Genomic DNA, 72,089 nt, shown 5'->3' on the forward strand with positions numbered 1-72,089 from the left:
GTCATCTCTTCATTCCATCTCTCAAGGTACGAAGTAGTGTCGTTGATTGATTCGATTTTGCAACTTTACCAGATTTTCTTTATGGGGTTAGTTTTCATAACAATATCTTAAATGGGTTTTGATCTATGTGTTAAAGATCATGAGCAGATGATGATGATGATTTGGAGGATATTCTATTCTCAATTTGATGTTATGAAATGTGAAGTGATTAGTTTCAGATGCGGTTTAGGTAACAAGATGCTGGCGTACTCGTCGTTTCCAAATTGGCCCTTTTTTAGTGCTATAGTTGGTTTATATCTGAGCAACAGATTATGGGGTTTCTCTGTATTTGGAGATGATCACTGCATTTGGAGAAAAGGATTGAACTCTTTTCCCTGTTGGTTGGGTTGATCTTATCTGTTCAACAATTCAATAGGATCTGCTTTTTGGGAAAAAACAAAACATAATCCAAAAATAGGTTTATCAAACACATAAAAATCTGTTTTTGAAAATAGAAATGTGAAAAGTTGTTTCTGCTGTTTCTGGACACAGAAGCAACAGAAATGTTGTCAAATGGTGCCTTGATTTTTGAACATAATGTTTACTTAATTGATCATATATCTTTCTTTCGAACTCTAATCGATCTGATTCTTTCACCAACTTAAAGCTAACGTAATATGACTATCGTCCACTCAAATTCAAATCATGGACCCCGAAATTGAGCTATGAACTAATGTATTTGTTGAAAAATATTTCTAAAGCGATGACTTCTAACTTTAATTGAATATATATATGTCACTTCGGGAGAGTATTGATTATGTTGACAACAATGAACAATACCATAATCTAGTCACATTGCTCAATAAGACTTTGGCATGTGTGGTGTATGAATTTAGAATTAGTGTTGGATGATATTCAATGATATGTCTTAAAATTTATATTGAGACATGAGATGTATAGGCATTAATGTTAGATATTATAGTTGTTTTGAACACTAGATGCAATAATTCCTTAATTTATATGAGTATACTACCATTTTTTTAGTCCATTTTGTTTTGAAATCTACACGTTTAAAACCCGTACCGTTCATTTTTTCGATTTTTACCATTCTCTGTTTTTTTTACCGTTTATTTGACCATATCATTTGAAAAATTTTACTGTTTAAAATCCATACCATCCATTTCATTTTTTTGCCGTTCCTGTTTTTGCTAACTATGATCCGGAACGGCCGTATTCGTCTTGGTTGGAGTTCGGATCTGATTGTCATTAAAAAGTTAATTTTATTATTTTATTCATATCGATCCAGCGATATGGTATATCGGACCATGGTTATAAGTATTGGTATCATATCATCTATTTTTGAGTGATTTGTATCAGTATAGTAAGTGTCCGATACTTGGTCGATATCATATCATTTTAAAATAAATCAGGGTAAATTTGCCCAGTAAGGTGATAAAAAATTGATCCGTTTTGATACCATAATGGTTTTGGGATGACCGATACCATGGACAGGACTGATGCCAATCCAATGCAACCGATTTAGGCTAATACATTGTAATTCCTCAAACCGTGATTGAGAAACAATAAAGGGGGCTGCGGTTGAAAGAGGTCAAATATTTGGATCCAGATCCTCTGTGGCGCGAGGGTGCGCTATGACAAGTGGAGGTTCGATGATCATGTGGCCTGGTCGGATGTTGCCATAGAATGCAATATGCACATGTGAACTACCTTAACATCGGACAAGGCCACACGATCATGGAACTTTCATGTGGCGCTCTCCTATGCCACGCTACACGATGTATAACGCACACCCACGGTACAAAAGATTCCAGAGCACCCACTTTGTTTAGTGAAGTGTTCGGCTATAGAATGGGCTGCATGCTGGATATGTTATGGGGCCCAATTTGGGCTGGATTTGGCAAGATCAGGGCTTCCTCCCCTTCCACATCACCAATGTGAGACCTCACATGTCCAATGTCACCAGAACAAGTTCGCATCAAAATTGTTCAGATTGGCTGTGTTTCAATGCGACCAGGTGGAAAGGAGACTCGACAAACTACGGGGCCGTTTGATAAAGTTTCTACCATTTCTATTTCAAGAAACTGTAGAAACATAAATTTTCGTTTTTAGAAACATAAATGAAATTGAAGGTGTTTGATAAGTCATGTTTCTGAAAGTCGATAGTAACCAGCGGAAGAATGGCCATGAGTCGTTTCTAGAAACGGAGAAACCAGTTCTACTCGTTTCGCTTGGATCGTTTCTTGAACCATAAATAAGTAGAAATTTCAATTTTTATTTCTGAAAACAAGTGATACAAAATAGTTTTATCAAATGCTTTTTGTTCCGTTTCTGTCATTTCTGGACACAGAAACTGCAAAAACACGTTTCTTGAAACGTTATCAAACGGACCCTACGTTTTCTCAAGTGGATCTCTCTACCCAGTTCTTCCATCAACCCTTTCAAAATTATAGTTCTAAAGACACTAAGGGCTCGTTTGATAACGTTTCTGCCATTTCTGTTTCTAGAAACAGAAACAGAATTGAAGGTGTTTGATAAGTCATGGTTTTAGAAGTCGATGGTAACCAGTGAAAGAATTGCCACAAGTCGTTTCCAGAAACGGCGAAACAAGTTCAACTTGTTTCGCCTGGGTCGTTTCTTGAATCATAAATAAGTAAAAATTTCTATTTCTATTTCTAAAAATAAGTGAAACGAAACAGTTTTATCAAATGCTTTTGGGTAATTTACAGCGCCACCCCCTGAAGAATGCCAATATTAGAGGGACACCCCCTCTCTTTCACCAAATTGGACTCGGACCCCTTTCCGTCAGTCATCGTTACAAAATATATAAAAAATGCTGACATCAGCAATTCAAATTTTTCTTAAATACCATTTTGCCCTTAAAATAGGGAAATACCAAAATTGCCCTTAATGTTTGTATTCCCAAAATCGATTGAAGATCCCTTCCGCCACCGCCACCGCCTCTGCTCCATATCCGCCGCGTGAGTCACTGAGTTGGAGGAGAAAGTCGGAGTAGTCGATCGGCCGCTGCAACCCCTTCCGGTGAAGGTACCGACAATAACGACGCAATAAGGCTTTATTTTCTGTTTTTTTAAATCCTCTTTTTGGTCAGCGGGATGGTAGCAGCTGTGAGCCCTGTTCTTTTTTTAGGAAGCTTGAAGATTTTGGAGCCCGAGGCTTCAGAAGAATCACAATAGGGTAGGGAAGAGAGGAGTCCCGCCGCAGCCTCTGCTCCATATCCACCACCGACAGATCCGGCCTCATCGATCCAAATACCGCCTCCGCCTCTACTCCTTTTTTTCCTTCAATCGATGGCGATGGCTGAAATCTGTATGCCGAGTAACTTTCCTTACTATGGATGGATAGAAGACGATGAAACCGCATCGACGCCAGATTTAATAGAATTACCACAAGAATCTGTAGAATTTGACGAAGAAGAAGAAGAAGACGAAGAAGAAGAAGACGACAACGAGGAAGAGAAAGAGGAAGAGGAGGAAAGAGATGAAGATTACGTTCCGCCCGTAAGAATGGAAAGGGTTTCACGGAACCGAAATCGGAACCATTCTTCAAATCCCGTTCAATCCGTAGCCCTTCAAGGCGCAGAAGAAGTATCTGATTCACTCGTTTTTAGTCACTTGAACATCTTGTAACTGAGAATTGATTTGATGCTTTATTTCCATTTAGTCCTTAATTTGTATGAATCCCTTCTGCACTATCTGTAGGATGCTAAAGTAACAATGCTTGGAGTGGTTCCAAGCTTGGTTAGACACATGGAAAAATACAAATTGCACAGCTGGCTTTGACTGGTCTTCCATTCGGTAAGTCAACTTCCCATCATTTCTTCTCCATTTAACCTGGGGAATGTGTGGTTGCTGGAGGCAGTGCATAGATATCTTTATGCTTGATCAAGACAATTTCATGAGAATTGTGGATATGGCTTCTTAAGGTGGTTGATAAAGTCTACTCGTGTTTGAAATCACATAGAATCCACTTGATACTTTTGTAGGTGAGGAGTGAGGAAGAGGAAGAAGACGAAGAAGAAGAAGACGACAACGAGGAAGAGGAAGAGGAAGAGGAGGAAAGAGATGAAGATTACGTTCCGCCCGTAAGAATGGAAAGGGTTTCACGGAACCAAAACCGGAACCGGAACCGGAACCGAAACCAGAACCATTCTTCAAATCCCGTTCAATCCGTAGCCCTTCAAGGCGCAGAAGAAGTAAATGTCTTGACTCCTCTGGTTCCCCCAAACGCAACTGAAGTTATCGATGTAGAAGATGATTACAGAAGGAGAGAACAAGGGGAAGCGTCTTCCTCGTCGTTCTCTGTATTTGAAAGCTTCACTGTAATATAAAAATATGAGTTTTTCAATAGCAAGGGTATAATGGTCATTTTAAGTTGACACTTAACAGTGACTGACGGCAAGGGGTCCGAGTCTAATTTGGTGAAAGAGAGGGGGTGTCCCTCTAATATTGGCATTCTTCAGGGGGTGGCGCTGTAAATTACCCAATGCTTTTTGCTCCGTTTCTGATGTTTCTGGAAACAGAAACGACAGAAACGCGTTTCTTGAAACGTTATCAAACGGGCCCTAACTCTGTAAACCTATGATTTTTCAACTTTTGATCTAAGATGTCTTCCATTTACCACTTCGGCACCTTCGTAAACACTGTGTAAGGACTTAATATACTTTCAAAAGGTGCCGCAAAGGATGGATGCCTCTGTAACACTACCCAACTGCTATTTGATAGTCATTGTCTAACACTGCCAAGTCACTATAAATTGTTTGCGCTATCTCACTGTGATGCCCAACTAAGTGAGAGGTGTTGCTCATTGTATTGACAACAATGACAGCACCCCTAATAACATTTGGTAACGTTCTTTTGAAGTATTTTTAGGCCCATTTGATAACCATTCAGCTATTATTTCACTAATTTCATGTAGAATTGATTTTTCTTGATTTACTGATTTTTGGGAGTAGGATTGACGTTTGGTAACAATTTTCTGGTATCGATTATGGAGTAGAAAAATATCAAAATCAGCATTTGGTATGTATTTGACAGAATTTCTATACCAAATAATTATAAAAATGCCATTGTACAATTTTAAATATCATTCTCCAATATTACACTTTCCCAATATTTACCAAATTAAATACCATTATCAATTTTTAAATCTTAAAAAACTTAAAAAATAATAAGTAATTAAAAAAAAAACACATATTAATTCAATTAAATATACTTATATTAATATTTCAGATTTAAATTCATGTTAATTCAAGAATCAAATATCAATATGGCATAAAAAAAAAATCAAAAAAATTGATATGGGAAGCAATTAGTTGCTTTCATCCATCTTTGTTTCTCTTGAAATTTTTTGTTATATATTCTACTTGTTTGTTGCGGGAGAATTCCGACTGGGATCGCTTGGTTGCCTACACACAGAGAATCAATAGGAGAGAGAGAGAGAGAGAGAGAGAGAGAGAGAGAGAGAGAGAGAGAGAGAGAGAGAGAGTGGAGGACTTTCCGAGGTCTAAGTCAGAATTTCAGACAAACAATAGTTGAAGAAAGATTAGGCTTAAGATGTGAAGAAGTGTTTGCGTACTATGAGACTTGAGTATTGTTCGTCTTTAATAGGAGGAGCTAGCAAGGATAGATTTGATTCTATGCAAATTTGAGAGTTCACATTGGAAAGGTTACTGACCCTGTTTGTCTTTATTTGGATCTAATATCATGGAGAATCCCGAGTTTGTCAGGATATGGAGGGTTGGTTCCCAACGGTTTCTTTGTGACCTTGGGCCAAACAGGAACTAGGTTTGTACCCTGTCAAATGGCGATTGCTCATTGTTCGAGCTGATATGAACCCATCAATACTATTTTGATCATTAGATTAACAAATGAAAAAATTAAAGAAATGAGAGAAACAATAATGCCGGGTTACGTAGCATATGATAGTGCCTCCTTGTGTCTCTCTCTTCTTCCTACTATGAAATGAAATATTTGCCTTCTATTTTGGGGAGGAAAGAGATTCACCAAGGGAGAAGCTAGCATACCTTATGCAGAAGGATAGAGAACTCATAACAATCAGAACTTCCAAAGGAATTTCTCTAATATATTTATTGAATAGCTCATAATATGGGCGAAGCATCAACAGGAACACAAAATTGGAGTAGACCTACTAAAGTATCCTTATTGGAACATTTTGATCAAACTTGTTGGACTTCATGGACGCTAAGGTAAAATGATTTGGAAAAATCATTTATATTAAAGGAAACTTGGAAAAGAATCTCAACACATACATATTGGTTCTATCTTTTCCACCATCAATTAATGGGGTAGGGCATTTTCATTCCAAGTTCTCTTTTGTCTGTTAAAAAAAAAAAAAAAAATTATTCTCTCTTTTATGTTCTACTAAGGTTTGAGAGTATCTTGACCAGCGAAAGGGGGCTGTCACATTGGTATTCATGTGAAAGTTGAGATTTTATGGAAATTTGATTTTTCTTCTCCCATCTAGGGTGGTGATCTTTTCCTTGCATCTAGGGTGGTGATCTTCATCCATTATCTTCTTTTTCCTCTCCTTTATTGTTCCTCTTCTTCTGGCATCACTACTCCTTACCCACTGAGATCCTTCATATTATCACCGTTCACTGTTGGATCACAAGCATCATTCCCCTAACGGACCTGGAAAAACTTTTCCCATTTGAGGAACCTCCTACCCTCGTTGCCAGCTCACATTCTGTAGAACTTAGACATTGCCCAGGCTATCTTTGAGATTCATTCTCGTACGGGTCTAATCCACAAAGATAGAATCCATCTAAAGGCAAACTCTGAAGTGGATTCTATCTATATGGATTAGACCGTACGTGAATAGTTCTCGTACCTGATCCACGTACGCTATCTTTCCCCTTCTTCCAACTCTTTCCAGTATTTCCATAAATTCCCCCACTTCTCTCGTCCACAAGATATAGGCCTCACCATTCAAACTTTCCTTTTACCTATGAAACCAACCCATCCCACTCCCCAACCCAACTCACAAATGGACCTCTCAAATGACCCTATGCCCATCTTTCTCTATAGATTTGCCCTCAAGCCCACTTAACTACCCTTCCCATACTCCCCATAGGCCTCGTCCTGCCCCCTCTACTTCCCAACACAGTTCTAAAGAAACCAAACAGAAGAAAGCCTGAAGAATTCGATCTTACTCCTGCTCCTCCTATGGTGGTTACTGATCTTGACATATGGCAAATTAATAATTGTTGGTGTATATAGATTCTATGTGTGCCTTGTAGAAAACCTGGTCTCTTGTTAATTTTAAAAAACTTTGACATTATTCTAGAATTAATGTGTGACACAATACCATGATTAGGACATAATTAAATTACATAAAAAAGAACATTGATAGTTTTCCTTTGCCCAAACATAGGAGCATGCAAAATTACAATCTTGCCTCAGCGTGAAATAAAAAATTTTGAAAACATTTTGTCTGGAAGTGTGGCATTATACCATCACCTCAGCCAGTGAGAACACATGCTCAGGCATCAATGAGGAGAGGGAGGTCGTAGTCATTTCACACCTTGTGCAAGGGCTCTTATTGCACTGCCTGGTGCAGGGGCCACACAATCAGACAGCGATCTCTTGCCATAAATTACTGTTTATTTGTTTGTTTTTAATAATTATAATATACTGTTCTTTTTTTTCTGCTTCAGAAGAGAGAGAGAGAGAGAGAGCCTTAATTTGGAATAGTTAGGTTGCGGACAGAAATCACTTTGTAGGCTTGTAACTAATATCAGTTCTTTGGAAGATGGAAATGGTCAAGCAAGAGCAAAAGAGACAGGGAGAAAGAGATCCTACATTGTTTAAAGAAGCTACAAGTGTCTCTCCATTGTGTTTTGGACCAAGTATTAGTTTCTACATGATCCCACAATCCAATGTACACACCACAGGTACCTACCCGTAATCTTAGATCAATCATCCAAAAATAAGCAATCACCACCCCTTTAAATACCCCTTGTCTAATACCCTTTCTGCAACTTAGAGAGAGAGAGAGAGAGAGAGAGAGAGAGAGAGAGAGAGAGAGAGAGAATGGCAAATAAAACTGTTGGAGTGATTGTGATGTGCATGTTTCTCCTTGCAACACTACACCTATCAGAGTCAGAGCCAGAGCCAGAGCCCGCGGCCGCGCCTGCGCCCGCCTTTGAATACACCACTTGTCTGAAGGAATGCATTACTGAGTGCAAAGGCAGTGGAATGGGAAATAGCCACTGCGAGATGAAGTGTGATGCTGATTGTGGAGCTAAAGAGAAAGATGGTAAGACACACTACTCCACTCATCCATGATTTGCTGGTTTCAAGAAACTCATCCACCCCATAACCCAAGCCAGCCTGAGTTGCACTTCTAGTTTAAGTTTAAGGCAATCCCTAGTAAAGCTTGACATCATAAAATTAAAATTAAAGTTGGTGAAAAAAGGGATAAGCACTGGTGGGTAAACCCGGTCCAGGCTGGTTTGTCAATCAAACCGGAATGTTGGTTTGGTGTTTTTTTTTTGGTGAGAGTTTTGGTGTTTTAATGTCTAGCTAAGATGGATCTGGTATAATGGGATGAGTTCATATCTTTCTTCAGATTTGGATCTTGATTGGACTCTGAGGATGTTATATGTTAAAATTCAATTACATTGTTAGTGTAGAGTCCCCTTTAATTCTGCCACATGTCAGGATGATGTGGCAGTTTTGACCATTGGATAGATATCTTATAGTTTGATTGGTCCATGTGTTAAAGTTTAAGCTCAAATTTAATCATACACTCACAATTATATCTATAAATGCACCCTTCCATGTATGTTATGCAAATCCTTGCACCAGAATTTTCCAAGTGCTTCATTTTACCATTGAAACATTGTTTGATCTTCAGATATAAGGAGGGACCTTAGGATCCGTTCGTTGGTAGCAAGTGAAATCAAAGGACATAAAAGTGAAAAAAATTTAATTTACAAAGGAAACTTTTTTTTGGTAATTAATATCTAACATGATCTTATAAAGTACAGTTAAAAAAACAGGTTTTGGACTCATGTCTCTCGATTCAAGAAAAAAAGAAAAAAGGGTCAGAAACCAAATCATATAAAGTACAATTAAAAAAACTAGTTAGGAGTCATGAAGACTCGCCCATGCTTAAGAAATGACCAAACCAAGTCTGAGTCTGAATCTTCATTGAACTCTATATTTTACTCAAGTCATGTGAAACTCACCGAATCTAATTTTTGTATTAGGTCATATATTATTCATAGACCACAAACCTCTAGTTCAACATCAAATGTGGTTCGAAACATGTGTGAATAATTTCATATTTGTCAGTTTCCTTTTTTTGTACACTTCTTGTCCATATCTTTTGGTACTTAGTTTTAGTTTTTATTTGACTATTTAATCTTCTGATTCCTTATTTTATGTGTTTTCAGCGAGGTTGAGCGTGCATTTTCCTGACATCAGAGGAGATCTGCCATAGATAAACGTAAATGAGTAAGATGTTGCAATAAAACACATCAACAATGGAAGTCATATATAATTATCTAGCTTGGGATATTGTAAAAGGGGAGCAAAGTTAAAGGTTGTTCACATTCAATTTTGTAAAAGTTTTTTTGGAAAGGAAAAATTAATGGATGTTAAAAAAATGCAGGTTATAAATAAGTGAAAGGATGAGTTTTCTTTTTCTTCTCTTTTGGCTATGGATCAGGAAAAGAATATATTAAAAGATCAAAAAATAATATAAAAGATTCAAGTCTAGGCATACCCATACCCCCCCCCCCAAAAGAAAAAAAAAACAAAAAAAGACTTGTACTCCTCATCTTTGGCATTGCCATCAATACAGAACAAGACCACAAAGTTTGAAAGAAGGATCTCTGCGGCATTGCCATCAGCAGAACCCTCAATCAAACCCAGGACATGAAAAATACATAGGAGAACAAGTTCTCAATCTTGAAATCCATAACTTGGTTTATTTTGGAAATCCTAGCTTATCTCATGAGTATGTAAGAAGGATGTTAAGGCCTTTTTTAAATAAGCTGCTGAATTTACTTCCTTGTAGCTGTTGGTTGTCTTCCAAGAGATAGAAGAAAGGAATCCCATATAATAGTTCCATGGTTAAAGAAACATCCATGGAATTGATTGATTTACTACACATAACACAACAACATTTGAGTCCGACTCAACCAATAGCGACAGTAATTTCTCACTGTTGCAATGCACCACTTCTTATGGCGGTCATATATTATTGCCAATAAATACTTTGCAATGGTAATATACTACTAACACTATAAACCAATGATATAGAGGAGGTGTCAAAGGAGTTCCTTGAGCGTTTGGACCGGTGGAAGACCACACGATTTGTCCGAAGATACTGATGGATTTTTCCTTGAATTTTGAGCATTTTTAGCAGTACTGCTGGAATTATATCTTTTGACTCGTCTAGCATTACGGGAGCCATAGCCTCAATCGGAAATGACAACCAGTGCTCTAGAGGCATACGTAGTTTAGTTGTCTAGGCCTGCACAAGACTCTCCGAATTCATCCGTTCAGCCCCCCTAACGAATCCCTTGAAGTTTGGTCAACAAAATTAGGATTTTTTCTAGTTTTTTATTGTGTTTATATTTCTACCCTAGTCACTTGTTTTTAGGTTTTTTTCCCTTCCTTAGAAGTGACTTGACTATATAAGGTCTCTTTTTGCACTTTTGTAAGGCACTTGGATTTTTAATCGAAGTGGTTGTTTTGCTCTTCTTCCTTTGGAATTAGATTTTCATCTTCCTTGTGGATTTTAGGGTTTGTCCATGTCAAAACGATATCTAACCCACCGCACTTTCAACTGCGTCAATCAATATTTAACAATGGCATTATATTGCCACCACTATATGACATAACTTAGCAGCGATAATATAATACCGCTAGTAAATGTTATTAATTAAAAATTTAAAGACATTACTACAATTAAAAAAGAATTTAGCACAATATATTTTAGGGTGGTAATACAATTATTGCCATTAAATATCAATATTTAGCAGTGATAATATATATTATCATTGCTAAATATATATAAAATGCCCTAACATATTACCATTGCTGAACATATAATTTATGTGGAAGTAATATAATACCACTGCTAAATGTCCAAAATACTCCCAATTTGAAAATTCCACTATCTCTATTTCATCTTCCCTCTCTCTAACTTGGAAAACCCCCCAAATAATTGATTTGTAAACATTCGGTAGTAGTTAAAAACCGGAGCTAAATTCTATATATAGCAGTAATTTAAATAACCTCCACTCAATAAAATTATATTTTAGATTACACATAATATATGTTTGAAAGTATTAGAATACTATTACTATTAATAATACATTTTATTTACTAGATTTTTAGGGTTTAGGGTGACTCTGGCCGATTATGATTAAATCGAGTATTTTTATCTAACAATTGAAATATTGATCATATTTATACATTACCATATATGGAATCTTTCACCAAAATTGACATAATATTTACCTTAAATAAGTGGTTGAGGCACATTTACCTTCAAGTTACTATTACTAGTTTCTAGGGTTTAGGCCGAGTCTGACTAAATCGAAGTAGGTTGAGGTTTTAGCTAGTCAACATATAATTTTCTATTATCCCTTGAAACTTGCAAATTTTTTGTGACCTCCACTCGTTCAGCTATTCACTTCCACCTTCTTGCGACTTTTGTTTTACAAAAACACATTCCCTTTGGCTCTGTTTGTTTTTGAATGGGAAAATTTTCCATGTAAAATTTCACAGTAAAATTGAATTTTCCAACGTTTGTTTTTCAGTTTGGAAAATTTTCATGATGGAAAATTTTACCAAAATCGATGCATTTACCGGAAAATGCCCTAGCAAATTTTACGTTTAAAATGGACGTAAATGCTCGTAAAACACTACAACTCTGCCCGATAAAATTGAAAGACTCGATAAAATTGAAAGAAACGGAATCAATGACATGTCTTCTATTATCTTCCCTGAAGGCTCTCTTCTCTGCCATCATCTTCCCCGATAGAGTGTCGGCAAACTGTTGCAAGGCTATCCTCTCTTGCTCTCTTCATCTCTTCTTCTCTCCTTCTCCCTCTCGTGATCCCCCTCTCTCAGTCACAACTTTGTAACTTGAAATTCCCATTCAAACTCTTCATCTATAAAACAGATCTAATCATACTCATTAGTATTATTAACTTCAGAGAGGAGAAAGATCAGAAGAAACTATCAGAGATGGAGGGGAGCCCTGGTGAAGGAATAGTTTATCAAAGCAAGGTACTCTGGATCGATTTGCAAAAGAAAGAGTCAGTACTCCCACCAATGAATAGGTTTGTGAAGAAACTGAAATGAAGAGGATTATGATTTTGGAGCTTGGAATCGTCCTATCTACTGTTGTATACAAAGAAGAGCGAGGTTCTTACAGCGACTAGAAGCCGCCAATTTGTAGTTGCAGAGTATAGCTTTGCCATTGTTTTCATATAACACCCGAACTAACCTTTTTGATGAGGTGAAACTTTGCGAAGTTAATCCAGATGGGGCCTCCATGGTGTTCTTGCTCTTTGCTTGTGCCAAGCTTTCTTGAGCAATTGGGCACATCGTCAAGTGATTGAAAAGGGTTCGGCTAGGAATTGTCGATTGGGTAGGTACTCTTAGCAATGTATGCCAAGTGTGGGAACGGAGATTATGCCCGCCTGATATTCGATTGAATGCTCGAGAGTAAAGTTACATAACATCTTACCAAACGTTAACTATTTGATTAAATGCCAAACAGAAATTTGACAGTAGAATAGTCATGAAAGAAGGTGAAGGCAGTAGGGAGCCTTCTTTGATCAGCTTGACGAGAAGATATCTGAGAAGTGTTGGGTCATTGTTGCCTCAAAGGCTCAAAGCATTTTGAAATGCTGCAAGTGTATGCCTACAAGCTAGTTCATGTACCAGTCCCATCAAGAACATCTGTGACAACTTAGTATTATCCAGAAGCTTGGAGGTGCAAATGTAGAAAAAATTGTTCATGCCTTAAGAGACCTGACTACTTGATCCAAAATTTGAATCTATAACATCTCCATGTTAGATGCGCTGCCCATTGTTAATATGTCATAGCTTGCACGAAAATCGCTTCCCACCTATGTGGTCATGCCGTCATGGACTACAATCTTCAATTAAAGATGTTTAGCAAGTCCAGGCAGCCATATTTATAGCATTTTCCCTCCCCCTATATGGTTCAATGATATTTTACTTTCAATTTTACCGCATGAAAACAAACATTAGAAAATTGGCACTCATGTAAAATTTTACGTGTTACATTTTACATCGAAACAAACAGAGCCTTTAGGAATTTGTTCCTACACATACATAACCATGCATGAAAACTATTTGCTGCTGGAAATACTAGTGTTAGGTTTGTTCCTTTAGTTGGCTGTAAAGTTTTATCATTACTAAGAGTACCATAAACAGGCTGTGCTAAAGTACTACGTAAAATTTTAAAATCCCTACTTCCCTGCCCCTTCTCCACTCTATGTTTTCACTTTCCTGCCTACCGTTCTCCTTTCGCGCTCTATTTTCCCTTATATTTATCTTCCTTGTAACAAGATTGTTACAACTCGAACACTTAAGGAATGGAGTACAACCACTACTCCCTACCACTGAAGAGAGGGTTAAGCCCCATGGAGTTCACCACTATTTCTAGGTGCTTATCTTCCTTTTGGAGGTGTGTGTAGTGGTTCACGACACCAGTTCAAAAGGAGATGAGAAAGGGTTTTGGGAAGAAGAGGTGTCATGTGGGTGGGTTCTTAAAGACGATCCAAGGGAGAAGACATGGAGAGATAAAGAGGGCGGGTGGATTATGGGGAGAGAATGGGGTGCAAATGTGTGGGTTACATGAAGAGAAGAGGTGAATGGTAGTAGGATCTGGGATTGCCATGGGTGTAGGTGGTATTTGGGATCGCATGCGGTGAGAGTGAAAGCTAGGGGGTCATGGACCACTGGGGTCGGGGGAGGTGGGCTGTAGAGAAGGGAGGGGAGTTTCAAGGGATGGGAGCAAGGGTGGGAGTGGAGAGAAGGTACGTAGAGATAGTGAGCATCACGGCGAGGGGTGGGGCAAGGAGTTTTAGGGGTGGGATGGGGGTGGATGGTGGCGGTGGTGGGATGGGGCCGGGTGGGCAGGGGTTGGGTGGTGGTAGGGGTGGGAATAGGGTAAGAGTGGGCGAGTGGCTACTGGTGGTGGTGTGAGCTCGAGGAGGGTGAAAGAGGGTTTCGGTGGTGGCCGAAGGTTTTTTTTTTTAATTAATTACCTTTAATGTCAGTAAATATACCATAGTTAAAAACAATTATTTTTTTTTTGTAGTACCAGGACCCTATCAGTCTAGCCTAGGAAAACACAGACACAGTTGGGCCTGAAAATACCCAACTATGGTGGAGGCAACTGGTTCTTTTCATACCCATTTGTGTCTCGGAGTTTCCTATGCCAAACTAGCGGGGTTTCTTCTTTTCCTCATTTTTTAAATAAAAATAAATTTCAGCATTGGTGGAAAAAAAAGTTGCTACTAAAATGAGATATTTTCACTACTTTTTAATAATAAAATTAAATGGACTTTGGAGAAAATAATTATCGTTACTAAAATTATTATTTTTTTTGTTTTCATGATAAAATAAGACTATTTAGTGGTGTTAGTTACTGCCACTAAATGTTTTGTTTTGGTGACCATCAAATTATTGCCACTAAATTTATGAATGTGGTCGGATCCACATATCGTCGAAATATTTTGGATTAAATTGATTTTTTTTTTTTTTCAAGAACAAAGAGGTTAATGCCATTAGAGGTGGTTTTTGAGAAGGAAATTGAGTGCACGTGCTGCATTCCTTTGGAGGAGTATGCCGATAATTTGTTCTAGGTAACTATAAATCCCTATTCATTGTTTTCCATGAGTGTGTTCATTGAGATACAAGTTTAAAGAATTTCTCTTATTAATACTGTATTGACGTGCTTCCACCGCCACTTATTGTTATCATCGTCTACCGATCCAGGTTGTCCCATATCTGCCTAGATCGAATAGATCTACCATATGTTTTCTTTTAAATGTCAGAATTTTTCACCATTTTACCTTTAGTCCTAACTGGTACATGGATACGTAATCAGCCCATAATGGATATCACCCTCCAGCGATATGAATCCGGATCCAGGCAATTACTATGATCCATTAGATCCCTAAAACTATGCTCTCAAGAGGGTATAAAAATCCTCTGCTGCACTACAAAGGTGCAGTGAGAATCTATGTGGCTGAGAACACCTTGAGGTATGTGCTCAAGCTCTCTCAGTCATGTCATCCCATCCACTGTTGGGGAGAGAGAGAGAGGGCATATCCGTCAATAAATAAATAAACTCCAAAGACCGAAGAAACGCTTAAATACATAAAGACCCCACCGTCCCATTCAGCCTCCATGCCCTTCCCCACCGCGCGCCTACAAACAATGAATAAGAAAAAAATCTGTTTCTTTGTAATCACTGGCCCCACAGGCCCACACAACCTTAATTAAAATTCATATTTGTATTCTCATGTGTATGATGAATCCAATATTTCAGGATTATTATTTTATTTTATTTAATTTTTTTTTAGAGTGGTTATTCATAACCATAGTTAGCAAATTCGGATTCGGGAATTATTCGGGCGGAGAATTATTCGGAATAATTCGGTTGATTAATTTAAGGATTCGGTCAAAAAAACGGTCAAAAAAGCTTATTGGGTTTTTTTTATTATTTTATTATTATTATTTTTTTTTTGTTATTTTTTTTTTGGTTTTTTTTAAAATACTATTTAAGTGGACCGAATAATTCGGTTTAATTCGGATTCGGTCCGAATTATTCACGTTTTATATTCACTTTTGAAAAAATCACGAATTTTACCGAATTTTATTTTTAATTCGGATTCGGTCAGAATTTTTGATAAAATTTGGAAAAATAATTATTCGACCGAATTGATAACACTGCTCAGAACTAGCAGTCAAAGAGAGAGAGAGACTTTTCTCTCACTATCTTTATTTATTTATTTTTTTTAATTTCATAATGAGGGATGTGTAGTACAAAGATGTACTCTCCCATCCTCAAGACCTCTACTACAAATTCCAAATCTCATGGAAAGTACAATAAAGCAGTACAATGAAGTCTTGACTTCAAAATTCAAAGGTACTAGTACTACTCCCTCAAGTTTTACTTTTCTCTTCCTACTTAAAAACTCGTTTCCCAGTTGATAGCTAACTAGTTTGGATTTTGGAACCGTGGAAGAGGTGGAGTCGTCCTACAGGGGCTGCCTGAGACCACATGAGACCCCTTTAATGTGCTTCTCCTGCATTGTTATTGTGTATCCATGTGTTCTCAGGTCGCCCCTGCCGGACTTCTCTCCACCATACGATTGATTTTGATCATATTGATACTGATTCCTGGAGTCTTTAGTGGGGATTTCTAGTTAATGAAGAAGGTTGCTAGATCCGCATCATTTGTCAATTTTCCAAGATCCAACGACTCAGGTGAAGGTTTCTATTCTTTCATAGCTGCATTTGAAGCAACTGTTAGGAAAAAGGTTTATTTTGTTAAGAAAGAAATCCAATTCTGTTTGGTGGGTTATGCCATGCTCACCCAAAGGTCTTGAATTCGATTTTCTGTACAATGAAAATATTGAAGAAACTATTCAAGAAATGTACAGTGGACAAGATCGGTTGAGAGTTGAGAACAACTTAATTAAGCATACCCTACCACTTATACTTTTTTTAGAGACGTATACTTTCATACTTCTATTCCAATGAATGAGAGAATTTGTTGGAACTACTTTCTACCAAATCATATATATATATATATATATATATATTAAGAAAAAAAAATAGTGTAATTGCTTTGGATCTAACTTTATTTATAGGTAGCACATTCTTTAATCCTTTTGTGTTAAATTTTTTCAACGCAAAAGAAATTTTTGCTCTGAGAGAGGAGAAAGGACTAAGGGAATGCACTCATTTTTAGTCCTATATTGAAAATTTAAGGAAAAAAAAAGGGAATGAAAGTCTATAAATAACAGAGAGAGAGAGAGAGAGAGAGAGAGAGAGAGTGTTAAAGTTGGTTATCGATCACAAAGGGTAGTTTTGTTAGCAAGGCCCCACTAAGAGTTCTTGAATTCAACTCTAATTGGGGCTTATCTGTCAAAACAAAGTTGGTTATTATTGGAGTAACCTAATGATCTAACGATAAAAATAGAGCCAAACATGGTCCGTTTTGAGTCCATTAGGATTGGGCCTGAACTGAAATATCTCAACTTGATTTAGGGCTGGCCAGACTTGGGCTGGGCCTTGAGGGCCCAGGTTGTGCTTGGGTATTAGAAAAATTGGATCTAGTGTGGTACCCTAATATAGTGACGCCCAAGGTCCGAATTTAACCAATGTGGGATTATTCCCATTAAATATTAAAGGATTGGAGTAGGAGTTAAACTTGTGCCCATTTTCTGTTTTGAAGTCACATATCAAATTTGAATTGGGCCAAAGATCCTGATGATTGCCATTTTAGCATAGGTAGTTTTTATCCCTTTTTAGGAGATTCTACTCTCTTGGTTCCATGAAGCAACCCACCATGTCTTGATTTAGACCAAGCTCAATATGTTGCCTTCGTTGTAATCACTACTGAAGCTATAATTATTTGATTTCAATCATTTCTCACTATTGTTCGCCTCCAAGGCCCTGTTTGTTTAGCGGGGAGTTACATGGGGGGGATTTAAGAGGTGGGATAGTTGTACGAATTATACCACCCCAAGGTTTTTGAAGTTGTTTGGTTATCACGGGTGAGGTTTTCAAAAGACAACAAAAATATTTGTGCAATCCCTTGTCGTCCCACGTGGATGTACAATTCTCCCACTCCAACCCCTCACAAAGTCCTACCAAATTGATGGGATTTTGCAGGGAAAGCTGTTGGAGATGGCGCGAGAGAACACTGTGCTTCAAGCTTCGCCACTGCCATCGGTCTGTCCCATGGCTTCAAGCTCCGCCACTCCACCACCGCCATCTGTGTGCCCAGCCGCTGCCCCCGTCACTCTTCCGCCAGGGCGGCAAGCATAGACAAAAAAAAAAAAAAAAGGAATCAAAGAAGAAGAAGATGCTACATACTACACAAAAATAAAGAGAGAGAAAAAAGGGACATCGGACAAGAAGAAGAGGAGAGAAGGAGATGACAAGATCAAACAGTAAAAAGAAGGGAAATAAAGAACCTCATCACTCTACGCCTGGGCTGCAAGCATAGAAAAAAAAAAGGGGAAATCTAAAAAGAAGAAGAAGAGGATGAGAAAGAGATGCAGGGGGCTGCAGTTGTGATGCAAACTTACAAAAAATTGGGCATTGAAGAAGAAGAAGAGGAGGAGAAGAAGAAGATGGAGAATATTACCCTCTAAGTTTGAAATCCACTCGCTGTTTCCCATTTGAAGCTTGGATGTTGGAGCTCTCAGGTAAATGGAAGTCATGAAATCCTCTTTCTCCCTTATCTCTCTCCCTCTCTCTGCTTATCAACCAAACAGTCGTGGAATGGTAAAGTTAAGGGGAAGTATAACTTTCCTGTCGGTTAAAAACTCTTACCCCATCTCCATGTGCATCCCACTCCCACTAAAATCCCACCCTAGGCACCCCCCTAAACAAACGGGGCCTAACACTCATTCAATTTTGTATTCAGATAACCTTAGTGGTATCTACATTGGGACAAATAAAAATGTTTCATGCCTTCGCAAAACTTTCAAGTTTTCATGGAAACACAAAGTACATCAAAGGAGCTCTCTCTCTTCTCTCTTTTTTATTTTTTTTTGGAGAATGCAATCAAACTAGTAACCTTTTCATTTTGCATCATAATTGTAAGTGTTCTTTTAAGCCTATTTGATAATCATCTCGTTCCCATTCCACTAATTTTATGGAATTGATTTTTCTTGATTAATTCCATGATTTTAGGGAGTAGAGTGTTGGCGTTTGATAACAATATTTGGTATCGATTCCGGAATAGAAAAAGGACAAGATATTTTTTTTCGTATGCATGATAGAATAAATTCTATTTCTACCAAATAATTATGAAACTGCAAATGTGCAAATTTAAATTCCATTCTCCATTTTTACACATTCCCAAAATTTATCAAATTACCATTATTCTTTTTTTTTTTTGGGTAAGAAAATTACGATTATTCATATTGTATATAAAGTACATGAACCATACATGAATATTTCAGCAATAACAACATGGATCACGTGTAATGCAAAGGAATATTAGATGAAAGAATAACTAAAATATTATAGATATACAAAGATTAAATTATTTAAAGTACTGAATAATTTCTATTCATTCAAGTTAAACCTATCATCTTTTAACATTTTTATGAGAGCAAAATACATAACATGAAATAGTTCTTTAAAGAAGCTACCCAGTTCATCATTCATCTACGTGTTTTAGAAAGGTTTGGAATATAATCTTTGTTGGGGTTGGGTATGTCTTGTATTCTGTAATGGTCTACATAATTATAATTTGTCAGTATTTGTAATTAGGTCAGGTTAGGGATCTATTACATGTACAGGATTAGGGTCTTGGGTTCCCTATATATTATCTTATGTGGAAAACCGAACACACAAGCAAATAGGAGATCACTTTGTGAGGTAGTGTAGTAAAGAGTTTTTTATGTATAGTGAAGAATCTTAGGTTCTCATGGGTGGTTGTCGGCATTCATGCTAACCACATTAAATTCCTCTTATTGTATGATTGTTTATCTAGATTCTTCCTCATGGTTGGGCATTCGTCCTTAATAAGTGTTATCGGAGAGAGGTTCGATAATAATTGCAGGGTGTGTACAAAGATCTAAGGAGAAAACGATGCGTAAAGAGAGAAAAAAAAATAATTTTTTTTTATTCTTTGTAAAATTTGCTATTCTATTTTTCTTTTACGATGTGTGATCATATAAAAGAGAAGGGAATGAGTTTCATGGTGGGGAAGAAACAAAGAATGTGGATTGTGAAACCTACAGAGAAAGGAAGGAGGTGATCTCCGAAGTACATATCGTACAAATCGGAGAGTACGTAGAACGGTCGTTATTGTGTTGAATGAGACGGAAGTCAGAAGAGAACCTTGAAATGATCTGCGCAATTAGATTTTGAAAAAAAAATTAGTGTTGAATTTTATACAAACAGAAAAAGTGTCTTCACTACGTACGGTGAGAGAGACAAATAAGTGTAATGGAATAGACGGATCGGGCAAGATTTTTCTCTGTTGGTGTACTATATGAGAAAAAATTGTGATGGTGGTAAGTCTCACAACAAGATCGAATGTCTCAGTAATGCCATGCCATTAGTGGAACCCCTTTGCCAACGAACAAGCTTTGTACTTGTAGGGAACAAGAGTCTAAGTGTTATTACATGATAGAGCACTAAACTCTTCGGTTATGGTGGATCTCCATTCACATATTTTATTGGCCTGAGAGAAGCAATTTGGCTTAGTTAGGGCTAAAAGGGTGGACTATTGTGGTGCATTTTGAGAGAGGTGGTCTTGTGAAGGAGGGGAGGTCTGGTCATGTGGTGAAGTGTCATTTGGTGGACATAAGTTGTGGTGGCAGATTGGATGGTAAAGAGAGAGTGATGGACGAATATGGGGATGAAGGGAGTGGGAGGGCTAGGGCAGGAGGGGGTTGCAAATCGGTAGGAGTTGGAGCAGATGAAGTGGAAGCGGGGGAGAGAGTAGAGGGATGTTGTAGATATCAGTAAGGGTGTGGGTTTGAGAGGGCATGGTATGGATGAAGGGGAGGGCGCAAGGATTGGGATCAGTGAAGGTGTGGTTGGGGGGGGGGGGGGGAATAGATATGGTGAGGAGATGCATAGAGTGGGAGAGGGATTGATGGACATTGGTTTGGGTAGGAGGCGATTAGGGAAGCATAACTGAGTTAGAGGGAAGGACAACAAAAAGGTTGGTAGCAGAAGTTACTAGAGCAGGATAAGTAGGGGGGGATAGCAAATAGGAAGGAGGACTCATCACAACATACATGGAGAGAAAAATACAAGTTCTTTGCGACTATGCCTATACAAAGGTAATCAGTGTGGGAAGGGCTGTAACCTAAGAACACATAGGGAGCAAACCGGAAGTCTATTTTGTGATGATTACAGGTGCAAAGAAAAGGAAACCAGAGACATCAAAAAAACTCCTAAAAATGTATAGTTGGGGGAGTTGTTGTGAACAAGTTGAAACAAATAAAGATCATGTACCTTTGAAAGGCATTCTATTAAGAAGGTACCTGAGATTTTCAGACGCAAAATGCCGATAATGCTGAGGAACCGAGCTATTAGAGAGAAGGGAGATACCAATTTTAGCAATATGAAGATGGCGATGTTCAACAGTTCATGAGTATTGGGACATTGTAGATGGTGAATGATGCCAATTTATTAAAAATATTTCATAAGAAGCAGTATTCACTGCCCCTTTCTGACTGAATGACCTCAATTTTCCTAGAAAATTAATACTTACTGAGTGTTTGGAAATTTTGAAATATGGTGAAAGCATTTAAGGGATGCATAAGAGGAAAATACCAGATATACATAGTGTGGTCATTCCAAAATATCACGAAATGGTGATATCCATTTATTGTGAGGGGTTGGGTCAGGGCCCAAACATCACTGAAAATCAAATCTAAAGAAAATAAATAACAAGACTGATTTCCTGTCAAAGAGAGTCTACTAACCTTTCCAAGTTGGTAGGTAAACATTACTAGGCCGAGTGGATTGAAATGGATAATTATTGACTTGTAACATGGGATGAAGAATGCTCTAATGAGGATGGCTGAATCGATAATGCCAACCATCATAGGTGGTTTGCTAGCAATACTGGTAAATGGGGAAAGACTTGAAGGAGTGGATAGATATAAATGAAGGATGTAATCACACATTGAGAAGTAATTTGGTAATATACCTTATATATTTATTTTAGACTTTTAAACACGGGATTTAATGGTCCAATGGTTGCGATGTTACAAAGTATGACCTTGGTCTTGAGAGAAAAATGGTGTATTTATATGTATTTTTACTTTTCAAGTTAGTGGTGGATCCAACATTTAAATACCTTAATCAAACAAGGGTAAGATGGTAAAATAATTGAAGGGTACCATAGGTTCATCTGTGCATTAAAATATTCGATTGAAAAAGAGGTGCTAAAGGGTAAAAATGGGATTTCACCCTTAATTGGGTGTAATGTAATTCTCACTAACTTAAAAAGGGTAAAAGGGATTTTTTTTGTTTAAAGGTACCCAGTCGAAGAATATAAAATAATATGCATTGGGAAGGAGGAAGGAGGAGGAGGAGGAGGAAGAAAGGAAGAAGAAGAGGGAAGAAGGAAATGAACGGAAACTCAAAGAATGAGGAGGAAGGGGGTTGCTAATATATGAGCTTTTTATTACCAGTTTACTTTTGGAGTTTGATGTTGGGAACATGCCCACATTCCTAAACTGGTTTTGATGATAACAACCAAATAGTCACTTTAACTATAATTGTTAAGTGGTGCCTAGTGTAAGGGCAAGCCTTGAAGGAGAATGCCCACATGTCAAACTCCAAGAATCCAAACATTAAGAAGTCAAGACATGGTGCTCATCTCAAGACAAGATCTTACATATTAAGTAATTGAAGATGAAAGTGCCAAAGAACAGAAGATCCAAGTAAAGAAGCTCAATGAAGACCTTCTATTATAGATTACATTTTTACATTGTAATTATACCCCTTATATATTTACATGCACTCACACTTCATGCATTGCATTGCATTCATACTAGAATGACCTTAGAATGCACCTTGACAAAGTGTGAAGAGCCTTTAAGTGGTTAGGAACATATTAGGAAAAATATGTCCTAGTGAATTTCTGTAAAAATCACATTGACTTAGTCTCAAGGGCATTTTAAATAACCTAAAAATAGGTAATAGGAGATAGTTCTATCATAAAAGTTGTAGAGATTCGAATTACGAATCCAACGCAATTGGTATCAAGTCAATCCGATATCAAATCAAAGAGTTACTACCAAAATACTAATGAAAGGTCAAATTTACATAGCATTGTCAAAGTGTTTTGGCCGAGCCTGCAAGAGGTCGACCGTCACCTGTCCGGTTGATGCATCTGATCCACTGGTGCCAGTCCAGCTGAGGTACAACTGGCTCCAATGGCTAGTTTTTGCCCCAACGGTTCTTTGGAGATCGATCAGTTACCGATGGCGGTCTATTGATGGACCTAAAATATGAGCGTTTGAGTGATATTTCTTGCCTAAAATTATCCCTTAATCTCACTTATAAATACCACTAATGCTTTTATTTAATTAACAATTAATTACAAGCATTATAGCAACTTTTGAGAGCATTTGAAAGTCAAAGTTATTCCACACAACTCTTGAGCTATTGGTCATCATTCCATCACAAGTGAAGCTCAATCTTTTCTCAAAGTCTTCCACTTTATCATTGGTCCAATCAAGCGTAGCGAAAACTATTATAAGGTGCATTACTTTTATTCGTGCATTCATTATTGCACTACACAAGAGGTAACATTCTTTATTCCACTTCTTTGTTTTCTGTTTTTATATTAAGTCTAGACTGTACTTAGGTTTGTGTAAGGATTCTCTTATTCTTAAAAGAGTAGTAAGGTTCCTCTTTACCTTGAAAGAGATTGTAAGGTGCCTCTGTACCTCGAAAGAGATTGTAAGGTGCCTCTCTACCTGAAAATAAGATTCTACGGATACTCTTATCATTAAAAGATTTTGTAAAGGTTTTTCTCCCTACCTACTGTACTGAAAGAGAATAGCTAGTGGTTTACCTTACAAGTAAAATTTGTAGGGAGTGGACTAGACTCGGATTGTGGTAATCTTTATTATTTCACATATTTTTATTTACAATCACATTTTGCGATCCGTAATTCAAAAAGGTTTAAATTTCACTAGTATAACCTATTCACTCCCCTCAAGGTTATTTCATTTAAATCTTGAGATGAGAAGGAAGAGAGGAGTAAGGTGGAAATCAACCATGGTGGCTTTCCCCTAGCCTTGAAGCCATCTCTCTTTCATGCATGTTGTTCTATGGAGGTGAGAGTGAAGAGGAGAAGGGGATGATATATGTTCTCAAGAATAAAAGATTTTGGATGCTAGTTTCAAGGAGAGATAATGGTGAGAATGGGTGAGAGAAGGAAGATGTGAGGGGGGGGGGGGGGGGGAAGGGGAGGTGGTTGGTGCAGTAGTGGTGGTAGTGTTGGATGTAATGTCGGTGAACTCTATGGCTTTGATACCATATTGGAATAGAAATTATCTTTGTATCACTTGCCTTACATTCATAGAGAGGTAGAGATCAAATACAATAACCAATAACCAATCTGCTCTACATGGATAGGAAAAAAGATAGATATGAATCATATCCTAATATATCCTAACTGAAAGTGGTAACTGGATATTGGTTTCTTTCTACACTAGTGGAAACTCAATAGTAGTCAATACCTGGAATCCTAAACATAATTTTTTTCATGAATATGTTCTAAATTTTCTCTTTTATATCATCCTCTCATCTACCCCCTTAAATGTCTCTTAGAATATTTCCCTCACAAAAATCATTTCTTGCATTTTCCTTTTCTTCTCATGTCATGTTTCATGTCCATATGGTTATGGATTTTCACATTATGGTTCTAATTTCTCTTTTTCTCCTTCAAACCCTCCCCTGAAAGTAATTTTTAGAATCTCTTCAATGGATTTCAATACATTTTATCTGACCAAGAAAAAAAAGCCTTCCTCCAATACATTGGATTAAAGAAGCTAAGTTTAACAGTCTTTACATTATTCCAACCAAGAGCATAGTTCACTTATATAGAGCTAAATTTAATATATATAAAAGAAAAAAAGTAAAAAGATGTCTGAAAAGTTCTATATAGGGCTAGTACTAAGGATTTGGAATCACCCAAAGAGGAGGTGCATGAAAGCAATAAGTCAGGCCTGTGTGAAGAGGCTCAATGCTCTTGTCCTTCATATAGAAGATTCCAATGTCCTTTTGTAAGATTTCCTTTGCAATACACAGTGGGTGACCAATATCTGAGAAATAGATGCAATTTTCATTGATCCCAGGAAGGATAGCAGCATTCAATGAAATAGATGTATTCCAACCTAAAAAAAGTGCATAATGCCCCAAGCTCTTTACCTCCTCCCACTTCATGATACTAAAATCCAGCTTGAAAACTCGAAAACCCAGTGTTTGATGTCCAGGACTACACATATCAAGATCCATTTGCCTAAGCACTTGCAATAGCTCTCCACACCATTCTACCAAGTATCCAATTTCAGTAGTTGCTTCTTGGATAGGATTTGTAATGAGTATGGTGCTAGGATTGATACTAATATCAACCCAAAAAACTCCTCTAATCACATTAAGTGCATAAAATTTTCCTTTGTAGTAAATTGCATCGTCAAAATATTGAATGACACAATCTACCGGGGTCCAAACTTCATCTCCTAGTCGTGCGAAGCTCAACAATCGCCAATAGCCATGAATGGTCAAAACCACACACTCATTGTTAGAGGAAGGGCTTGAAGATAAACTAGCTTTCCAAACAGTTAAATGCCAAAGTTCTTCTTGGCTATAATGATCTCTAGAAAATTTATCCTTGAGTGTTGCCTTAGGTGGGAGCTCAATCTGTGCACTAGTGAAAGGATTTAGCAGTAACATCTTGAAACAGTCATCAACTGTTAGAATCCATCCTTCTGTAGATCCTACACATTTTATTCCATGAGTCTTAGGTATCGTAAACTCAAACTTCTTATTCTCTGAAAGACTATAATAGTTGTAGATCATCCCTCCATCTTTTCCCACCATGATATGCATTAAAAATGGAGGCTGAGGAGTTAAAAGTCTCTTCTTTTTTGATTCCACAAATCTCCATGACCGACATACAGCACCAAACCGGGTAAAATCAAGAATGAATGTAAGTCTCTTGGCAATATGCTCAACAATATCCTCTGGAAGCTCTGACCACCCTACCATATCTTTCCCTTTTGTAATCTACAAATAGAGTGAGTGTTGAAGCTTGAGTCTTTTCTCTATATCATAAGAAATTAGTGAAAATAGTTGGTGAAACTAATGGAACAACTGAAGAGTGAAGTTAATTGATAAGGATGTCTATGTCAGGAAAGAAAGATTTTCTCCAAGCAATGTAAGAACTACTTTTTTCACAAAACCACTTTATGATAGGAAACTCCATTAAGAATATATATATTTTTTTTTTGCTAGAATATCATATTTTATTTGAAAAAAAAAACCACAAAAAGGAAAAATAAATGAATCAAATTACAAACTATCACTTAGCAACAAAAGGACCCCCACCTTTAGCATTGCCATCAGTAGGGGTCCTCCTACACTATCTGCAACATTTAAATCTTGATCTTAATAGAACATCAACATTCAGTTCCTCTAAGACATCCTTTGAAAATAGGCTATTAACCAATATCATTTGTGACATGAAAGAGATGGAAATCAACTAGTTGCAAGAATTATTTTACCATTAGAAAAGGACTAGACAACAATTCTTGCGTATTTGACCCAAAAAAAAAAAAAGCTATTATGAGCTTATTTGTATATTTGCCCTAAGAAAATGATTATTTTGCTTTATCTTGCATACCTTCCTATCAAGAGATTTTCCATCTTGAGTTGCAAAATGCAAGATCCTAAGTTTGCAAATAAGAACTCTTGCATGAGTTAAAAGGTTAGTTATTATTCTTGAAACAACTTAAGGAGGAGTTTTCTAGGGATGCTAATTGTCATCCTAGATATTGGTTCACTTGATAATTTATGAATTTTTTCTTTGGCGCAGGGTCTTTCCTGCTGATGGCCATAACATAGGTAGGAATTTCCTCCGCTTGGTGTTTCTTGTATGCATCTAAGTATGCCTGGGTGATTCCCCTTCTAGGAGCGATACTAGGTGACTTCTCCATCTATCAAAAGACTTTTCATCTTGAGTTTCAAAACTCAATCTTTATCTTCCATTGAGGAAATGGTCAGTTGTAACTCATGAGATGATAATGATCAGAGAATCTGATAAGTCCAAGAAAAAGAACTAGTCTTAAAAGCTCATCGGATAGTGAAAAATAAGACAAAGAGGATGAAGAAGTGGCTATACTTACTAGAAATTTAGATCCATGCCTAGGACAATTTAATCATTTTGTTCAATTATTCTACTCCTTTCCTACCTTCAACACTCACCCTTCTCTACCTTTTTTCCAACACTCTTAGGGTCATGGCATCTTGACCAAGAATAGAAACAATCATAATTAACTTAAGCAACTGGATGAATGTGGGCTCTCCAAAGCATGATAGAGAGAGGGACATACATTCCAAGTTTCACCTTGATGAAGGGGTCCTCTCTACATCATCAGAAGGTAACAAATTTGGTAATATTATATAAATATTCCTCACCTTGGAAAGGGGTCTTGAAAATGCTGAAGAAGAGATTCCAGAGGAAGAAGAAGAGGACCCAGAAGAAGATCTGTAAAGAGAGGACCCTAGAGATGGTATTCCGCGAGAGGCTCCCCAAGGGTATGTTCCAAGAGGAGGAGCAGTTGAGAGATTTCCTGAGGTTTGAGAAGAGTCCAGCCTCCACTACAAGAAAAATGGTCAATTGCTACACATTGTTTGCTACGGGAAATAAATACCATGGTAATTGATTACATATGCTACGGAATAATAATACCATTATATAAAGTTCACAATATAAGACGGACTAAAACATCAGTAGTATTTAGTGAGTTTATACTAATGATAAATTAACCCGTAGTATCTAGTTAATTATATACGACAATGTAACAATGCCTCTAGTATCTAATTCACGAGGAAGGTAACCAAGAGTCTTCAGATGCTGGTGCAAAGAAGTAATATGCTAATGCAAATGGTGGTGGTTCTTGGCCTATAATTGATGCTCTCCTAGAGTTAATTTATGCGGGGAGCATAACTCGAGTCATTATCCCAATATAACTATGAGAGTGTTCAACAAAGTTTTTGTTATGCTCTAATTCGCGATGTTGAATTTCAGCTATCATCATTTGATTAACTACGAAAGGAGGAGAGGGAAAATTGGATTTAGAAACAAAGAATAGTTATGCACCCGTTTGGCAAAGGCTACATTTTTTTTTTTTCAGTTCTCATATGAAGGGGATATGTTGGATCTTTGGAGAAGTAGTCCAGTAAAGTTTGGAGACCAACCCATCAGGTTGCAGCAGTGGAAGCCGGATTTCACTATCCATGAGAAGCAATTCCCAACTAAGCTTTTTTGGGTTCATTTCCTAGATCTCCACCTTGGAGTATTGGCATGAAAATATACTATTATCCATGGCCTAGGCGATGGGTAGACTGGTGGCCTTGGATTGGCAGACTCAGATGAGGTGTTGGGTTGCTTTGCTCGTGTGTTGGTGGAGGTAGATGTAACAGAAACTGCTGCTCACACTGAGGAGATTCAGGTTGAGTGATCGGAAGCTGGGCTCGATGGAGGAAATTTTGTTTCAGATAGAAGGTGATATATGAGTATGGGATGACCAAGTGTGGTTTTTGCAAAAGAATGGGGCATCAATTATCAATGTGAGCCAGAAGGGGGAGGAGGTCATATATGGGGAGGATGAACGAGCAGGTGCTATTAAGGAAGTTAATGTTGGTGAGAAAAAGGAGCCCTAAGAATCTAAAGATCGATTAGAGCCACAGGAGAATATATATGATTGCCTAAGGGGGGCCTTACAGAAGCGTTCTTCCTTGGTTGATCCTAATCGGGAAACTGAGGTTACAAGGTCATTGCGTAAGATAGGTCGTGGAGAAAGGGGCATGAACATTAGAGGTGGGCGGCCTTATCCATTGATAGAGTGGACTCGATGATGGATATAGTTCTAGCATTAGAGATTCAAGGTGAGAGAGCTGTTATTCACCAAGAAGTATCTCCTGTTGATGCTGCAGCTAGAGAGGAGTTCAGTTTTGGTGTGAGCACATATAAAAGGATTAAAGATAAGAAGCAGGTCAGACTAAGAAGTTTAACAAGCCCCCCCAAAACACAATAAATAGTGTCTCCATGAAGGTCTTCTTTTGGAGCATAAGAGATGTGAAGAAGGCTTCCATTGATAAGGCCTTGAGGGTGTTTTGTGAAGGAGCATTCCCCTAATGTAATTTGGTTGATGCATCACATTTTCCCTTTCTTTCTTTAGTAAGTTGGGTTATGCCCCTGATCTCCTAGTCAATTCTCGAATTGATAAGGTCTCTAATCTGTGGGTGCTGTGGAAGATTTCTGTATCTCGTCTATTGATTTTGGCTAATTCAAACCGACATCTATCCTTTAGCTTGGATTGGAGGGGCAATCAAGCTTGTGATTCAATGGTTCATGTGAATTGCGTTAGGGCTAGTCATAAGCAGTTGTGTTTGGATTTTATTGGGATTCCAATAGGGTCCATTCCTGGATGGTTGTGGGAAATTTCAAAGCGGTCCTTGCCTCGCATGAAAAGTGGGGTCGCAGTAGGTACAATTCGGGCAGTGGAGTTTGGGGCGATGGTTGATGCATCCTTCCTATTTTAGGTTCTTCTCAGAGTTTCGAATTTACTTGGACCAATAACAGGCGGAAGGGAAATATGACTACATTAGTGAACAGTTATTTCTGTAATGACAAATGGCTCTCATGTTTTGGTGATTACTGTTAAAGAATTCTTTAGTTCTCTACCCCGGATCATGCCCCTTTATTGGTTTTTTCTGAGTCTCTGTAGAGTCTTGGAAACTTTCTTTTTCCTCTTCATAAATTTTTTATTGAGCATGATAGTTTTCTTCAGGTGGTGGCAGTGTGGGACTTGGAGGTACGTGGAAAAAAATACAGGGGGAGGCTGAAATCTACGGTATGGATGATATGTTTTTTACCCGTAAGGCCGATGCTAAGACATCCTATGGCAAGGCTCTTAAGGATCATTAAAAACAATAGGCGAAAAAGGCGTGAATGAAATGGTTGAGAGAGGGAGATAAAAACTCTAATTTCTTTCATCTTTTTCAATGAAGATCCAGCATGCAAAATATCAGATTAGATCTCTTAAAAGAGAGGATGGCCCGATGATGACTGGTAGGGATCACGTGGGGTCCTTTGTTTTTGTTTTTTATGAAAATATTTATTAAGGCAGTGCCCTTATCTCAACGTTCAATTTTGCTGGCATCCCTTTGAAATTGAAAGAGGGTGATACAAAGGGGCTAAAAGTTATTCCCTCTCATGAAGAAATTAAGGGAGAGGGTTGGGACTTGGATCCTGACAGTTCTCCAGGGCCTGACGGGTTTTGTGGAGTTTTCTCCAAGAAGTGTTGGAGATTGTAGGTAGTGATTTTTTTCAATGAGGTAAGATATTTTTCTTGTTTGGAATCATGCCAAAGGGAGTAAACAATTGCATTTTTACCTTGATTCTAAAGGTGGTGGAGGTGATGTCTCTTGATAAATATAGGTCAATGTTTATAGGAAAATTTCTATGTAAATCCATTTCTAAAATTTGGGCGATAAGATTGGGTAGGCTATTACCCAAGATGAATTCTGAAGAATAAGGTATTTTCCAGAAAGGAGAGTGATTTCCTCTAATACCAGTTTGGCGTTGAAGCTAGCAAATCTTATGTTTGCCTAGATGTGCAAGAGTGCAGTTCGGATTAAGTTGGATGTGTAGAAGGCGTATAACTCACTTTCCTTGGAGTTCCTTTTTTGCTTTCTTGAGGAAGTATGGGTTCTATAAAAAAATGGATAGATTGGTTTCATCTGATGTTGGTGTCAATAAAAATCTCTACCCTTGTTAATGGTGGGCTTGTTGGATTTTTTAGTATCGAGTGTGGCCTATGCCAAGTGGATCCTCTTTCTCCACTTTTATTCATTTTAGAGGAGGGGTTGGGTAGAGTAGAGGTTTGCATAAACTATTTCTGGAGTGCATAATTAAGGCTCTCCCTAGTCCTCAAGAGGTTGAGCTTCCCAATCACCTATTATTTGCAAATGACATCTTCAAATTCGTGAATGCCTCTATCAACTATGTGAAGCATTTGAAAATTTTCTTACAGTTGTATCAAGATTTTTGGGGCCTTGAAAAAGTCAAAATATTTTTTGGGAAGGTGGCTCCTTTGAAAAGAAAGCGTATATCTCAAGAGTTGGGGTGGGTTCTATAAAAAAATGGATAGATTGGTTTCATCTGATGTTGGTGTCAATAAAAATCTCTACCCTTGTTAATGGTGGGCTTGTTGGATTTTTTAGTATCGAGTGTGGCCTATGCCAAGTGGATCCTCTTTCTCCACTTTTATTCATTTTAGAGGAGGGGTTGGGTAGAGTAGAGGTTTGCATAAACTATTTCTGGAGTGCATAATTAAGGCTCTCCCTAGTCCTCAAGAGGTTGAGCTTCCCAATCACCTATTATTTGCAAATGACATCTTCAAATTTGCGAATGCCTCTATCAACTATGTGAAGCATTTGAAAATTTTCTTACAGTTGTATCAAGATTTTTGGGGCCTTGAAAAAGTCAAAATATTTTTTGGGAAGGTGGCTCCTTTGAAAAGAAAGCGTATATCTCAAGAGTTGGGGATTCCCAGTTGTAATTTTCCTACTCGATATTTAGGTATTTAGGAGTGGAAATATTTAACGGTAAGTTTAAAAGGGATCCCCTTCTCCCCTTAATGGTTAAATTCAAAGGAAGGATAATGGGATAGAAGGAAAAAGTTGTTGTCTATGGCTAGGAGAGTAGAATTGGTGTAATCTATTATTGCAAAAATTCCAATGCATAATTTTACTATGTACTAGTGGATGTCTTCTATGATTGCTATGAAGAAGAGATGGATGAGAAATTTTATTTGGACTAGGGACGTTGATTATGTCAAGAAGATTATAGTAAAATCAGAGGATGTTTGCAAACCCAAAGTTGAGGGTGGACTAGGTCATCGAAGGCTTCGGGATGTCAACAAAGATTTTATTTGAATTAGCTTAGCAGGTGAAGCAAAAGAAGCCTTATATGGCTAACTTTTTTTTCCAGATTTTTTATAAAGATGGTTTTGATGAGTAGATCTTACAAGTCCTCTTACATTTGGCCTGGTATTAGCATAGTGTGGGATTTTTTGGCCTCAAAGGAAAGGAGGGTCATAGGAAATGGGGAGTGTGTTTCATTTTGGAGTGACAGATGGATTGATGGTCGGTCCATTGGAGAATAATTAAACTTGGATGCATCTCTTTTTTCTTTTGGAGCGAAAGTGAAGTATTTCATTTAGGATTTCGGTTGAAACTTGCCAGAAGTTAACTCAGAGATGATGGGTGAGATTTTTTTTTCTTCTTCTTTCTGTGGCTAACATCAATATTCCATCTTTCCAAGTAGAGGATAGATGTTTTCAAAGTCCTTTTTCAAAAAATATTCTCAATAAGCTCAGCTGGGAAGAAATTCATAGAAGAAATACAAAGGTCCCTTGGGTATCCTTGGTCTGGGGACATAATTTGTTACCTTGCCAATCTTTATTTGGTTAAAAGTTGTTTTAGGAAAGACTTGTTACTGATGAGATAATAGTTGCTAAGGGAATCTTTTATGATCCCATATCAGCTTATGGGGGCTGATGCTACATCGGTTTCCTATAGTAATTGTTGTGGGATGATATGGTCTTAGGTCCCCTCACCTTGTAAGCCAGTTTATGGGGTTGAGTTCTTCCAGGACCGTATTAGTGGTATTAGAGCAGTTGATCCTCAGCCCAACTCACATGCAAAAGGGGTGACTTGGTGCTAGAGTGAGAACCGCTAAGGAAGGGCTACCTGTCGACAGGCAGAAACCCTGGAGCAATGTAAGAACCACTTAGAAAGAGCTACCTGATCTGGAGTGTGTTGCTGTGGACGTACTGTTCAGAAGCGTGGTGGTATGTTATGATCCCATATCAGCTTATGGGGATTGATCCCACATCGGTTTCCTATGGGAATTGATGTGGATTGATATGGTCTTGGGTCCCCACCTTGTTAGCCGGTTTATGGGGTTGAGTTCTTCCAAAATTGTATCAGCTATTAGCATTATGATGTGATCTATCCATGCTTCAACTGACAATCTTTCTTATTTGCTCTTGGGACATGAATTTCCCATTTCTATTTGATAGCTACTCGCTTGGAAACCCAAAAAGAGCAGGGGCTGGTGCAATCATCTGTGACAATCACGCTGTCATCTTTTGGTTTCTTCCTTAGAAAATGAACTTTGAGGTGGAGTTCACGGTGCTAATTAAAAGTCTTTTGGTTGCACTTCTCCTCTCTAATGTTCTCTTCTCTTATAAAAGAGGACCTTGGTGTTGATGCCCAATGTAGGCTTACATTTCTCTTCTGCTAGAGTTTGCTCAGCTTGTTTGTGTTAGGTTGAGTAGTGGGTCCTCCCCTGCTGATTTCCATGCCGAAGGTGGGGGTTGGGGATCCGTTTCTTTATGTTTTGTGTTTCTGGCTTAATTTTTAAGCCAGTTTTTGTACATTCTTTCTTCTTCTTATGTTTTATATCATGTGGCCTTTTAGCCCCCCCCCCCAACTTAAAAAACAAAACTCTTTACAAATGAATTGATTTTTTTTTAAGAGCATGTCAAGAGCATGCCCAAGAGAACCAAGGTACCTCCACAACGAAGAACAACACATAATCTCCAACTAGATACTAACCCAAAATAGCAACCTCAGCTCGCCGAAGAGGAAAACAGAGCAAAGGAAAACCTATTAACACCCCAACCTAAGAAAACATGGACCCACACAAGATGAACCCACTAAGAGGTTGAAATAAATAAATTTTTTGGGACTTGAGATCCTTGGAAGGGGAAGCCTGACAAACTTTTCAACATTTACTGAATAGTGAAATGAAATGACTTCCTGTTCTACTCTTTTTTTTTTTTTGCTAGATGATTTATGTATTTATGTATTTTTGTTATGAAATTTAGAGATCTTATTCTAGTCATTATGCAAGATGCAAATTATAATGATTATTGTAATGGCCATAATAATTAACTCTTAAAAGTCTTTTGATGATAACAAAGAGGGAGAAATAGAGTAAATGGTAACATCTAATGGTTTCCTATAAGACCATTGACCATGGATTTTAGAGACTAGTGATAGTGGTATCTATAGGATGGATACCAATGTAATTATCAAGTGGTATGCATGTGGGAATACTTGGCAGTCTAAGCATGGAAAATTAATAAAATATTTTTTATTTTATTATTATTATTATCATTTTTTTGTTAACGATGGGTATCTAGGCCTTCGGCTTGACTATTCTCGTAGACCTATACTGACCCTACAATAGTATGAACTTGATCATACCAGGGTTGAATGAAAACCATTCAACTTTCACCGAAAGCAGTAAAAAGCACTAAACATCTCGTGGGAGTGGTCCCAAGAAAAAAGGATGACTCGAACGTAAAACCACACACTTCCTGAGACGAAGATCCCTTACTAGTTATAAGAGCACTGTAAGTAAGAACATTTGCATATCAAAATTAATTCCCCTTATAAACCCTATATATGTTTATTATTTGTTTGAACTCTTGTTTGATTGCTCGACTTTTGAATTGAGTTTTATGTTTCAATTAGTATTTTTGCCTTAACATGAGTTTATTTAATCTTGGCACTTTCGAGGGGGAGGCTTTAGCTTCTACCATCTTCATGTATTGCCATCACAAAAAGGAGAGATTGTTGTGAGATTGTTATCTGCCTGTGACTTGGTAAGGGGCTCTCACATTAAGGGTTATTTATTTATTTATTTATTTTTTATTTTTAAGATCAATTCTATTAAGAAGAAAACAGAAATAGAAAATATAATACAACCTGGGATATCCCAGAGATACTGACACAAATTTGGGAAACACTCCCTACCTTTGGCATTGCCATCAGTAGGAGAGTACTCTCTAAAAAGCAAATAACAAAAAACTACCTAATGAACCGATATCTAACAGACATATATTGATAATCGATCCACATCGAAAGGTTAAAGTGATCATCAAGTTCAATCTTCAAGTGCTCATAAGATTAAGGATCTTTATTATGTAATCACTCCAACAACCTAGATGCCTTCCAAAATTGTGTAATAAGTCACCCATAAAGAATAGGTAGTAAGCAAATATCTCAATGAGAAATGACTATTCTGACTGTAATGAAATTTTCTACATATATGGGATTTGTTACTCCTTTCCCCAAGACCCTTGGTAACATTTATAGCAAAACTTATATCGTGTGGGGGGAATTCCTCTCCCTGGCAAGTAACCACCCTATCAAAGGGTGTTAATCAGTTTGGTTTTGGTGTAACACTTTGGTTCTGTTCAGTGTAAGATTTTTTGGGTAAAATTGAAACCGAATCATGAATCATTTAATCAACGGTTTCATATATTGAAAACAAAACCATTTATTAACAGTTTCGGTTTAAACGGTTTCTTATGTTTTCTAATTTTTATCCAATCAAACTTTTTACCTTTAAAATTTATTGTGAAATGGATGTAACTTTTAACATTGAATTGAATTGCTTATTGTTATGTGTTTTTTTTAATAGTTGTTTGTTTAATTTAAACTTAATTTTTTATTGAAACTTGTGTAAACTTAACATTGAATGGATTAAACTTACTATGTATATGTTAATCGGTTTAGTAGTTTACTGAAACAGTTTACCAATGGTTTCAATTTTAAAAATCAAAACCAAAACATGGTTTCAATTTTAAAATCAAAATTGAACAATTTATTAAACGATTTCACAATTTCTATATAAACAGCTCGATTTGATTTCAATTTCAAATTCACATCCTTAACCCTACCCCAATCCATCCATAGAGAGTGGTTACCACATATGGGTCTCTATTAGGTATGGTGTTTACAAGGAAAACAATGGGTATTCCCCACATAGGAGCGGGACTAGGTGATTATCGATGATAAATCCTAGGAAAAGCCCTAAAAGAATATCAACCATCCATCTAAGTTTTATAGCTCAAAATAAAATCATCAATAAACCCTAAACCTACTTTGCTATGGGCTTAGATTAACAACGCGTGGGCTTTGGCTGGACCCATCAACCAAATAAAATACCTAGAATAACTAAATATCCTAAATCTTAGCCCTAATGAAATCAATAAATAATTAATAAAATAGATAATGGGATTCACTTGTGGGATATTGTCCATTTATCTTCTACAGACTACCCCACATATGTGGAACAATAAGATACGTGGACTCCTACGCTATTTGGCACAAGGTCCGCACAAGGTCCTTCGCTTTTGGGCCAGTTGTGGGCAACCCTTTACCCCCACCCCGGCCCCCAACAGAGTATATGGACTCCTACGCTATGTTGGCAAAACTATCAACATGGAAAATTGCCTTGTGCAAATTTTGGGGAAAATATTTTTATTAAATTCTTAATAGTTGTTTATTAAGTGGTAGTAAAATAAAAGGAAGAAAGAACGTTACCCGCTAATGTGTAACTGCGTCTACACACATCGGTGCAAAAAGACTGTGCTGCCACCACATTGAAGATGCTGGCATGCGCCTTCTAACATATACCTCCACCATCGGGTTACATTCTCACTTTACAATAAATTTTAAGTTACGAGTAATATAGGTACTTTATAACTTGTACTTAGCTTTTTTAGAAGTACATACATTTCTACCATTTTCAAGTGCCCAAAAAAAAGAGCCTCCTAAAGAATAAAACTATAAACTTTGTAGATTTTGTGGGTGTGTTGTGTGTTATGTGTTAATATTTAATTAAGCCAAAAAAAAAAAATGTTCTACAAAGTGTATGGCAAAAAAAAAAAAAAAAAAAAAAAGAAACACTTTTTTGAAGCTTGAACAACATCGACTATTTCTCAAATTCACGATTGCCGCATATGCCTACATCATGATGGAAAGAATTTTGGAAACTTAAGGAGAAAATTCCCACTTCCATCCATCCTCATGCCCCCCCCCCCAAAAAAAAAGAAATCCCCCATCAGAAAAAAAGAAATCTACCCTTACATGTGTGTCGACATGTTACATATATTGTATATAGTCCACTGCAACAAACACCAAAATTCACATAAACTGTTCAAACCAAAATATTCATCCATCTAATAGATCTACTATTATCACAATCAACAATAATATTATCTTATATTTTTTAGGGAAAGAAGAAAAAAAGATGTCGTAGAGTCATAATAATACTTGATTGAAATCATATAAAGAAGCACATATCAAATATTTTTTAGGGGAAAAGGAAAGAAAGGAAAAAAAGATGCAATAGCACTTCGAGATCACTTACATGAATTTGGTAAGAAAAGATCCACCTTCTTTTGATTTCTTCTTATAAATCCGACCTTCGAACCAAAAACCCTATTCTTCTTATCATGTGCCACAACTCCAATTTTGTGAACAGAAAGAAAAATTGGATGGTGAAAAAAAAAAAAAAAGAAAGAAGCAAAGTAGTAATCAAATGGTGGAGGATGGGAGGGGAGGTGGATTAGAATGAATCATGGGCTAAATATGTTACTAATATCTTTCTTCTATATCTCGAGTTCGGACCCTTAAAAAAGAGAGAGAAAGAGATTCCTAAAATAGGATAGATAAAAAACGTTTCCAGCTCAACAAGATTTGTAATCTTTCCGTCAATAATGGGAGGGGAATGATTTTCTCGTGAGGAAGAGGAGAGAGAGTGGTAGGATATTATATTAGTAAATACACATGTTATTCATGAATAACTCTTGTACTACTCATATAATGGATTTTACGAAGATACATAAAAATTAATACTACTGACAAATCTTGCCATGTTTTCATATTATTCATTTTGTAGAACTTTTATTTTATTTTTTATTTAAATCGGTAGCAATTTAGTAAGAACATAGTAGGTGCCAGTGACCATCACACATTTAGATTCGGACAAAAGGGAATTTGCATATAATATATAGGGAGATAGAATTGATTTGATGATTCCAGCTAAATATTATAGTTCAAGTGTAGAAACAATGACTTCAGCATTGTCACACTCTGCTCTCACTAAGATACTTTTGGTGTGGCTAGGATGTTCACCTGTCCTATATCTCTACCAGGATCTATAATAGCAGTACCTTAACCTTTACAATCCATAAAAAAACTATTCTAAATCATTGTAGTGGAAATGAGAATGTAATAAACAAGTCTCAACTACTAGGGAGAACAAATTTGTCTCACATAAAATTTTCACGATATACTCTTAATTATTCACAATATAACATCCAAAAATATAACCAAAATAAATGACGACGGAAACAAGGTCCTCAATCATGGTGCACTGTAGGCACATCTATCACAGGCACAATCCCTCTTGTGCTCATCGGATTTGGTGTCCACTAGCCCTCACCATAATCAGCTATGGAGGAGGACTTGTCGTTATCCATGATACCTGCATCATTATCTAAAAAGAAACATGCACGTGGTGTGAGCACCAACTAGCTTAGTGAGGTATGGGGTTCATGCAAGCGATCACATATTAGCCATAGTGCGAGATGATGCAGTTTATTTTATTATCACCACCTAGCATACAATTAAGTCGGGTTCATGCTACTACGATACATTACGCAAAATCCCTGGTCTCGAAATCTCCATTTGTCACCCAGTGATACAAACCCTAGCGCTAAATAGGTGTTAGATGTTCCCAGAATTTACCCTCGGTCACCTAGCAAACCCTTGATGAGCCCCTATTGGAAGCCACAACAACGAAATCACCATCGGCCATGCCAGGCTAGTTTTTGTCTCCTTCAACAATCACATTGTACCAAGGAAGTGACATTCGATAAGTGTTCATCGAATATACCATGGTGGGTTATCCAACACATCACCTCTATTGGCAAGGGATCGTAGAATAGGTAGTTATACCTAACCACAATAATATATATGCCTTTCATATTAATATAGTTAGTATGGACATGTAGTTTTGAAATTCTCATCTGCCACACATAATTACATATTCACACCTAGTATAATATATATATACAATTAGTATGGACATGCAATACCAATTTCCATCATTCACACTACATCCCATATCTAAGCATAGGCTAATGCACAACCAAATGTATGATGTAATCCACACTGTGGCGATCATGGTACCAGAATCCCCCTCGGCCACACTAGATCTCATGCACACACAACAATCACAAGATCAACAGTTTATACAACTCAATAATTATACATGTTACAATAATCATAAATCATATGGTTGCAATGACATACATAAATTTTAAATTTAAAAAGCTTAAAATTAAGTTCAGACTACTACTCACCTTATTTGTCGATTGGGTGAGAAAAATTTTAAGAAAAAGATGCCAAAAGTATACCCCTGTTCGCCTCATCGGATGTGAATATATTTGTCCTAGTTGCAAGGGTAAACGAGTGTTAGAAATGTAAAAAAAGGTGTCTAAGAGGGTCCCCTAGAAGGTCCCTCAAAATTCCCAAAATCTGCTAAAAGGGTAGTTTAATAAGACTCACCAGTAGGTGTGTCCTACTGATGGGTGCTAATGGTGGGATCGACAGAGGCCCATTAGGTCTCAGACACCACCAGTTGATGGTCACCGGTGGATGGTTGTTCCAATTGGTGGTTCAACCGATGACATGGACAAAAGCTAATCAGGATTAGCAGATCCATCGTTTGATAGGAACCAGTTAGTAGGGGACAATGTTTTGCGCTTCTGGGGCCGTACCATCTTGATTAGCTTGCCAGGATTTGTTCTATGGGGTTTGTAGAGGGTCTTCCCACCTTCCATTTAAATCCTTCTGATTGTATTTCCACAGGCCATTCAGAGATAGGTTGCTCCTTCCATTAAAACCTTAAACCCTCAATAAGCTTGGGAAATGAGTGGGAAAGTGCAATGTCACACCTCACATTCACCTAGAATACATGTGGTGTGGATAGGACGCTCATTTTCCCTATAACTCTACTAGGATCTCTGATAGTAGTACCTTAACCGTCACAGTCCATAACCAAACCAACTAAATCAATGCAGTAGAATCAAAGTGTGCATATATATATATGTAAAGCTTTAAGTATTGGGAAGAAGCTAATGTTAAATATATTACAATAACATTAGTTTATCCATCACAAGGGAAATTTTCAAGACATATATATAATATTCAAAATTATAACATCAAAAAATACGACATCAGATGACAATGGGAAGCATCACTCGCGGCTCACAGTAAATTCAGGTACATGTATCACATTCAAAGTTTGATTCATGCTCCTCTGACATCAACAATCCTTGCCATAGTCAGCTATGGAGGAGGACATGTCGGTACCCATTGGTACCATAGCACTGCATCACCTTTTAAAAAAGCGCATACATGGTGTGATCTTCATTAAGCCCAGTGAGGGATGGGGTTTATGCAAGAAAATCACAAATAGTCCAAAAAAAAAAAATGAAATGGCGTAGTTCATTTTTATATTATCTACCTAACATATATCTAAGTCAGGTTCATGCTACTACGACGCATTAGGCAATATCCTTTGTCCCTAGTCATGAATAGGAGCCTTCTGATCCTAGAATGCACCATCGATCAACTAGTAAACCCTGATAACCCCATCTTGGTAGCTATGAAACTAGGATTATATCATAGTTTTCACCTCTGACAACAATGATATCATACCCTAGAAGTGGCACTCTAGAAGAGTTCATCAAACATATCATAGTGGGTTATCTAACACCTCACCCCTGTCGAAAAGGGATTGTAGCACAAGGTTGTTATACCTAACCACAATAAAATATTTCTTTTATATTGATACAGTTAGTATGACCATGCATTATTGAAATTCCCATCGGGCAGATTGCATTCTATGCCCACACCTAACCTAGGATACATATAGTTAGTATGACATATATTACTAGTATGACCATATATTACTAGAATTCCCATCGACCATACTGCATTACATATCTAACGTTAGACTAATGCACACCCAAATGCATAATGCAATCTACACTGTGGAGATCATAATACCGAAATTCCCCTTAGTCTCACTAGATCCCATGCATACATAACAATCCACATATCATGATTATACAGTTTAATAGAGCATACTTATTATAATAATTATAAAATACACGCTTGCAATGGCATACATAATTTTTAAATTAAAACACTCCAAAATAATTTTAAGCCACAACTCACCTTGTCTCTAATTCGGGTGAATTTGAATCCCGAAATTTGAATGCCCAAATCAAACCCCGAAAGGCCTCACCAGATGTGAATATCTCTATCCTAGTTTCAAGGGCTAAAGAGTGTTAAAATGTATCAAAAGATATCTAAGAGGGTCCCTTAGAAGGTCTCTCAATATTTGTGAAACTTTTTTAAAGGTTAGGTACATTAAGACTCACAGGTAAGTGTCACCGATAAGTGATTGCTCCTATAGTGGGATGGACAGACACCAATCAGGTCTTAGACACTACCAATAGGTACTCACTAGTAGGTGTTTGTTCCTATGGTGGTTCTCAATAGTGACATAGGAAGAGGCTCATTAGGAGCAGAGGTTTCATTGCTAGATAATAGTTCTACTGGTGGCAAACCTAAAAGTTGTTGAACTTCAAAGGGCCTCGTCACCTCGAGTCCAATAGTCAAGATTCTTTCCATGGAGTTGGTAGAGGATCTTTCCACCTTCTATTTAGGCTTGGCTGATCATGTTTTCGCCGACCCATTGGGGAGTTACATCAATCATTTGATCGAAACCCTAAACCCTTATTTGAGTTAAAATCCTCTCAGAGCTTGGATAGCTCGCTTTGAGATGGAAAATACATTGGGAAGGGAAATGCACACTATCTCGGCCAAGAAAAGTCATCGGGGTTAAGGTATACCCCTCCAATCTAGAAAAACCCCAATTCTATTCCTTCCCAAAACCCAAAATAGAGAGAAAAGAGGTTGGGGAAGGGGTTTCCCTTACCTTAGAAGGTTAGGCAACAAAGGAGAGTGGTCAGAGAAGCTCTCCTTCTTTGTTCTTCTCTTCCTTATTATTTTCCTCTTTCTCCATCTTTCCCTCCCTCTCCCACGTTCTTCTCACTGAAATGAGTCTTAGGGCTCATGCTTCCTTACATAGTTAAAACCCATTGGGGCATATTTGATATGCACTAGGCCTTGGCTGAACCAACTAAACTCGGGGATCGAGCCACGAGGTCCCACCACCTTAAGCTCACAAGGGGTGTAAGTGTAGTAGTGATCCCATATAGTGTGGAAACAAGAGTGGACTAGGCCACTATAAGTATAGCGAGTCGCATGAGCAAAGAATGTATTTTAGCACAATAGGACCCATCAGTTGATGGTCACCGGTAGGTCACTACCCAACTAGTGGACAATTACTACTATTATACTTTGTTGTTTCTCAACTCTTTTTGCCGACACTTAGGGAGGTTCCCTAGGGACTGTGTAAGGATTTTTAGCGATGTTCCTTCCATGCAATGGAGTCAAGTGAGGAAGTGTTAGGTCACTCACCAAGGCTTGGGGGTCTAAATCCTCTCTAGTTCTCTTGGCACTATCAACACTGACATGTAGGATCATCCGTCCTTCCAAACAGCGGACCGTGGCTATCCACAAATCACCGGTGCTTACCATCTTTGGTGCATCACCTATTGTCAAAATTTTAAATTTGACCTGATTAGGGTACGGGGGTAATATTCCCCCTTAAAAATAATTTTGTCCTTGAAATTTCGCATACCTGGTAAGCCAAATAAAATATTTGATATTTCTCCTGCATCTTGTCCTCTTGCTCCCAAGATACTTCTTGCTTCGCATGATTCCTCCATCGTACCTTAGAGAATGAGACAACATAGTTACAGAAACTATGGTCCTTCCGATCAAGGATCTCTTCAGGTTTTTTGACGTAACTCAATCATCATCAAGTTCATACGGCATATGAGTCGAAATGCTTGTTGGTTCAGGAATGTACTTCCTCAGCATAGATACATGGAATACATTGTCAACACTGTCCAACTCTAGGGGCATTGCTACTCTGTAAGCTACCAATCCAATCCTCGTTAAAATTGTATATGACCCAATAGAACTGCGACTCAAATTCCATTTTTTATCAAACTGCGTCACTCCTTTGGTTGGAAAGACTTAAAGGAAAACTTTATCTCCAACATTGAACTCCAAATGTTTTCTCTTTACATATGCATAGCTTTTCTGCTTGGATTGAGTTGCCTTGATTCATTCCCTTATCACACTCACCTTCTCACTAGTGGCATATATCAACTCTGACCCAAGATGCATTTCTCAACAACCTTGTCTCAGTAGAGAGATGTTTGCACTTCCTACAATAGTATGCCTTAAACAGTGCTATGCCAATAGTAGCATAGTAGTTGTTGTTGTAGGAGAACTCAATAAGTGAAATATGTGTATTCCAATTGTAGCTCATGTTAAGGACATAAGCCCTGAGCATATCCTCTATAGTCTGAAGTGTCCTCTTTGCCTAACCATCTGTCTGTAGATGGAAATTCATACTGAAATTCAACTGCGTATTCAACTGCATACCTATTGCCTTTTGCACACATCCCCAAAATTTAGAGGTAAAGATCATTGTCAAAAATAATATTGTCTGGAACGCTGTGGAGATGACCTATGTTGTGAATGTACAACTTTGCTAGCTTATCCATGGAGAATGTAACCGTCATAGGGATGAAGTGAGATGCTTTAGTCAAATTGTTAATAATAACCCAAATAGCTTCGATGCCCTTAAAAGTGTGGGCCATCCTGTGATAAAATTTATGGTGATGTTCTCCCATTTTCATTCTGGAATAGGTAATGATTGCAACAACCCATGAGGTCTTTGTCAACCTTGACTTGCTGACAAGTGAGGCACCTTGATAAATGAGTTGTTACATCACCCTTCATTCATTTCCATTAATAGGAACCTTTGAGGTCCTTATACATCTTAGTGTTGTCGAGGTGTATCGAGTAGGGAGAGTGGTGTGCTCCTCTTAGAATATTATTTTTCAGATCCCATCCTAAAGCATGCACAATCTTTCCCTAAACTTGAGGATTCCTTCGTCAGTTAGGGTGAAATCCATATCCTTTTGCTTTCTTTCCTTAATGTCACCTACCAACTTCTGTAGGCCCGCATCAGTGGCCTGAGCTAATATGATTCTCCCCACAAGGGTAGGATGCATCACCAATGCTGATAGTGACAAGGTAACACCTTCCACTGATAACTCTAGCTCTAACTTCTTGGTCTCTTCAATCAAATGCTTATTGGTGTCAATGATGCAAGAGTCAGGGTTTGTGACTTCTTACTAAGTGCACCAGTCACCACATTAGCTTTTCCTGTATGGTAGTGGATAGTGCAATCATATATTTTTGTTATTTCTAACCACTGCCTTTGTCTCACATTGAGCTCCTTCTAGGTGAAGAAATAATTTATGCTTTTGTGGTCATTGCATATCTTACTTTCCTCACCATATAGGTAGTGTCACCAGAGTTTCAAGGTAAAGATCATAGTTGCCAACTCCAAATCATGGGTAAGGTAGTTCTTTTTGTAATCGTTCAGCTATTGGGAAGCACAAACAATTACTTTTCCTTCCTGTATAAGCACACAACCCAAACCTAGTTTGGATGCATCACTATACATAACCATACCAACTTTACTAGTCAGGATAGTTAAGACTAGAGCTGTCAACAATCTTTGTCTCAACTCCTGGAAGCTCTTCTCACATGCATCGGACCACTCAAATTTTACAACCTTTCATGTAAATTGAGTTATAGGTGTCAATATGTGTGAGAATTTCTTAATAAATCTCCTGTAGTATCTTGCTAATCCTAGAAAAATGTGGATGTCTACAACACTCTTGGGGGTGTCCCATTTTAATACTGTCTTCACCCTTCCTGGGTCTACTTCAATATCCTTTTCTAAGACTATGTGGCCTAGGAATGCCACCTGAGAAAGCCTAAAGTTGTACTTTCTGAACTTTGTATAGAGTTACTTCACTCTTAGACATTGAGTACCAACCTAAAGTGAATGACATGTTCTTTTACACTCTTGGAGTATATCAATATGTCATCAATGAAACTATCACATTTTTTTAAGAACACCCTGGAATACCATGAATGTAGCCTATGCGTTAGTCAACCCAAAAGATATCACCAAGATCTTATAGTGCCCATACCGAAATCTGAAGGCTGTCTTGCTCACATCACTACACTTGACCTTGAGCTGATGGTAGCCCAATCTTGAAAAATACCTTTGCACCCTGCAACTGATCAAACAAATTGTTAATCGATACCTGTTCTTAATGGCTAGTTTGTTAAGCTCTTAGTAATCAATGCATATTCTCATGCTTTCATCCTTTGACGAATAACACTGGTGCTCCTCATGAAGACACATTCCTCCAACTTTATGGGGGCCATGTGTTATAGGGCCTTTGACACTGGTGATGACACTGAGAATGAGTCTATAATGAACTCTGTTTCTCAGTCTAGTGGCAACCTGGTCAAGCCATCTAAAAACACCTCAGAGAAATCCCTTACCACATCTAGTTTGATTAATGGTCTGACCTTTACTTCATTATCCATCACAGATTCTAAATAACCCTAACACCATTGATCTAATAGTTTCTTCATCTGAAGGGTTGGTATAATGATCCTCTTGGGTCTCTTTGGCTTTTCTCTCTGTCAAAGACAAACTCATCTCCATCATAAGGTTTGAAAATAGTCATCTTCTCTACACATAGCACACTGGCTCTGTAAGCAACCAACTAGTCCATTTTTAGAATCACATTGAAGTCAGTCATGCGTAGCTTAATTAGGAATGTTATCATATCTGACCACTGACACTCACTGGAGAAGGTTCATACACTGAGTCCAGACCCACTACACTTCATGTGGGTATACTTACTGCTAAACTTTTTGTTAAGCTCTTAGAGGGAATTTCCATTTTACTAGCAAATACAAATGATACAAATGAATGCGATGCTCTAGAGTCAAATAGTATATGAGTAGGTCTGTTAAACTCTTAGGGAGTAATAAAATCGATAGGGTACCTATCACCACACTTGGAGCAGCCTCTACATCTTTTTTAGTCATGGTAAAGACATGTCCCTTGGGCCCGTTGCCTTGTTGTGATTGTGTAAGTCGGCTATCTGATTAGGACTGCTGTGACCTAGGGGGCAGCATGTATGGTGAGTCACTGGGCTTATTATTAGGGCAAATCTAGACTAAATGCCCTAGCTGGTCATAATTACAACATCGAAGGTTGGGCCAAACTGGCAGAGATGCACATGTGGACCAGGAAGACTAGGAAGCCTAGTTTGCATTTGGCCTCCTTTGCACTGAAGTCAGATTGAGATAAGGCCCCTTGGAAGCCTTGTTAGGTCCTCTGAATCCCTGGAATACCGTTTGTCACACCCCGTTCACACAGAACTGGACCGGTGACCGGGTTAACACTGGTTAACCCAAACCTACCATGATCATCTGATACAGTATCCAACCACAGCATACACACAACTAAGAAAGTGTTCATCAGTTCAGCAGAAGACTTAAATTTACCTGTAAATATTTCCATTATACTTGATACCCAAATTGTAATACATAGTTAAGTACATGTGGGCCTGCAGGCATGATATTTACACAAAAGAATATAATTTATATATCAAGTACACAAAAGGGATCATCAAAAACACAAAGGGTACAGCTCAGCTCGGTATCAAAAGTAGAGCACAGCTCGACTTCACAGGTAAAGCTCAGCTCGGTATCAAAGGTAGAGCTCAGCTCGGTATCAGAAGAAGAGCTTAGCTCGGTATCAATAGTTAAGCTCAGCTCGGCATCAGAGCTACGGTCCCGTAGCACAGCCCTCGCATGAGCAATCTGTGTCGTGCTCTAATTCCTCGGGGACCCACCAATCCTCTTCAGGGAATTCAACTATGGGGCCCGACCCGTGCTCTTCAGGTTGATGACCTGCAAAATCATCTAAAAGTGGTGCACACGTGGGATGAGCTCACTAGCTCAGTAAGTGAAAAGAAGGACCACACAACAGTCCATACAACAAATCACAACCATATGCACTATATGCTATGCAATTCATTTTAAATCACATCCACCTAAACAACATTACTAAGTCCTTGGTTTAGTGCTACTACAACCACAGTGCGCATATACTCCAGGTACGAGCCACGAACTCCATCCCGCGATACGCCCATAGGGCTGTCGGAGAAGGCCCACCGTGAGTACTTGAAAAAATAAAACATGCCGACCACCGGCTCTCAACATAAAATAAATGGCAGAAATTAAAGGTGCTGATTCCAGCAATTTAAAAGCAGTACGATTGTCCCTCTTGAATATACCACCGGGGTTACTGGCTGTCCTAATGACCAGCCGGGCGTATGTCTAACCGCCACAGTGACCCGACAACCGCGACCACTACTTTCCCCCAAATGGTAACCCAACACCTCAACCCCTATTGGGAAGGGTCGTAGCATAGGAAGGTGATAATCCTACACCACATGCTCCTATATGACATAGTACGATTGCATAGTGCCTTCGCGTCCCATTCCATGAGCCACCAATGCACTCATTTCCAAGCCGACTACGGCATCTAGTCTATTAATGCATTATGCAAAATGAGCTCAACATCCATCTCATAAGCACATCACCATTTAACATTGAGAAAATAATCACAACACACATGGCATAAGATACTGTGAGGATGGCTAAGCTACATATAATTTGCATGATGACATGGCTAATCTAGATACAATGGAATGATACACAACCAGCCTTAAAATAAGGCCAAACGTCCTCTCCCCACTTACCTATAGTGTACAAGGACTCACGCTCGGTACGGGTGAGATCCGGTGCGAGAAGCGTACGTTTTGGTGAACCTAACATAAGTGAATGGGGTTAGCATTTCACCACTTTGGGATCAAAATTAACAAGATCTAATGACAAAATCATGTTTAGAATCCTAAAAGAAGGTCGCACGTTCGTTTTGGGTCCATTCGGATGTAAAAATCACTTTGGGAGCTTCTTGGGTGGGTCGGACAGCCCACCTGTTATGACCCACCGGTCAGACCCACTGGTCATGATCGGCAGGCAGGTCAGACCACCGGTTGGGCCCACCAATTGGGCCCGAGGGTCCTGCTAAGATCGGTGGGTAGGGTGGCCCACCGGTCGGCCCACCGATTGGGCCCGCCGGTTGGCCCTGAGGGTCTGCCCTCTCAGGCGGGTGCCCTCAGGCAGGCCATTTGGCCCACCGGTCTTAGTGGAAAAATGCCATTTTCGCCTGAAACCTTCCCCAACCTTTGGGGAATCAAATGGGGCTCTTCCCAACCCATTCTCCACACATTCAAGGTCTCATAAGATGATTCTAACCTAATTCTAGGTTAGATTTAAGGAATGGAGAGCCATCTTACTTTCTTTGCTCAAGAACTCCTTCAAAAGCCCAAAATCACTTCAAATCACCAATGCTTTTGCCAACCTTGTAAGCACTTCTTCAAATCCTTCAAAATCAACAAATATATCATCTATTAAACCTTAGATTCATCATCTCAAGGGAGATTTACAAGACCTCGAGAAACTCTACCCAAATAAAGGGTTTTACTTGGGTATGGTGAAAGTTTAAGGAACTTAACCTTTGCTCACCTCTAAACGTAGATCTCGTATTGGAGATCACTCTTCCGGCATCGGAATGGAAAGATCAAGCCTCGGCGCCGTTGAAATCCATCTCTTCTTCGTCTTCCTTCTCTTTTCCTCTTCTTTCCCTTCTTTTCTCTCTCCTCTTTACTCTTCTCACCAAACGTCCGAGTGTCATAAATGAGAAAAAGAAAAAAGGAAAACATAAGATAGCTATTTATACCTTTTAAAACATCTTGTAACCTCATGGGTGGGTCACTCATGTGGGCGGATGCGCCCACCTATGACCGTCCACCTGAGGGCTAAAACTTGGCCAACAAGTGGGATTTTGATAGAGTTCGACTCTCGGCACGAATCTCACTCTTGGCATAAGATGTAATATACGTATGGGCCTTAAGATACGGCTATATACCTGCTTTATCCGTACATGGCCTTATGATATGTGCATGTACACGGCTTGGGTACTCCCGTCTCCTCTGGCACTGGCTCGGACTTGTCTGACCAGCCTGTGTTTAAGGTCACCCTTGCCATCATGGTCCATAAGGAACCTGCCTTAACTCTCTCTGGTTCGGGTCCTGCATGGTTAAACCGGGCCAACCGTGTAATCAGACCGGGTTTAAGAAGTAGGGTATTACATTTACCCCCCCTTTCTGAAAATTTCGTCCTTGAAATTGGCGTACCTGGTTGTTAAAAAAGATGAGGGTACTTGGCTTGGATTTTATCCTCTTTCTCCCAAGATGCTTCTTCAAGTGAATGATTTTCCCATCGCACCTTTACATAGGAAATGGAGCGGTTGCGAAGGGTTTTCACCTTTCGGTCCAAAATTTCAGCTGGCTGCTCTGTATAGGTCATATTAGCTTCTAGATATTCTGGTTCCATGGGTAATACATGAGATGGATCATGAACTAGCATGGATACATGAAATACATTATGAACATCCCCGAGTGAAGGTGGCAGAGCAAGCATGTAGGCTACTAAGCCAACCTGGGCTAAGATATCAAATGTTCCAATATATCTTGGGCTCAACTTCCCCTTTCTGTGAAACCTTTGCAACCATTTAGTAGGAGAGATCTTGAGAAATACCTTTTCTCCTGGTTGAAATTCAATGTCTTTCCTGCGGTTGTCTGCATAGCTCTTTTGACAAGACTGAGCTGCTTTAATCCGTTTTCGAATAACATCGACCTTGTCACAAGTCATCTGTATCATTTCAGGTCCTAACATTCGACGTTCACCTACCTCATCCCAATACAGAGGAGTTCTGCACTTCCTGCCATATAATACCTCATACGGAGCCATCCCAATTGTAGCTTGGTAACTGTTGTTATAGGCAAACTCCATAAGGGGTATATATTCTTCCCAACTACCACAGATTTCCATTGCATATGCCCTGAGCATGTCTTTTAATATCTGTATGGTTTGCTCCGACTGACCATCAGTCTGTGGGTGGAAAGCGGTACTCAAATTCAATTGTGATCCCAAGGCACGTTGGAAGCTTTTCCAAAATCTGGAAGTGAACCTTGGGTTCGTATCTAATACAATGCTCACTGGCACTCCATGTAAGCGCACTATGTTATCCATATAAAGTTGTGCTAGTTTGGCCATAGAGAACTTGGTCTTGATGGGAATGAAATGAGCAGTCTTAGTAAGCCGATCAACAATCACCCATATCGCGTCCATCCCCTTAGGTGTACATGGTAGTCTGGTGACGAAGTCCATTGTAATCCTATCCCACTTCCATTCTGGTACTGGGAGTGGCTGAAGAGTACTATAAGGTCGATGCCTCTTAGCTTTTACTTTCTGGCATGTAAGACAAGTCGCCACATACAGAGCTATTGTGACTTTCATGTTTGGCCACCAGTAATTTTGTTTGAGATCTTTATACATCTTTGTACTTCCTGGGTGGAGTGAGTACTTGGAGCTATGTGCTTCTCGCACTATCTTGTCTTATATATCCAAATCATCGGGTACACACAATCTGCCTCGAAACATTAATGCCCCATCACTGGCTAAAACAAAATCTGGGTCGTTTATTGTTTGATCTTGAATCTTAACTCTGATTTGCTGCAATTTAGAATCCAAAGGTTGTTTCATTATTACCTCTTGCCTAATAGTCGGATGCACCTGTAGAGCCATCAAGGATACAGTCAACCATTTAAGGTTTTCTGGTTGACGTTTAAACTCTAAGGTTGCTCCTTTATATAAGATAGCTTCATCCATTAGCGTTTCCTCTTATACAAGTGGTGGGCTGACTGCTAAGTATGAGAGTGACACAGTCTGTGCCTTCTGACTCAACGCATCTGCCACTACATTCGCCTTGCCGGGATGATACTGAATGTCACAGTCATAATCCTTCATGAGTTCAAGCCATCTCCTCTGCCTCATGTTCAAATCCTTCTGGGTGAAAAAGTACTTAAGGCTTTTGTGATCACTGTATATCTCGCACTTCTCCCCATACAAGTAATGTCGCCAAATCTTAAGGGAAAAAATGACTACGGCTAGTTCTAAGTCATGAGTGGGGTAGTTCTTCTATACTCCTTTAGTTGTCGGGAAGCATACGCTATCACCTTTCCGCGTTGCATGAGAACACAACCCAACCCAACTTTGGAAGCATCAATGTAGACTGTCATTCCACCTGTGCCTTCAGGGATGGTCAACACAGGGGCCGACACCAACCTCTTCTTCAATTCCTGAAAACTCTTCTCACATTCCTTTACCCAGTCGAATTTCACACCCTTTTTGGTTAATTTAGTCATTGGCGCTGAGATTCGAGCAAAATTTTCAATGAAGCGCCGGTAATATCCAGCCAAACCCAAGAAGCTTCTAATTTCAGTGACATTTTTAGGGCTTTCCCACTCTACTACTGCTTTCACCTTATCAGGATCCACCTCGATTCCGGCCTTAGACACTACGTGCCCTAGGAATCCAACTTGCTCAAGCCAAAATTCACATTTGCTGCATTTGGCAAACAATCGTTGTTCTCTCAACCTCTATAACACCATTCTCAAATGTTGAGTGTGCTCCTCTTCTGTCTTGGAGTAGATCAAGATGTCATCAATAAAAATAATTACCCATTTATCTAGGACATAGGAAAATAATCGATTCATAAAATCCATGAATGTTGCCGGTGCATTGGTTAACCGAAAAGATAACACTAGGAACTCATAGTGACCATACAGAGTCCTGAATGCTGTCTTGGGTATGTCGCTGCTCTTTATCTTGAGCTGATAATAGCCTAATCTAAGGTTTATCTTTGAAAATACCTTGGCACCCTGCAGTTGGTCAAATAAATCATCAATGCGTGGCAATGGGTATCAGTTCTTAATGGTTAGCTTATTCAATTCCTGGTAATCAATGCACATATGCAAGCTGCCATCCTTCTTCTTGACAAACAATACTGGGGCACCCCAAGGTGAAACACTTGGGCGAATAAACCCCTTTTCCAATAATTCCTGCAATTGCATCTGTAACTCCTTCAATTTGGCTGGTGCCATCCTGTATGGAGCTTTAGACACTGGAGCTGCTCCAGGAACCAAGTCTATGGCAAACTCCAACTCTCTATTAGGCGGTAAATGCATCAGATCATCTGGAAAGACGTCAGGAAACTCTTTAACCACCTTTACCTCTTCTACAGGTGTAATCCTTACATCAACATCAAGTACCGATGCTAAGTAGCCCTGACATCCACTCTCCAACAATTTTACCGCTTGAAGGGCGAAGACGAGGACCTTTCTCACCCATTTCATTTTATCTGCTCGGTACACCAATTCTCTTCCTTCGTCATCTGTCACCCTAATCAGCTTTTCAGCACACATCATATTAGCTCGATGAGCCGACAACCAATCCATGCCCAGTATAACATCGAAATTCTTCATATTGAACTTAATGAGTTGTGCCTCCAATTTCTTCCCACTGATCTCCACTGGGCACGACCCATACACCTCCTTCAATTGTGTAACTTTACCAGTCGGCATACTAACAATCATCCCATGATCTAGGGTCTTGGGTGGCATGCCAAGTTTCTCAGCAAATCTCTTAGATATGAATGACTATGTAGCTCCTGAATCGAATAAAACATAGGTTGGTATGCCCGATATAGATAGGACACCTAGTGTAACAATGCATATAATTTTAGCAGGTCATCAATATGTAACATAAGGAAATTCTTAAATTTAAAATGTACCTGCTACCACTTCTGTGCTGGCCTCAGCTTCCTCAACTGATAGGGCATACATCCTTCCCTACGGTTGATTCCCCCGAGTTAAGGGAGGTCGGTACGCAGAGGGTTGACTAGAGGGCAAGGCTGGTCTGACCCGATAGTCTTTTGTATAGTGTCTATAGGAATGGCAGTTAAAGCAACAGATCTGAGACGTCGAAGCTGGGGCGGGGCCCCTCTGCACTTGACCCGTTAAAGATGGAGGTCGGGGTGGCCTTGGAGCTATAGGTACCGCACTAGTGTTTGGGCTGAAGGATGTAAAGCCCAAACCACCAGCCGATCGAGGAGGGTAGCCAGATGGCCTATAAAGCTGCCTATATGTAGGCCTAGAACTGTACAACCCACGGTATGCTTTGGAGGAGTTACCCATATCTGAAAATAGATTTGTTCTCTTCCACAATCCAGGTGTGAGGGACTGTTCTCCCTTCTGCTTATCCTCCATGGTCTTGGCCTTCTGCACAATCTGGCCATAGTCGGTCAAATCTAAGACCTCAAGTACAGACCCAATGGATGCCTTTAGGCCCTTCAGAAATCTTGCAGCCTTCTCTTCAGCTGTCCTCATATGCCTAGGGGTAAAATGGAACAAGCTCTCAAACTGTTGTTGGTACTCAAGGATAGTCTTACCTCCTTGAGTTAAGGCCATAAATTATGTCTCCTTGCGGTCTCTGAACAACTCCTTGAACTGTTCCCAGGTGGGTTTCGGATGGGTGGCCAACAATATGGGCTTAGAGGCTTGCCACCAAGAGTTGGCCTCCTTCTTGAGTTGTAACCCCGCACAAATGAGTTTTTATGCATCTGTGCACTCAATCACCTTAAATATTTTCTTTAGCTCCTAGATCCACTGGTCCGGCTCCAGAGGATCACTCCCCACCTTAGAGAATACATGTAATACCCTACTTCTTTAACCCGATCAGATTATACGGTTGACCCGGTTTAACCATGCAGGACCCAAACCAGAGAGAGTTAGAGCGGGTTCCTTATGGACTATGATGGCAAGGGTGACCTTAAACACCGGCTGGCCCGACAAGTCCGAGCCAGTGCCAGAAGAGACGGGAATACCCAAGCCATGTACATGCACCTATCATAAGGCCATGTATGGATAAAGCAGGTATGTAGCCGTATATTAAGGTGCATACGTATATTATACCGTACGCCAAGAGTGAGATTCGTGTCGAGGGCTGAATTCTGTCAAAATCCCAAGTTTTGTCCCTCAGGTGGGCGGACAGGTGGGTGCATCCACCCACCTGAGTGACCCACCCATGTGAATTACTTAGTATTTTAAAGAAGTATATATAGCATTTATACTTTTCTTTTCTTTTCTCATTTATGACACTCGTACGTTGGTGAGAAGAGTAAAGAGGAGAGAGAAAAGAAAGGAAAGAAGAAGAAAAGAGAAGGAAGAGAAGGAAGAGGAAGAAGAGATGGATTTCAGCGGCGCCGAGGCTTGATCTCCCCATTCCGGCGCCGGAAGAGTGATCTTCAACACTAGATCTACATTTAGAGGTGAGCAAAGTTTGGGTTCCTTAAACCTTCACCATACCCAAGTAAAACCCTTGATTTGGGTAGGGTTTCTTGAGATCTTGTAAATCCCCCTTGAAATGATGAATCTAAGGTTTAATAGATGATTTATGTGTTGATCTTGAAGGATTTGAAGAAGTATTTACAAGGTTGGAGAAGCATTGTGGATTTGAAGTGATTTTTGGGGTTTGAAGGTGTTCTTGAGCAAAGAAGGTAAGATGGCTTCCCATTCCTTAAATCTAACCTAGATCTAGGTTAGAACCATCCTATAAGACCTTGAATGTGTGAAGAATGGGTTTGGAAAAGCCCCATTTGAATCCCCAAAGATTGGGGGAAGTTGGAAAGAAACAACAAGTTTCCCGCCAAGACCGGTGGGCCATCTGGCCCGTCTGTGGGCACCCGCCTGAGAGGGTAGGGCCCTTGGGCACAATCGGTGGACCAAACTGGTGGGCACGACCTACCTGCCAGTCTAGACCGATGGGTCTGACTGGTGGGTCAGATAGGTGGGTTGTCCGACCCACTCGAGAGGCTCCGAATGTGATTTTTACGTCCAATTGGACCCTAATCGGACGTGTGATCTTCTTTTAGGATTCTAAACATGATCGTGTCATTGGATCGTGTTAATCTTGATTCCAAAATGATGAAATACTAACCCTGCTCACTCATGTTAGGTTCACCAAATCCTACGTTTTTCGCATCGGATCTCACCCGTATCGAGCGTGAATCCTTATACACTACAAGTAAATGGGGAGAGGATGTTTGGCCTTGTTTCAAGGCATTGTTTGGCATTCATTTAATTGTATCTAGTCTAGTCATGCCATCATGAAAATGCTATGTAGATTAGTCATCCTCACATTGTTATGCATAGGTGTTGTGTTTACTTCCTAAATGCCAAGTGATGATATGCGTATGTGATGAATGTTGACATCATTGTGCATGATGCACTAATAGACTAGATGCTGTAGTCGGCTTAGAAACGAGTGCATTGGTGGCCCGTGGTATGGGACGCGGTGGCACTATGCAATCGTACTATTGTCATGTAGGAGCATACGGTTTAGGATTGTCACCTTCCGGTGCTACGACCCTTCCCAACAGGGGTTAAGGTGTTGGGTTACCATTCGGGGGGAAGCAGTGGTCACGGTTGTCGGGTCACTGTGGCGGTTAGACATTACGCCCGACTGGTCATTAGGACAGTCGGCAACCCCGGTGGTATATTCAAGAGGGCTAATCGTACTGCTTTTAAATTACTGGAGTCAACACCTTTAATTTCTGTCATTTATTTGATGTTGAGAGCCGGTGGTCGGCATGTTTTATTTTTTTGAGTACTCATGGTGGGCCTTCTCCGACAGCCCTATGGGCGTATCGTGGGATGGAGTTCGCGGCTCGTACCTGGAGTATACACGCACTGTGGCTGTAGTACCACTAAACCAAAGACTTAGTAATGTTGCTTAGGTGGATGTGATTTAAAATGTATTGCATAGCATGTAGTGCATATGATTGTGATTTGTTGTGTGGACTGCTGTGTGGTCCATCTTTCCACTTACTGAGCTAGTGAGTTCATCCCACGTGTGCACCTCTTTTAGATGATTTTGCAGGTCATCAACCAGATGAGCACGGGGCGGGTCCCACGATTGAGTTCTCTGAAGAGGATTGGTGGGCCCCTGAGGAGTTAGAGCACGGCACTGACTGCTTGTGCGAGAGTTATGCTACGGGACCGTAGTTCTGATGCCGAGCTGAGCTCCACTTCTGATGCCAGGCTGAGCTCCACTTTGCTGCCGAGCCGAGCTCTACCTTGTGAAGCCGAGCTGGGCTCAACCTTTAATACCGAGCTAAACTCTAGGTTCTGATACCGAGCCGAGCAATATACTCTGATTTTGATGATTTCTCTTATGTACTTGATATGTGAATTGTACTTTCATTGTGTAAATATCATGCCTTCGTGCCCACATGTATATAACTATTGTATCACAATTCGGGTATCAAGTATTATGGGGATATTCACTGGTAAATTAAGTCTTCCGCTGATCTGATAAGTTTTTATTAGTTGTGTGTATGCTGTGGTGGAATACAGTATCAGATGATCCTAGCAGGTTTGGGTTAACCGGTGTTAACCCGGTCACTGACCCGGTTCAGTGTGAACGGAGTGTGACAATACAGGTGGCAAGTTCCTCTTGAATGACTCCACTACCTTTGACATATTATTCATCGGCGGGTAATTAGGAGCATAAGCTGGATAGTAAGAGTATGGAGGGGGCACCCCATATGGAGGAATACTGAATGGCGGAAATGGAGGTGTGCCTCCCACTTGTGGCCCTGTACCAGACCCTACAGGCGGGTCCTATGGAGTAAGTATCCGGGGAGGTTGACCGGATTGAGAAAGGTCCAATTGTTGCTGAATAGCAGTCATAAATGCTTGCTGTTGCTGAAGCATTTGTTGCTAGAAAGCCTGTTGTCACTGTTGAATTATGGTAGCAACATCCCCTGGAGTAATAACCGGTGGAGGGTTCGGAAGTGCAGTCATAGGTGGGTCCTCTTGTGCCCCACCCTGACCAAAGGTCTCTGGAGGTTGTGGAAGTGAGGTTTGCCCCACAGAGCGGGACCTTCTGGGATTCGGTGGTCGACCGACCGGACGAGGACCACGCGAGGTACCTCGTGCATTGCTATCGGATCTAGTACGTACCATCGTATCCCTGTACCTGGAACATATCATACACCACATTGGTTAAACACCATAGAATTGATATCGGCACATAATTATAGGCCAACACGCAGGGTATTATAGTGTATGATAGTTTATAACTAACCGCAACTTAATTCAAAAAATACAGGGCTAGTGCTTTAGCGAGTATGACAATGGTCCCACTTGACCATAACATATTATAATAATAATAATAATAATAATAATAATAATAATAATAATAATAATAATCCATTTTTCAAGTTTTCTCTTAACCGGCGGCTGACACCGGTTGGCAGGTTGGCCCGCCAGTCCAAATCTTTAATCGGTGGGCTGACACCGACAGGCAGGTTGGCCCGCCGGTCCTACCCGAGCGGGAAAAACGAACAAGGCTTTTAAGCCCCTGTTCCTCTTGTTTCTCCCATCTTCCTCTATCTCTCACTCTCTTTTTCTCAGGCGATTTTGGAGAGCTTCGTGACGCTTCCACTCGCGATCTCACTCAACGATACGACGGTTTGGGAAGATTTCAACCCCTCTACTTACAAGTAAGTTTCTTCCTCATTTTTTTCTCAGAACTTGCATTTTGGGGGTAGAACTCATGAGTAGTCTTCAATCTCAATTCCTTTCAGTGTTTTCTTCCATAGAATAGTGATTTCATGTGAATGTGATGTTCTCTCTGTGATTTGTTTCTAGTTTTAGGATTTACTTCACTTTTTGAGAGAAAACCCCAACCGTGCCCTAGTTTTCTCAAATTTGGGAATTTCTTCAATTTCTGCTATTTTCTTCCCAATTAATAACTCAAATGCAATGCCTTATGTTTGATTTGCACTTAACATGCTGTAGAGATCATAGAAAGTCCCTTATGTTTGAAATCCCATTTCTTCCCATGAAAATCCATCTTTTTGTGTTGGGTTTCTTTGATTCCCTTTACATCCTTTCGTATTTGTGGACTCAATAGCATATTAGCATATGTTTTTGCATATTCTTGATTGCACTACGATGGCATTTCAATCTTAGACCTGTAGCTTCAAGCTTTCCTCTACTATGAGTCTTTTAAACTTTTTCTTAGATTGGACTTGCACCTTGAGAATTGGGGTTTTTTCCATTCCCTAATTGTCATGCTTTGTATGCCTTTTGTCACTTTTCTATTTTGCCATAATTTCTGTCTTTTCACTTACCATGCACTTCATCCATATATTTTCTATCATTCATCACTTGTCACATTTTGTCATATTTCTATTTCGCTATGATTTGGATTTTGGGGCTTCCTCTTATTGCTCACACACCTACTTATTCCCTTTGTTATTCCCTTTTTTTTTTTTTCCTTACCATTTTTTCCTCTCTTCTTGCCAAGATGTCATCTCGTAAAGGCAAAGAACCCGCATCCTCTTCTACTCGGCATAAGACCACCGCTTCCAAACGGAAGAGTGCGAGGACTAGTTCCCCAGCCCCCCGCACAGGGTGACTCGGACCTACCCCTAGTGATCCTTCCGACTATGACGAGGAACTCTTCCGCTGTTCAGAGGCAGCAACCAACTGGGAGGCCTTCTTGAAGAGGTCTGTAATGATGGAGAAGACTGTGGTAGTTGATGACTTCCACAAGATTCAGCTTCAGGAGAGGTTCACAACACTGGGCTGGCAGTCTATCCTCCACATAGACCGTCCGTGCTACGAGCAATTGGTTCGTAGATTCTACTGCAACCTGGAGGTATCCTACCAGTACGGGGAGTATGCGATAATTAGTATGGTGAAGGGGGTGGACATTCAGCTGACCATGGACACCCTGGCTAGTATTTTGGGTATCTCTTCAGTTGGGCACCGTTTCTACAGTCCTCCCAGGAGTAAGCCCATGGGCCCGTTCATGAGTTTGGAGACATCGAACCACATCTATGAGACCATCTGTGGTAGCAGTGCGCGTCCAGATTCTGAGACGTCATTTTACCCAGAGGTTCGTGTGTTTGCCCGTTTGGTCCAGTTCAACTTGCTGCCTAGAGGAGGTCATCGAAACCAGGTGGGCTTCATGGCGGCCTTCTTAGCTTGCTGCATTTATACGGCCTTAGAGGGAGGTGTCGAGCACTTGTGCTTGCCTTACGTCATCCTCAAGATGATGGAGCACCATACTTCACACCCCGAGGACGGAGGATTTCCATATGGCAGGATCCTCACCAGGATCTTTGAGTTCTTTGGGGTGGACCTGAGTGGTGAGGAGGGGAAGACTCCAGCAGATAAGTTTGACAGGGGGAATCTATTGAGGATGGGTCTCCACACTCTTATGGATGTACCTCAGAGGGCAGGAGCTCAGAGAGGTAGGGATAGGAGGGCTGCCCCTAGGGAGGATGTTCCCATGAAGGAGGAGTCTAGTGAGGAGGATGAGGACTATGTTCCTTAGGGTGGGGAGGAGGATTTTGTGGACGAGGACATCCGTGAGGAGGTGCCTCAGGAGTCGAGAGGTGCTGATCATAGCTCCCCTAGAGTTGCAGGCCCACAACATAGAGCCCCACCACCTGAGAGTAGTGCATATGATTTTGAGGGCATGATGTCCACTATGAGGGCTTTGAAGGATGGGCAAGATCAGCTGTTAAGAAGACTGGATGAGAGTGCTTCTAGGGAGGAACGCATCCTAGAGAGGTAGGCTACTTTGGAGAATTCCTTTCTCAGACTGGGCCAGGACTTGGATACAACGGCTAATGCTATTTCAGTAGATTTCGGCCGACTTCGGAGGGAGGTACGACTGGTGAACTCGAGATTTGACTACTACGACCATCGACTCAACGTTAACTCTAGACCTCAGGTGAATGTAGTAGTATTAGACGATGACGATGACGATGATCAGTGAGGACTTAGCTCGTCTACACCAGCTTCTCACCTGTTTCATTTTGTTGATCTTATTGTATTTTTTTCTTTCTTTTCTCATTCTTTGTACTTTCTCTATAACTGGACTTATTTGTGGGGTGATGTGTTTTGATGGTGGTTTGTGGTGAATTTGTATATTTGAATACTTGTGTAGTTTAGTTGTGGTGTCTTTTGTTAATTATAATTATTGATGCATATATATCTGTTGTTTATCAGGTGTTTGCGTGAAAAATTTTTGGAAATCTTGTTTTGCGCCGTTATGCTGCCAAAATTTCGTTAAACTCGTACTCGATGGGTTATGACCTCAATTAATTAACCTTTCATTTTCTCTCATGCATGCTATGAATGCAATATCTAAATGCAACCATTTTTATTACTTTCTTTCTTCAGCTTTTATCTCTTTAAAGTTTTTACATTAACCCAATCCCATTTCCTATTATAGATTCTATGGGGTCTAATGGTATGCTGTGAGGGGAATAGAGTATCACGCTCTAATACCACCGTTGTCACACCTCGTTCACACAGAACCGGACCGATGACCGGGTTAACACCGGTTAACCCAAACCTACCAGGATCATCTGATACAGTATCCAACCACAGCATACACACAACTAAGAAAGTGTTCATCAGTTCAGCAGAAGGCTTAAATTTACCTGTAAATATTCCCATTATACTTGATACCCAAATTGTAATACATAGTTAAGTACATGTGGGCCCGTAGGCATGATATTTACACAAAAGAATACAATTTACATATCAAGTACACAAAAGGGATCATCAAAAACACAAAGGGTACAACTCAGCTCGGTATCAAAAGTAGAGCTCAGCTCGGCATCACAGAGCTCAGTATCAAAGGTAGAGCTCAGCTCGGTATTAGAAGAAGAGCTCAGCTCGGTATCAACAGTTAAGCTCAGCTCGGCATCAGAGCTGCAGTCCCACAGCACAGCCCTCGCACGAGAAATCCGTGCTGTGTTCTAATTCCTCAGGGACCCACCAATCCTCTTCAGGGAATTCAATTGTGGGGCCTGACCTGTGCTCTTCAGGTTAGTGACCTGTAAAATCATCTAAAAGTGGTGCACACGTGGGATGAGCTCACTAGCTCAGTAAGTGAAAAGAAGGACCACACAACAGTCCATTCAACAAATCACAACCATATGCACTATATGTTATGCAATTCATTTTAAATCACATCCACCTAAACAACATTACTAAGTCCTTGGTTTAGTGCTACTACAATCACAGTGCGCGTATACTCCGGGTACGAGCCGTGAACTCCATCCCGCGATATGCCCATAGGGCTGTCGGAGAAGGCCCACCATGAGTACTTAGAAAAATAAAACATGCCGACCACCGGCTCTCAACATAAAATAAATGACAAAAATTAAAGGTGCTGACTCCAGCAATTTAAAAGCAGTACGATTGGCCCTCTTGAATATACCACTGGGGTTGCCGACTGTCCTAACGACCAGCCTGGCGTATGTCTAACCGCCATAGTGACCCGACAACCGCGACCACTACTTCCCCCCAAATGGTAACCCAACACCTCAACCCCTGTTGGGAAGGGTCGTAGCACGGGAAGGTGATAATCCTACACCGCATGCTCCTATATGACCGTACGATTGCATAGTGCCTCCACGTCCCATTCCACGGGCCACCAATGCACTTGTTTCCAAGCCGACTACGGCATCTAGTCTATTAATGCATTATGCACAATGAGATCAACATCCATCTCATAAGCACATCACCATTTAACATTGAGAAAATAATCACAACACACATGGCATAAGATAATGTGAGGATGGCTAAGCTACATATAATTTGTATGATGACATGGCTAATCTAGATACAATGGAATGATGCACAAATAGCCTTAAAATAAGGCAAAATGTCCTCTCCCCACTTACCTGTAGTGTACAAGGACTCATGCTCGGTATAGGTGAGATCCGGTGCGAGAAGCGTACGTTTTGGTGAACCTAACATAAGTGAATGGGGTTAGCATTTCACCACTTTGGGATCAAAATTAACAAGATCCAATGACAAAATCATATTTAGAATCCTAAAAGAAGGTCGCACGTCCGTTTTGGGTCCATTCAGACGTAAAAATCACGTTGGGAGCCTCTCGGGTGGGTCGGACAACCCACCTGTCATGACCCACCGGTCATGATCGACGGGCAGGTTGGCCCACCAGTTGGCCCATTGGTTGGGCCTACTAGTTGGGCCCGAGGGTCCTGCTAAGACCAGCGGGCAGGGTGGCCCGCCGGTCGGCCCGCCGGTTGGGCTCGCCAGTTGGCCCCGCCGGTCTGCCCTCTCAGGCGGGCCAACCTTTGGGGAATCAAATGGGGCTCTTCCCAACCCATTCTCCACACATTCAAGGTCTCATAAGATGGTTCTAACCTAGATCTAGGTTAGATTTAAGGAATGGAGAGCCATCTTACCTTCTTTGCTCAAGAACTCCTTCAAAACCCCAAAATCACTTCAAGGGGGATTTACAAGACCTCAAGAAACTCTACCCAAATCAAGGGTTTTACTTGGGTATGGTGAAAGTTTAAGGAACCTAGCCTTTGCTCACCTCTAAATGTAGATCTCGTATTGGAGATCATTCTTCTGACGTCGGAATGGGAAGATCAAGCCTCGGTGCCGCTGAAATCCATCTCTTCTTCCTCTTCCTTCTCTTTTCCTCTTCTTTCCCTTCTTTTCTCTCTCCTCTTTACTCTTCTCACCAAACATCCGAGTGTCATAAATGAGAAAAAGAAAAAAGGAAAACATAAGATAGCTATTTATACCTTTTAAAACATCTTGTAACCTCATGGGTGGGTCACTCAGGTGGGCGGATGCGCCCACCTGTGACCGCCCACCTGAGGGCCAAAACTTGGCCAACAAGTGAGATTTTGACAGAGTTTGACTCTCGGCACAAATCTCACTCTTGGCATAAGATGTAATATACGTATGCGCCTTAAGATACGGCTACATACCTGCTTTATCCGTACATGGCCTTATGATATGTGCATGTACACGGCTTGGGTACTCCCGTCTCCTCTGGCACTGGCTCGGACTTGTCTGGCCAGCCTGTGTTTAAGGTCACCCTTGCCATCATGGTCCATAAGGAACCCGCCTTAACTCTCTCCGGTTTGGGTCCTGCATGGTTAAACTAGGTCAACCGTGTAATCAGATTGGGTTTAAGAAGTAGGGTATTACACCATTAGTCTCTTCCCCATGCCTTGTTGTGTAGTAAAATTGTCCTAATACCTACCTTCAAAGGACTTGCCACCTATATGACCTCAGCATAGGTCTGTAACTTGAGCCCTACAATCACTACATTGAAATTGAGCCTAAAGCCTCTTTTCAGACTTTCTGGTCTTGGACCTATCGATTTCAAGTTCTAGGGAGCAAAGTAGTATAACTCCTCATACTTCTTTTGGTACTCTAGCACTAAATATGGTCCTTAACTAGTGCCATAAACTCAGCTTCTCTTCTATCTCTGAAACTGTCCAAAAATTAATACCCAAAAATTACCTCTTTAAAGTTATCTCAGGTGGGGTCGAGATGTGTGGCAGTTAGAATGGGCTGGGTGGACCTTGATCGTGCATCCTCTCTGTTATGAAGCTAATAGCTTTCATATAACAATTTTTTCTCATCTATGTAGCCCATCATTGTGAAGGTCTTCTCCATACCCCAATCCACTTTACAGGTTGTAGCGATCCTGGCCAAGAAGTATGGAGGTTGGAGCCTTTGGAACTTTTCCATCATTCTAGTCATATATGTCCATATAAGCACTATCTCTGGCTTTTGTGGCTCAAGAAGTGTAGGTGGGGTGGCTAGAGCAATACATACCTGAGTTGGCATAGGTAGAGTAGGAGGTGCAAGGGGTGCATTCATGGCAACCTAGATGCGTGTGTCTATTCTGTCCATGAATTGTTCTTGTCGTTATTCCATTCCTTGTACCATATTGCCCATTGTGGCGGCAACATCTTGTGTGGTAAGGACAAGTGGAGCAGTAGGTGCATTAAGTGGCTACCTCTGCCTCGTGTAGGGGAAGCGGGAAGAGGCGGATTCGGTTTGGAGTGGGTACGCTGATGTGACATAATTCTTATTTAAGGAATTAAAATTAAGCCATCATAAGAAACATAATAATATAGGTTATATAGTTGCAACATGCATAGGGGAGGGGCCTAAGCAAGTGTACAGAGCATGAAAACAAAAATTTCCAAAATATAGCAAAGTTATACCCATCAATAGATGCTTACCGTTAGATGATGTTCCTATCGGTGACATGGACAGAGAGCATTTTCTGTCAGAAAAACCACTAGTTGATGGGTTTTCTTCACCAGATCAACCGGTGGGACCAAACAACCCTAATAGATGGGAATCCAAGAGTCAAATTCTTAATTCCAGAGTTGGATTTTTCTCTGGATAAAAGGGGGAAATGACCAAGGAAGGTTCCCTTTGCCATTTCCGCCATGTTCCTAGCCTTTTACATGTCCATTCTTCACCATATACTTGTCCAAGGTAAGTTTCTCTTCTTTTTAACCTGAGTTTTTAATGATTTCTCTTCATAAATCAAACCCTAGCTTTAATTTTGATATTTTCCATCAAATCTGTACACCCTGACCCTTGATTTAGTGTCTAAACCCTAGGTTCTCGATCTACTCACGAGCTGATGTCTTCCAGACTCCATTTACCATGAGGAAAGCAAGTGGCGCATAAGTGCCCTAGGGTTTCGCCCATCGCGATGTACGATGACCAATGGTTCAAGTTAGTGGAAGAAGAAGGGAGATGGGATGCGTATGAGGATAAGAATGTTGACACGAGAAAGTACGTTAGGACAAGAGATTTTTCTTGGTTCTCTATCCGATAAAATTTTAAGGTGGTGGGTTGGTAACACATTCGGAGCTAAATAACCTATGCTACCCTAAGCTCATGAGATAATTCTATTGCAATCTCTACTTCGAGAACCATGGTATGGAGGACTTCTGCATGACTTCAAAGGTGAAGCGGGTGGATATCTCCTTTGGCATGGCGGAGTTGGCCAATATTCTGAGGGTGGACAATGATTGGGGGATGGCATACTATTCCCAAGACTGAGTTAACCTCCTTCTAGAACCTGGAGGTCTAGAGGGAGATGAATCTCATGCTGTGTAAGGAGGGAATGGGTGGTTATGCTCCAAGAACTATCGGGCTACACCCAAATCATTAGTAGGATAGTGCAACTGAACATTATACCAATAGGTGGTCACTCCAATGAGGTTTCTGTCCTACAAGCGTATATGATCTCCTATGACCATATGGGGAATAAACTCAACCTTCCTTCCATCCTCATGTGTGACATGGTGTACAAGGTGGAGGATAACAGGGCATGCAATTTATGCTATGGGAAACTATTGAACTCGGTGTTCAACTACTTTGAGATGAACTTCGAGGATGAGAAGGCCATTGGGGAAGAAGTAGCAGACTTTGACACTTCCTCAATTAAGAAGATAAATTTGAACTCGAAGGAGGCTTCATTTAATGAGGAAGGTGAGGATGTTGTACTTGTTACACCCATGCCCTGACCCGGTCTAATTTGAACTGTTGTGATAGGTCTCGGACTGGAGATCCGAAGTATAACCGAGTTTTGGCTTGCGGCCACCCATTGTCAAAGGGAAAGATATGACCCTACTTGTTTATGCATTGCATGTCAGTCCAACTAGAGGAGATTCGTACCTTTCGATTCCAAACGGAAGTGAGTCGACACCTCACACTTGAATCCTGACACGTATAAAAAATTATCAGAAAACCACGAGCAGGGCCGAGGGTAACTACCTGTGCGAGACCAATTAGAGGACAACAAGTAGTTAAGACAACAGACTGTCTTGACCACCGAAAACAGCCTGGGCTTGAATCCTCTGGGCTATTTTCGATGACCAATCAAGTTGCTGGTTGGTTTCCGATGCCAGTGGGTCCTGCCACCTGCATCGTGGATAGCCACGAATGATTCTAAAACCTCCCCCACATCTTCCTCTTGACATGAGCACTTTATGGATCAAAGTGGTCGGGTCCTCGTGCTCTAGAAGTTGGTTTAACCCATTTGGACCAAATAGGGTTCAACCAAACAGGCCCTAAGGCCTCACATATTATATAGGTAGAAATGAGGAATTAATCCTCATTTCTCATTTGTATAATAACTGTGGGAGAATGAAGGAGAGGAGAAGAAGAAGAAGAAGAAGAAGAAGGAAAGGGAAGATTACCTTGGCTCCCGGCTGTCATCTAGTTGCCGGAATCCCTACCAGAGGTGAGTGCATCCTCTATTACTACTTTCTCTCTTCATTTTGACGTAAGTTAGGCTAGGTATAGGATTGATCATGGTGCACAAACCCTCTTGTGCTCGGGGAATGCGTATTTCATGTCCTTGGTGCCATTGTCGAGCTCAAATAGAGTCCGGTGAGCTCCGGCAACAAGATTAGTCAAATGACTAACTAGGATTTTGATCGTTCGATCGATGTATCTCTCAAACAGATTGGTGGAATCAGGATTTTATAATCTAATAATAATGCTAGGAACATCCCCCACAAACTCCATAAAATAAATCTCGGTGATCGAGTCCGAGTCGGAAAGCCCCAATTCACTGGGCAATTGCTGTACTGCCACCAGAAATAAGCCACCGAAAACACTGGGCCTACCTCTGGTGGGCTATTTCTTGCAAACGTTTGAGCCTTAGGAGCTCTTTTTTAGATCCACCGGAAACAGGACTGATATTTCTGGTGGATATCTCCTGTTTTCGATGGGTGTTTCTGATGACATTACTGTCACTAGGGGACTTTGTCTATACCCTTTGGGGGTGACCTATGTGGGCCCCTCCTGATATTCCCGACACGTATTGAAGTTTGATTGCCTTTGTGTTTACCACAGTGATGCGCACGAGCCTCAAGGTTGAAATTGAGTTGATCAATCGATGGCCATACTTAAACTCTGACACACATGAGCATAAACAAGGTGAGGGATGGTTGCTTTATTTTTGAGAATGTTTATTATTTAGAATTGCCCACATGTGTAGAATTACATGTTAACTATATTGTTCATATGCTGATAATTTGCAATCACATGTTACATTTTAAGATTATGCTATGAATTGTTTATAGACATATATGGAGGGATCCGGTATGGCCGAGGTTGTACCAGTACCGTGATCACCGCATGTTTGTTATATGTATGAGACAGAATCTAGTGTGGCCGAGGTGGTACTGGTATCAGATTGTCGTATATCTATTGCATTCATACATTGATTATGTGCATTAGAGTTAGTTGTAGTCGTGGATTACACTTTGTGATCGATGTGTTATCGGTATTGTGTGCTCTGGGACTGCATTTGGAAATGGATAAGCTTCATGGCGGATAATTGGTACCAGTGTTATGTAGTCTATACTTAACTATTATATACATGCTAGATTAGGTAAACGGTCACAAGTTACACTTTGTGGCCGATGTGTTACCAGTATCGTGTACCTGGGACTATACTTGGAGATGGATTACACTTTGTGGCTGATGTGTTACCGATATCATGTAATTCGTGCTAACTATATCACTATGAAGGCATGTAGAATATTTGTGGTTAGGTATCACTTCCTATGCTACAAACCCTTGCCAATAGGGGTTAAGATGTTCGATAACCCATTGTGGTATGTTCAATATGCCTTTCCAGAATACCACACCCATAGTACGATGCAATTGTTGCCGGAGATGGGAACTTGTCAGGCGTGGCCAATGATTGATGCTGGTATCGTGACAGCCAGGAGGGGGTTATCAGGGGTTTGTTCGGTGATCCATGCTCGCATACAGGGACCAGCAAGCTTCTATTCATGGCTAAGGTTTGTATCCCTGCATAGTCGATGGCGATTTCAAGACGAAAGATACATCCTAATGTGTCGTAGTAGCATTTACCAGACTTAGTTGTATTATTAGGTGGATAATAAAATAAATGAATTACATCATGAGCATCATGGACTATGTGTTTAATTTCTGTAATAATGCATCATATTTACTTAAGCGGATGCTATGTTTGGATGTACATGAACCCTACCCCTCATTGAGCTAGTTGAAAAGCTCACCCTACGTATACACCCCTTTTTAGATAATGATGCAGGTACGGTCGTGCTTATGGCTAGTGACTCTCTTTCCTTCAGACCCTGAGTACTGGGTGAGTTACTGGTGGATGCCGGAAGAGGAGGAGCATGGCTAGGAATGTGCTTGTGATTTCTGTGCATATGCAACACCATGAGGTGTTTGGCATATTTTTGGTTATTTTGGTACGATCTTGTGGATGGTATATTTTTGAACTTATTAGTTACACATCATGGATGATTGTAACAGAATAACTTGGTTATAGATAATATTTTATCATTAGATATTTTCTCCATTTTATTGATGATTCCACTATTATACTCTGATTCCGCTGCTTTTGGTTGGTTTATGATGTGAGATTGTGGTACTGCGATTAGAGATCCTGGTAGGTTTGTAAGATAGGTAAGTGTCTTACTCACATCGTCGATATTCCTAATGGTAAGTTGGCTCTACTAAAGGTGGGGTGTGAAACCACCACTTGCGGATGTAGGGAGGAACACTGAGGAATGCCTTCCTTTACCGTCTAGGGGCTCTACACCACCACAACCACAGATGGGTGAGTTTGGAGTCTCTTCCTCTCAGGGGCCATAGGAGTTTGGGTGGGGTGATGTGATGGGCTAACTGGCCACTATGAACACAATACTTTGTAGGATGGATGGTCGGCTTGATAGTATAGATGGTCAGTTTGGGTCTATTGAGCAAACGATGAAGGAATGGTCACCCTTCTTTGGTACACCTATGACACCACCTTAAGAGTAGTGGCACTAGATGCCCTTTAGCCTTAGGACATTGCTTTCTTGCATAACAGGCTTTAAATTTCTAATCTTGATGTTTTAGGTTTTATTTCAGTACTTATCCTTTCCAGATTATGTTTTCCTTTATTTATATTCAATATTCTCTTTTTTTATTTGAAAATCAATGTAAAAGCTTATGTCATCAAGTGATTTATCAATGTAAAGGATTTTACACATATGCTTGTCTCATAACTTTGCGCACTACTTTACTTGTTGGTTATTTAAATTTTTTAAGGTTATGATCCTAATCCCCAATAAGCTAAGGTTCAATCAGATTATGGGTTAAGGTAAAGCATCACGCTCTGATACAAAGTTGTCACACCCCACTTCCACCTAGGACACTTATGGTGTGAATAGGATGCTCACTCGCCCTATAACTCTATAAGGATCTTTGTAGTAGTACCTTAACTATCGCAATCCATAACCCGACCAACTAAATCAATGCAGTGAAATTAGAGTGTGTATATATAGATATACAAAGTCAAGTATTGGGGAGAAGTTACTGTTAAAAATATTACAATAACATCGTTTTATCCTTCATGAGAGAAATAAGACTTACATATAATATCCAATAACATCCGAAAATACGGCATCGGATGACAATGGGCAGCATCGCTCTCGGCTCATAGTGCAATAGAGCACATGTATCATATGCATAGTTTAAGTTATGCTCCTCGGGCTCTAGCATCCACTAGCCCCCGCCATAATCAATCATGGAGGAGGACGTGACGCTATCGATTGGTACCACAGTACCTTTATCATCATCTAAAAAGAGCACACACATGGTGTAGTATTCACTAAGTCCAGTGAGGGATGGGGTTCATGCAAGTAAATCACAAATAGTCCATTAATGCGAAATGATGTAGTTAATTTTTATATTATCTACTTAACATACAATAAATTCGGGTTCATGCTACTATGACACATTAGGTAGTATCCTTAGTCCAAAAAATCATATATCGGTCACCCAGCAATACAAAATCGCAAATAGGAGATTGTTGATCTCAGAATGTTCCCTCGTTCACCCAGCAAACCACTGATAACCCCATCTTGGCAACTACAACGTCAAAATTACCATTGGCAATGCTAGGCTAGTTTTTACCTTTAGAAACAATCACATTGTACCGTAGAAGTGGCATTCCAAAAGCATATATCTAACATTCCATGGTGGTTTATCCAACTTCTCACCTCCTTTCGGCAAGAGATTGTATTACAGGAAAATTATACCTAATCACAATAATATACTTGTCTTTCATATTGTTACATATATGGCTATACAATACCAAAATTCTCATCGGCCACACAACATTCCAAGTCCACACCTAACCTAGCATATATAAAATTAATGTGGCCATACAATACATAAATTTCCATCTGCACATTGCATTCCATTGCCAAGTTTAGGCTAATGCACATCTAATTGCATGATGCAATCCACAATGTGGCGATCACGGTACCAGAATTTTTCTCGGCCACACCATATCTCATGCACACACTAAAATCCACATATAAAAATTTATACAATTCAATAGAGCATACTTGTTAAAATAATCATAAAACATATATTTGCAAAGATATACATGAATTCTAATTAAAACACTCCAAAATAAGTTCAAACAACCACTCACCTTGTCTGTAGATCGGTGAGTTTTAATCCCCAAATTTGGATGCTTGAATCAAACACTGCTAGGCCTCATTGGATATGAATATCTCTATCCTAGTTGCAAGGGTAAACGAGCGTTAAAATATGTCAAATAATGCCGAGAGGGTCCCTTAGAAGATCCCTCAAAAACCTCAAAATCTTCCAAAAGGGCAGTATAGTAAGACTCACTAGCAGTTGTTTATTCCTACGGATGGGTACTATTGGTGGGATGGATAGAGATCAATCAGGTGTCAAACACCATCGGTAGGTGACTATTCCTACCGTTGGTTCCTATCAGTGACATGGATAGAGGCTCATCTGGAGCAGAGGTTTCACCAGTAGGTAATGGTCCTACCTGTGATAAACCCATGCTGAACTTCATGGGGCCTAGTTGCCTCTAGTCTGATAGTCGGGATTTGTTCCATGAAATTTGTAGAGGGTCTTCCCACCTTTCATTTAAGCTCAGCTGATTGTATTTCAACCGAGCCATTTGAAAGTTACGTAGATCATTCGATTGAAATCGTAAACCTTAATTGAGCTAAAATGCTCCAGGAGCTTGGGTAGCTCACTTAGAGCTTGGGAAATGCATGGGGAAGTGAAATGCACAATATCCTGGCCAACCTAGGTTATCAGGGTAAAGATATACTCCTTTGATCCTGCAAAACCTTGATTATATTCCTATCGAAAACGCAAAATGGAGAGAAAAGAGGTTGGGGAAGGGGTTTCCTTTACCTTTAGAAGCTTCGGCAATAAAGGGGAGTGGTTGGGGAAGCTCTCCTTCTCTCACTTTTTTTCTCTCCCTCTCTTACATTTTTCTCAGGTGAAATGAACCTTAGGGCTCACTGCTTCCTTATATAGGTAAGACCCATTGGGATATGTTTTCCCTTGCACTGGGCTTTGGCAAAAGCAACTCAACTAGGGGTTCGTTGGAATTCCTCTTAATGGTGCTATCATTAAATCCCAATTGGGTTCCTCCACTGTAATTTTGCAAAGTGGGTTGTAGTTTTTCAACTACCACTATTGAGGCCGAAGCATTGGAGATGGATTATCGCTTGCCATTTCTTTGGGAATTCCTTCTTTGATTGTGTTTAGTGATTGTAAGGTTGTTACTATTTCTTGTCTGGGTGTTTCTGCTGCTTTGGATTGGATTGATGACATTTTAATTTTAGTTTTAGTTTCTTCTTTCTCTTCTGTTGCTTATAGATTTCTCTGCCCTCACGCCTCAAAAAAGAACGTGTTTTTTAGTAGTAGTCTTGTATTAGGTGGATTCACCCACCTCAGTTTCTTGTAAATTCTGCTTTTGTGGGAAGGATTAGGTTATCCTTGTTTGATGATTTTGATTAATAAATTTTAATTTTATTAAAAAAAAATTAAATTAATGACGCAACCTTTTCATAAGAGAAATTTGTGAACCCATTTATGCATCGATTTTCATTAAAAGGTTTCATAAATTGTCAATGGTCATTGGTTCTTTTCATAGTTAGTAAATTTGCATATATTACATGTATTTCATAAAAATATATTTTTTATATTGATTCAAAATGTTGATTTTATACGTGTATTCTATAGACACTCGTATTACATTAAAATCTATCAACATGATTTCTTTTGATTTTTTTTTTTTTTTTGGTTAGATAACCTGGTAACCCCAAATCCCAACCTTTCTCGCCTTCTGCCCTAATCCCTT

General features: G+C 39.7%; 2 protein-coding genes across 5 annotated transcripts; one reads left to right on the forward strand and one right to left on the reverse strand.

Annotated features, from left to right (window-relative positions):
* The first annotated feature begins 8,029 nt into the window (after positions 1–8,029).
* LOC122084563 (major pollen allergen Ole e 6-like) lies at positions 8,030–9,695 on the forward strand. Its single transcript, XM_042652940.1, has 2 exons — positions 8,030–8,298; positions 9,440–9,695. The coding sequence occupies exons 1-2, from the start codon at positions 8,073–8,075 to the stop codon at positions 9,484–9,486; spliced, it is 273 nt and encodes a 90-aa protein (XP_042508874.1). The 5' UTR covers positions 8,030–8,072; the 3' UTR covers positions 9,487–9,695.
* Positions 9,696–24,777: 15,082 nt separating this feature from the next.
* LOC122076994 (F-box protein At2g26160-like) lies at positions 24,778–37,480 on the reverse strand. Of its 4 annotated transcripts, none has more exons than XM_042642718.1 (3): positions 37,294–37,480; positions 27,471–27,653; positions 24,778–26,060 (listed from the first exon to the last, which is right to left on the reverse strand). In XM_042642718.1, exon 3 carries the CDS (start codon positions 26,040–26,042, stop codon positions 24,948–24,950), a length of 1,095 nt encoding a protein of 364 aa, XP_042498652.1. In that variant the 5' UTR covers positions 26,043–26,060; positions 27,471–27,653; positions 37,294–37,480; the 3' UTR covers positions 24,778–24,947. The 4 variants fall into 4 exon arrangements, with proteins under 4 accessions (XP_042498652.1, XP_042498636.1, XP_042498643.1 ...); XM_042642702.1 differs by having other exon boundaries at positions 24,778–26,098; positions 37,294–37,479; XM_042642709.1 differs by lacking the exon at positions 27,471–27,653 and having other exon boundaries at positions 37,294–37,479.
* Positions 37,481–72,089: the final 34,609 nt, after the last annotated feature.

The sequence above is a fragment of the Macadamia integrifolia genome, chromosome 1 (assembly GCF_013358625.1).
Source record: "Macadamia integrifolia cultivar HAES 741 chromosome 1, SCU_Mint_v3, whole genome shotgun sequence".
NCBI classification, from domain to species: domain Eukaryota; kingdom Viridiplantae; phylum Streptophyta; class Magnoliopsida; order Proteales; family Proteaceae; genus Macadamia; species Macadamia integrifolia.

Excerpts from the sequence above, each read along its gene's own strand:
- LOC122084563 (XM_042652940.1), top strand. The coding sequence starts at position 8,073 with ATGGCAAATAAAACTGTTGGAGTGATTGTGATGTGCATGTTTCTCCTT. Across the intron at positions 8,299-9,439 it reads TGGAGCTAAAGAGAAAGATG|CGAGGTTGAGCGTGCATTTT; the intron begins GTAAGACACACT and ends ATGTGTTTTCAG.
- LOC122076994 (XM_042642718.1), bottom strand. The coding sequence starts at position 26,042 with ATGGTAGGGTGGTCAGAGCTTCCAGAGGATATTGTTGAGCATATTGCC.